Below are 69,320 nucleotides of genomic sequence, written 5' to 3'. Positions count from 1 at the left end.
GGGGGAGGGTCAGAGAGAGGGAGACACAGAATCTGAAACAGGCTCCAGGCTCTGAGCTGTCAGCACAGAGCCCGATGCGGGGCTTGAACTCACGGACCGCGACATCATGACCTGAGCCGAAGTCGGCCACTTAACCAGCTGAGCCACCCAGGCGCCCCATGACATTGTGTGTTTTAAAACAGTAATGGGTGGCCATAATAATAAACCGTGTGTCACTGCCTTGTGATGGGTTTATAATCAGTTACAGAGAGATGTCCTGTTTTTTAAGTATAGTAAATGCATGGGTTATTACCACTGTGAACCAACATACTGTGAGAAGATTATATATTTCAATTATGTTTAAAATCCACTCCACCTGACAGAAACATTTGATAACAGAAAACATCGAAGAACATTAAAACTATTAAAAATAAATGCCGAGTAAAAATCATTTAAAAATTAAAAGACATTGCCGCAGATATTTAAAAGTTATTCTTTTTTTAAAAATGTTTATTTTTTGGAGCGCCTCGGTGGCGCAGTCGGTTAAATATCTGACTTCGACTGAGGTCATGATATCGGGGTTTGAGGGTTTGAGCCCCTCATCGGGCTCTGTGCTGACAGCTCAGAGCCTGGAGCCTGCTTCTGATTCTTTGGCTCTCTCTCTGCTCTCTCCCCGCCCCTCCCGTTTGCACTGTCTCTCTCTCAAATACATAAATAAAAACTTAAAATGTTTATTTCTTTTTGAGAGTGAGAGCATGAGCAGGGAAGGGGCAGAGAGAGGAAGACAGAGAATCCCAAGCAGGCTCTGCACTGTCCACACAGAGCCTGATGTGGGGCTTGAACTCCCAAACCGTGAAGTCATGACCTGAAATCAGGAGTCAGACGCTTAACCTACTGAGCCACCCAGGTGCCCCCTAAAAGGCATGCCAAAATGAAAAGGTAAAACACCCAAATTTCACCCAGAACTGTCCAAGATCTTTGTTGTGTGACTGTTAGTTTGCTCGGGCTGCCGTCACGAAGTGCTACGGCCTGGGTGGCATAAACAATAGAAGTGTATTTCCTCATGATTCCAGGGGCTGGAAATGCAAAGTCAAGACGTCAGCAGGGTTCTTCCTTCTGAGGCCTCTCTCCCTGGCTTGTAGATGGATGGCTTCTGACTGTCCTCGTGTGATCTGCCCTCTGTGGGGGTCTGTGTCTCATTTCCTTTCCTTTTTTTTTTTTTTTTTTTTCCCTTTTTTTCCCTTAATGTTTACTTATTTATTTTGAGAGAGGGAGAGAGGATCCAAAGCAGGCTCCTCACTGGGGAGGAGCTCAATTTCATGAACTGAGATCGAGACCTGAGCTGAAATCAAGTCAGCTGCTAAACTAGCGGCTTAACCAGCTGAGCCACCCAGGTGCCCCTTAATCTTTTATCAGGACCCCCAGTCATACAGGATCAGAGCCCACTCTACTGACCTCATTTTAACTTGGTTACCTCTTTTTTTTATTTTTTTGAATGTTTATTTTTAAGAGAGAGAGACAGTGCGAGCGGAGGAGGGTGGGGCAGAGAGAGAGACACACACACACACACACGTACACAGAATCCGTAGCAGGTTCCAGGCTCTGAACCCACAAACCACGAGATCATGACCTGAGCCAAAGTCAGACAGACAGACAACCAACTGAGACACCCAGGCTTTTATTTTATTTAAAAAAAAAATTTTTTTTTTTTTTACCTTTTTTATTTATTTTTGAGACAGAGAGAGACAGAGCATGAACGGGGGAGGGGCAGAGAGAGAGGGAGACACAGAATCGGAAACAGGCTCCAGGCTCTGAGCCATCAGCCCAGAGCCCGACGCGGGGCTCGAACTCACGGACCGCGAGATCGTGACCTGAGCTGAAGTCGGACGCTTAACCGACTGAGCCACCCAGGCGCCCCTTGAGACACCCAGGCTTTTTTTAAAAAAATTTTTTTTTTTTTTTTCAACGTTTATTTATTTTTTGGGACAGAGAGAGACAGAGCATGAACGGGGGAGGGGCAGAGAGAGAGGGAGACACAGAATCGGAAACAGGCTCCAGGCTCTGAGCCATCAGCCCAGAGCCCGACGCGGGGCTCGAACTCACGGACCGCGAGATCGTGACCTGGCTGTAGTCGGACGCTTAACCGACTGTGCCACCCAGGCGCCCCGAGACACCCAGGCTTTTAAAAGACCATGTCTCCATGGTACTGGGGGTTAGGACTTGGCCATAAGAATTTTCTTGGGTGCGGGGAGCTTGGAGGGGAGACACAGTTAAGCCCATAAACAGTGACAAACAGTACATCATAGGTAAATGCCTTTCCTTTTGCCTTGATATGTGTTGAACTGTTAAGAGCAGGATTGAAAGCGTGTTCAAGTGGGTGTTATGATACATGTTACTTCATATCGGCTCATTTCCTTTTAGATGATGAAAATAATTTTGCCGGCTTGCCCTGGTTTTCGTTTTGCTGTTTCAGTAGATCCTCCCGTTGCTGATTCAGATTTTCACTCAGCTTCTCTGTTTGTCTTAGGCTATTTGCCACCAACATTCACATAGTCTTTTCATCGTGGTCTTCCCTCGGCTTCTGCCAATATTGTGTTGTTATTCTCTACTTTTTAAGCCTGTTAATCTGATCAAAAATAAATAGATGCCACGGCTGCTTTAATTTGTATTTTTTTTTTTTTTTCAACGTTTATTTATTTTTGGGACAGAGAGAGACAGAGCGTGAACGGGGGAGGGGCAGAGAGAGAGGGAGACACAGAAACGGAAACAGGCTCCAGGCTCTGAGCCATCAGCCCAGAGCCTGACGCGGGGCTCGAACTCACGGACCGCGAGATCGTGACCTGGCTGAAGTCAGACGCTTAACCGACTGCGCCACCCAGGCGCCCCTAATTTGTATTTTTTACGTTGTTGTTTTATTGGTCTTTTTTTAAATTGGAGCATAGTGACACAATGTTACGTTGGTAACAAGCGTACAACATATTAAATTGACAAGTGCTATCATCTGTCACCACAAGTGTTCCCTACGCTGTATCTTTTATCCTTGAGACTCACTGGTTCCATAGCTGGAAGCCTGTACTCCCCACTCCCCACCTTTGCCCATCTCCCCATCCTCCTCCCCTTCGGCAACCACTGGTTCTCTGTGTTTATGGGTCTGTTTCTGCTTTGCTTGTTCATTCGTTTTGTTTTTTAGATTCCACGTACAGGTGAAATCATACAGTATTCGTCTCTGACTTATTTCACTTAGCACAAGACCCTCCCGGTCTGTACACGGTATATACACACACGTATGTCTAACATTTATACGCACACCACATCTTCTTTATCCATTCACCTGTTGATAGATACTTGGTTGCTTCCATATCTTGGCTGGTGTTAATAATGCTGCAATAAACATAGGTTACCTCTTAAAAGACTGTGTCTCCAAATACAGGCACACTCTGAGGTACTGGGGGTTAGGACTTCGACAAGTCCTAACCTTTTCAAGTCAGTGTTTCCATTTTCTTTGGGTAAATATCCAGTAGCGGAAATACTGGATTGTGTGGTATTTCTATTTTTAATTTTTAGGGGACCCTTCATGCTGTTTTCCACAGTGGCTGCACCCATTTACATTTCCACCCACAGTGCGTGAAGGTCCTTTGGTCTCCACATCCTTGCCAACACTTGTTACTGTCTTTTTGTTTTTTTGTTTTGTGTTTGTCTTTTTATATGAAAGTTATCGTCAAATTGGTTTCCATACAACACCCAGTGCTCATCCCAACAGGTTCCCTCCTCAATGCCCATCGCCCACCCTCCCCTCCCCCCCCCCCCCCATCAACCCTCAGTTTATTCTCAGTTTTTAAGAGTCTCTTATGGTTTGGCTCCCTTCCTCTCTAACTTTTTTTTTCTTCCCTTTCCCTCCCCCCATGGTCTTCTGTTAAGTTTCTCAAGATCCACATAAAAGTGAAAACATGGTATCTGTCTTTCTCTATATGACTTCTTTCGCTTAGCATAACACTCTCCATTTCCATCCACGTTGCTACAAATGGCCAGATTTCATTCTTTCTCATTGCCAAGTAATATTCCATTGTATATATAAACCACAATTTCTTTATCCATTCGTCAGTTAATGGACATTTAGGCTCTTTCTATAATTTGGCTATTGTTGAGAGTGCTGCTATAAACATTGGGGTACAAGTGCCCCTATGCATCAGCACTCCTGTATCCCTTGGGTAAATTCCTAGCAGTGCTACAGCTAGGTCATAGCGTAGGTCTATTTCTAAGTTTTTGAGGAACCTCCACACTGTTTTCCAGAGCGGCTGCACCAGTTTGCATTCCCACCAACAGTGCAAGAGGGTTCCCGTTTCTCCACATCCTCTCCAGCATCTATAGTCTCCTGATTTGTTCATTTTGGCCACTCTGACTGATGTGAGGTGATATCTGAGTGTGGCTTTGATTTGTATTTCCCTGATGAGGAGTGACATCGAGCATCTTTTCATGTGCCTGTTGGCCATCCGGATGTCTTCTTTAGAGAGGTGTCTGTTCATGTTTTCTGCCCATTTCTTCACTGGATTGTTTGTTTTCCGGGTGTGGAGTTTGGTGAGCTCTTTATAGATTTTGGATACGAGCCCTTTGTCCAATATGTGATTTGCAAATGTCTTTTCCCATTCCATCGGTTGCCTTTTAGTTTTGTTGATTGTTTCCTTTGCTGTGCAGAAGCTTTTTATCTTCATGAGGTCCCAATAGTTCATTTTTGCTTTTAATTCCCTGGCCTTTGGGGATGTGTCAAGTAAGAAATTGCTGTGGCTGAGGTCAGAAAAATTTTTTCCTGATTTCTCTTCTAGGATTTTGATGGTTTCTTGGCTCACATTCAGGTCCTTTATCCATTTGAGTTCATTTTTGTGAATGGTGTAAGAAAGTGGTCTAGTTTCAACCTTCTGCATGTTGCTGTCCAGTTCTCCCAGCACCATTTGTTAAAGAGACTGTCTTTTTTCCATTGGATATTCTTTGCTGCTTTGTCAAAGATTAGTTGGCCATACTTTTGTGGGTCCAAAGCTGGGGTTTCTATTCTATTCCATTGGTCTATGTGTCTGTTTTTGTGCCAATACCATGCTGTCTTGATGATTACAGCTTTGTAGTAGAGGCTAAAGTCTGGGATTGTGATGCCTCCCACTTCGGTCTTCTTCAATATTAGTTTGGCTATTCGGGGTCTTTTGTGGTTCTATACAAATGTTAGGATTGCTTGTTCTAGCTTTGAGAAGAATGCTGGCGCAGTTTTATTGGGATTGTATTGAATGTGTAGATAGCTTTGGGTAGTATTGATATTTTAACAATATTTATTCTTCCAACCCATGAGCACAGTATCTTCTTCACTTTCTTTCATAAGCTTTCTGTAGTTTTCAGCATACAGATGTTGTACATCTTAGGTTTATTCCTAGGTATTTTATGATTCTTGGTGCAGTTGTGAATGGGATCAGTTTCTTTGTCTTTCTGTTGCTTCATTATTAGTGTATAAGGATGCAACTGATTTCTGTACATTGATTTTGTATCCTGCGACTTTGCTGAATTCATGTATCAGTTCTAGCAGACTTCTGGTGGAGTCTGTCGGGTTTTCCATGTATAATATCATGTCACCTGCAAAAAGTGAAAGCTTAACTTCATCTTTACCAATTTTGATGCCTTTGATTTCCTTTTGTTGTCTGATTGCTGATGCTAGAACTTCCAACACTATGTTAAACAACAGCGGTGAGAGTGGACATCCCTGTCGTGTTCCTGATCTCAGGGAGAAAGCTCTGAGTTTTTCTCCATTGAGGATGGTATTAGCTGAGGGCTTTTCATAAATGACTTTTATGATGTTTAAGTATGTTCCTTTTATCCCGACTTTCTCAAGGTTTTTTATTAAGAAAGGATGCTGCATTTTGTCAAATGCTTTTTCTGCATCGATTGACAGGATCGTATGGTTCTTTTCTTTTATTAATGTAATGTATTACATTGATTTGTGAATGTTGAACCAGCCTTGTAGCCCAGGAATGAATCCCACTTGATCATGGTGAATAATTCTTTTTATATGCTGTTGAACTCCATTTGCTAGTATCTTGTCGAGAATTTTTGCATCCATATTCATCAGGGGTATTGGCCTGTAGTTCTCTTTTTTTCCTGGGTCTCTGGTTTGGGAATCAAAGTGATGCTGGTTTCATGGAATGAGTCTGGAAGTTTTCCTTCCCTTTCTGTTTTTTGGAACAGCTTGAGAAGGATAGGTATTATCTCTGCTTTAAATGTCTGGTAGAATTCCCCAGGGAAACCATCTGGTTGGTTATTGGGAGACAACCATCTCTTGTGGGAATTTTTGATAACTGATTCAATTTCTTCGCTGGTTATGGGTCTGTTCAAGTTTTCTATTTCATCCTGTTTGAGTTTTGGAAGTGTGTGGGTGCTTAGGAATTTGTCCATTTCTTCCAGGTTGTCCAGTTTGTTGGCATATAATTTTTCGTAATATTCCCTGATAATTGCTTGTATCTCTGAGGGATTGGTTGTAATACTTCCATTTTCATTCATGATTTTATCTATTTGGGTCCTCTCTCTTTTCTTTTTGAGAAGCCTGGCTAGAGGTTTATCAATTTTGTTTATTTTTTCAAAAAGCCAACTCTTGGTTTCATTGATCTGCTCTACAGTTTTTTTAGATTCTATATTGTTTATTTTTGCTCTAATCTTTACTATTTCTCTTCTGCTGGGTTTGGGGTGTCTTTGCTGTTCTGCTTCTGTTTCCCTTAGGTGTGCTGTTAGATTTTGTATTTAGGATTTTTCTTGTTTCTTGAGATATGCCTGGATTGCAATGTGTTTTCCTCTCAGGACTGCCTTCGCTGCATCCCAAAGCATTTGGATTGTTGTATTTTCATTTTTGTTTGTTTCCATATATTTTTTAATTTCTTCTCTAATTGCCTGGTTGACCCATTCATTCTTTAGTAGGGTGTTCTTTAACCTCCATGCTTTTGGAGGTTTTCCAGACATTTTCCTGAAGTTGATTTCAAGTTTCGTAGCATTGTGGTCTGAAAGTATGCATGGTATGATCTCAATTCTTTTATACTTATGAAGGGCTGTTTTGTGACCCAGTGTATGATCTTGGAGAATGTCCCATATGCACTTGAGAAGAAAGTATATTATGTTGCTTTGGGATGCAGAGTTCTAAATATGTCTGTCAAGTCCATCTGAACCAATGTATCATTCAGGGCCCTTGTTTCTTTATTGATCCTGTGTCTAGATGATCTATCCATTGTTGTAAGTGGGGTATTAAAGTCCCCTGCAATTACCACATTCTTATCAATAAGCTTGCATATGTTTGTGATTAATTGTTTTATATATTTGAAGGCTCCCGTATTCAGTGCATAGACCTTTAATTGTTAGCTCTTCCTGATGGATAGACCCTGTAATTATTATATAATGCCCTTCTTCATCTCTTGTTACAGCCTTTAATTTAAAGTCTAGTTTGTCTGATATAAGTATGGGTACTCTGGCTTTCTTTTGACTTCCAGTAGCATGATAGATAGTTCTCCATCCCCTCACTTTCAATCTGAAGGTGTCCTCAGGTCTAAAATGAGTCTCTTGTAAACAGCAATTAGATGGGTCTTGTTTTTTGTCCATTCTGATACCCTGTGTCTTTTGGTTGGAGCATTTAGTCCATTTACAATTCAGTGTTGTTATTGAAAGATAGGGGTTTAGAGTCATTGTGATGTCTGTAGGTTTCATGCTTGTAGTGATGTCTCTGGTCCTTTGTGGTCCTTGCAACATTTCACTCACAGAGTCCCCCTTAGGATCTCTTGTAGGGCTGGTTTAGTGGTGATGAATTTCTTCAGTTTTTGTTTGGGAAAACCTTTATTTTTCCTTCTATTCTGAATGACAGACTTGCTGGGTAAAGGATTCTCGGCTGCAAATTTTTCCTGTTCATCACATTGAAGATTTCCTACCATTCCTTTCTGGCCTGCCAAGTTTCAGTAGATAGGTCTGCCACTAGTCTTAAGGGTCTCCCTTTATAAGTTAGAGCGTGTTTATCCCTAGCTGCTTTCAGAATTTTCTCTTTATCCTTGTATTTTTCCAGTTTCACTATATGTCATGCAGAAGATTGATTCAAATCACATCTGAAGGGAGTTCTCTGTGCCTCTTGGATTTCAATGCCTTTTTCCTTCCCCAGATCAGGGAATTTCTCAGTTATGATTTGTTCAAGTACACCTTCAGCCCCTTTCTCTCTCCTCTTCTTCTGGAATTCCTATGATACGGATATTGTTCCATTTGATTGCATCACTTAGTTCTGTAATTCTCCCCTCATGCTCCTGGATTTTTTTTTATCTTTTTCTCAGCTTCCTCTTTTTCCATAATTTTGTCTCCTAATTCACCTATTCTCTCCTCTGCCTCTGCAATCCGTGCTATGGCCGCCTCCATTTTATTTTTCACCTCATTTATAGCATTGTTTAGCACCTTGTGACTATTTCTTAGTCCCTTGATCTCTGTAGCAGTAGGTTCTCTGCTGTCCTCTATGCTTTTTTTCAAGCCCAGCGATTAATTTTATGACTGTTACTCTAAATTCTTGTTCCGTCGTATTGCTCAAATCGTTTTTGATTAATTCATTAGCTGTCGCTACTTCCTGGAGTTTCTTTTGAGGAGAATTCTTCCGTTTCGTCATTTTGGGTAGTCCCTGTGGTGGTCCAAAGTGCAGGGCACTTCCCCTGTGCTGTGCGGAGTAACTTGTGTTGGTGGGCGGGGCCGCAGTGAGACCCAGTGTCTGTCCCCAGCTCACCGCTGGGGCCACAGTCAGACTGGTGTGTACCTTATCTTCCCCTCTCCCAGGGGCAGGACTCACCGTGGAGTGGGGTGGCCCCTCTCTGGGCTGCTTGCACCCTGCCAGGCTTGTGGTGCTGCTTCGATGGGATCCGGCGTATTAGCTGGGGTGGATCCTCAAGGTGCAAAGGGGTGGGAGGGGCAGACTCAGCTCGCTTTGCCTGCGGTGGTCCGCTTCAGGAGGGAGGCAGACCTGTCGGAGGGATGGATCCCCAGAAGCACAGCGTCGGGTGTTTGCATGGTGCAAGCAAGTTTGGTGAGGGGAACTGGTTCCCTTTGGGATTTTGGCTGAGGGATGGGAGAGGGAGATGGCGCTTGGCAGCGCCTTTGTTCCCCACCATGCTGGGCTCTGTCCTCCGGGGCTCAACAACTCTCCCTCCCGGTGTCCTCTTGCCCTCCCCGCTCTCCCCGCTCTCCAAGAGCAGACCTGTTGACTTTTAACATTCCAGATGTTAAGTCCCGCTGGCTGTCAGAACACACTCGGTCCGGCCCCTCCACTTTTGCAAGCCAGACTCGGGGGCTCTGCCTTGCCGGGCGGGCTGCCCCTCCACCGCCCCAGCTCCCTCCTGCCAGTCCCTGTAGCGTGCACCGCCTCTCCGCCCTTCCTACCCTCTTCCGTGGGCCTCTCCTCTACACTTGGCTCCGGAGAGTCCGTTCTGCTCGTCTTCTGGCGGTTTTGTGGGTTACTTAGGCAGGTGTGGGTGGAATCTACGCGATGGGCAGGACGAGGTGAGCCCAGCGTCCTCCTACGCCGCCATCTTCCTGTTACTGTCTTCTTGATACTAGCCATCCTGACAGGTGTCAGGCAAATTTTTTGGGTGTGAATTAACTTTTTTCTTGCCGTTTGATTTATATTTTATGTTTATATTTTATATTTTTGTTTGTCTCGGCCTCTGGTTTTCAAATATAATACTCATCATACACATACGTACATTTCTGAGACATTTGGCACTTTTTCCTTTGCAGGTGGTTTTGGTTTTATTTGTACATAGAAAAGATTGTTTTGCTAGGCTTGTAAATAATAACAGCTGTCTTTGCAAGCACCACTGTGTGGCAGATGATGGAAATTGTGTGACACAGTATAAGCTTCCTCTCGCTGGAAGGTCTGTCCTGTTCCACTTACCTCTCCTCCCAAAGACCAGCTGTTACATAGACTTACACGGTGTTCCAGCTTAAAACAAACAAACAGCTGTCAGCATTGTCTCTTCTCCTTAGAGGCAATGAACTTTTACCCTATTAAGTAAATATTTTGGTATTTACTTCCTGATCTTTTAATGACACTCTTACTAAGCTGTGTGATACTGAGATTTAGGAGAAATGAGGATATTTGGTCTTCATCCATGGTTCCTGGCTCACAGCCCCCCAGATCCTTGGAATTTTCCTGACCCCTAAGCAGCAGGGGCATCTTCTGTCATAATGTTTGGTCTTGTCTTCAGTTCCTGGCAAAAAAACCAAACCCTTTAGAGCCATAACCCTGGTGTGTGTCAGCCCCTGTCCACCACTATTGGGTTTATACAAGTAAGGGGAATTTTGGAAATCCCCTAAGGGTGGTGATTGCCAAGGGAACCAGCCCTGTGATTGGAGGGGAGGGGCTGCAGGTGGAATCAGTGACCCAAGGCCAGTGATGTACTCCAAGTCAATCACAGCTATGTAATAAAGCTTCCAGAAACACCCAAGAGGGTGGGGTTTGGGAGCTGCCAGGTGGGGTGGAGGTGCCCAGAGAGTGGCTCACTGGAGGGGAGCATGGGAGCCCTAGTCCCCTTCCCCCCAGCCCCCTGCCCAGGGCATGTCTTCACCTGGCTGTTAATTCATATCTTTTACTATCTTTATAGTGAGTGATCCAATGGAGTAAATGGGTTTCCTTAATTCTTCGAGCTGCTCTAGCATGGTTTTTTGTTTTGCTTTTTTTTTAATGTTTGTTTATTTTTGAGAGAGAGAGAGAAACAGCATGAACAGGGGAGGGGTAGAGAGAGAGGGAGACACAGAATCCGAAGCAGCTTCCAGGCTCCAGGCTCCAAGCTGTTAGCACAGAGCCCGATGTGGGGCTCGAACTCACAAACCATGAGCTCATGACCTGAGCCAAAGTCGGACGCTTAACCCACTGAACCACCCAGGTGCCCCTGCTCTAGCATGTTAATTGAGCCCAAGAAGGGGGTCATGGGAACCTCTAATTCCAGCCCCCCACCCCCTTGCTGATCAGAAGCACAGGTGATAGCCGGGCCTTCCAGGAGAGTGCCCTCACCTGTGGGATCTGACGCCACCTCCAGGTAGATGGCGTCAGAATTCAGTTGAGCTGTAGGCCACCCCACTGTAGGGATCCCACCTGGTGGTGTGAGGGGATCCCCCTTCCGCCACCCATACGGTGGAACTTGGTCCAGAAAAAAAAAAAAGCACTACCTCAGAGTCTGCTCGGGTTGCCATTGAGCATCTTTATTTTATTTTTTTAATTGAAAAAGTTTAATGTTTATTTTTGAGAGAGAGTGAGTGGGGGTGGGGGGCGCGCGCGCACACACACACACACACACACACACACACACACACACACACACACACACACTATCCAAAGCAGGCCCTAGGCTCCAGGCTGGGTGCCATCAGCACAGAGCCCAATGTGGGGCTCGAACCCATGAACCTGAGATCATGACCTGAGCTGAAGTCAGAGGCTTAACTGCCTGAGCCACCCAGGCGCCTGGCATCTTTTGTGTTCTTCCACCCACAGCACTCACGTGCATGCCTTCATGCCTACTCTTCCTAGAGGTCAGCTTCTGCTCAGAGTAGTATTCCCTGTTTTGTTTTGTTTGAAAGTTTATTTTTGAGAGAGACTCCCAGGCAGGCTCTGCACTGGCAGCTCGGAGCCTGACGCGGGGCTCGAACTCATGAACTGTGACGCTCAACTGACTGAGCCACCCAGGCGCCCTCACAGTCCCTGTTGTAAAGGGAAATCGCTTCTCCTGTGTGGCTCCTTTACCCACACAGAACACGGCACCTCTGACTCTCCTGGTCACCAAATGCGTGGAGATTTTTCCCCACAGCCACTCATTTCCCTGTGACACCAGCTGGGTGTCCTGCACTTTGTCAGCAGAAACTCCTGGGATGTCACGATTTGGTCACAGGCAAGGGGAAGCTTTGCTGCCACGATTTGCAGACTGGGGAGACGACAGCCTTCGGCTGTGAACGGAAAGCCCACTCCAGAGGGGAAGGTTTAGGCTTAAATAGGCAAAACCCACAAGTTTGTCCCCTTGTCGAGGGTGGTCAGACCCCAGACTTCAACCTCAGGAGCAGATGACAAGCAGGACCCAGCCCTCCGTTTCCGGCAGTGGCTCCAGGGTGTGGCGGCTGAGGAGGAGCACGATACCATGTGTCTTCCCGTGAATTTTGCTGAATTTTGTGCGGGCCCATCGCCACAGGCTGTGCTGACTTTTATTCTTCAGGGTCATCTGGCCTGGTGAAAATTTCTGTTTTCTCTCCCTTGCCATGAGGGAACCCATCTTGTTCATTAGCTGTTCCTGTCTGATTATTGGGGTCTTTTGTTCTCAATGTTAAAAAAATTTTTTTTTCTTGGGGCGCCTGGGTGGCTCAGTCGGTTGAGTGTCTGACTTCGGCCCAGGTCATGATCTCACAGTTCGTGAGTTCAAGCCCCACGTCGGGCTCCGTACTGACAGCTCAGAGCCTGGAGCCTGCTTCAGATTCTGTGTCTCCCTCTCTGTCTGCCCCTTCCCCACTCATGCTCTGTCTCTGTCTCTCAAAAATGAATAAACGTTAAAAAAATTGCTTTTTTTCTTTAAGTGTATTTATTTTGAGAGAGAGAGGCAGAGAGAGAATCCTAAGCCCTGGCGCGGGGCTCAAACTCATGAATTGGGAGATCATGACCTGAGTAGAAATCAAGAGTCAGACGCTTAATCAACTGAGCCACCCAGGTGCCCCTTTTGCTATCAAATTGAACTCCATTCTGGCACTGTCTAACCATAGATAGGGTCAGATCCCACAGGGTAAGGGCTCAGCCTACAAGACAGCCCCTCTCCCCCAGCTTCAGATGCCAACCAAAACTCCAGTGGCCTTCGGAGGTTCCCAGGATCCCCGCCTTGGGTTTAGTTAATTTTCAGGAGTAGCCCCCAGAATTCAGGAAACCATTCCTACGATACCCGTTTGCTGCAAAGGATATTAACTAATAAGAATCAACAGCCAGATGAAGAGATCCATCAGGTGAGATTCCAAAGGAGCTTCTGTCCCCAGGCAGAGGCCCCGCAGGGTGCCCTGGGGACTGGATCTGGTTCCGCAGTCGGGAAGCTGTCCAGACCCCGCCCTTGTGGGTGTTTATGGAGGCTTCCTGACACAGGCAGGGTGCACGAAATCATCGGCCATTGGCCATTGTCCACTTCCAGCCCCTCTCCCCTCCCTGGAGGTTGGGGGTCAGTTCTAACCCTCTAGTCACTGCTCTGGTTCCCCTGGCAACCAGCCCCCCATTCCTAAAACTCATCTCATCAACATAATAAGAGGACACCTTTATCACTCTTCCTCACTTAAGAAATTTCAAGGGTTTGGGGCACATGGGTGGCTCAGTCACTTGAGTATCAAACTTTTGCTCAGGCCATGATCTCACAGCTCATGGGTTCGAGCCCCGCATCAGGCTTTGTGCTGACAGCTCAGACCCTGGAGCCTCCTTCGGATTCTGTGTCTCCCTGTCTCCTTGCCCCGCCCCTGCTTGCACTCTCTCTCTTTCTATCAAAAATAAAATCAACATTAAAAAAAGTTAAAAAGTTTTCAAGGTTTTTTTGTTTTTTTTTAATTTACATCCAAATTAGTTAGCATATAGTGCAACAATGATTTCAGGAGTAGATTCCTTACTGCCCCTTACCCATTTAGCCTCCCACAACCCCTCCAGTCACCCTCAGTTCTCCATATTTATGAGTCTCATCTGTTTTGTCCCCCTCCCTGTTTTTATATTTTTGCTTGCCTTCCCTTCATCTGTTCTGTCTTAAATTCCCCATATGAGTGAAGTCATATTTGTCTTTCTCTAATTTCGCTTAGCATGATACCCAGTTGGGATGGATACCCAGTTCCATCCATGTAGTTGCAAATGGCAAGATTTCATTCTTTTTGATTGCCGAGTAATACTCCATTGTATATATATACCACATCTTCTTTATCCATTCATCCGTCGATGGCCATTTGGGCTCTTTCCATACTTTGGCTATTGTTGATAGAGCTGCTATAAACATGGGGTGCATGTGTCCCTTCGAAACAGCACACCTGTATCCCATGGATAAATGCCTAGTAGTGCAATTGCTGGGTCGTAGGGTAGTTCTATTTTTAATTTTTTGAGGAACCTCCATACTGTTTTCCTGAGTGGCTGCACTAGTTTGCATTCTCACCAGCACTGCAAAAGAGATCCTCTTTCTCCCCGTCCTCGCCAACATCTGTTGTTGCCTGAGTTGTTAATGTTAGCCATTCTGACAGGTGTGAGGTGGTATCTTTTTTTTTTTTTTACAATTTTTTAAAAATATATGAAATTTATTGTCAAATTGGTTTTCATACAACACCCAGTGCTCATCCCAAAAGATGCCCTCCTCAATACCCATCACCCACCCTCCCCTCCCTCCCACCCCCATCAGCCCTCAGTTTGTCCTCATTTTTTAAGAGTCTCTTATGCTTTGTCTCTCTCCCACTCTAACCTCTCTTTTTTTTTTTTCCCCTCCCCCATGGGTTCCTGTTAAGTTTCTCAGGATCCACATAAGAGTGAAAACATATGGTATCTGTCTTTCTCTGTATGGCTTATTTCACTTAGCATCACACTCTCCAGTTCCACCCACGTTGCTACAAAGGGCCATATTTCATTCTTTCTCATTGCCACATAGTACTCCATTGTGTATATAAACCACAATTTCTTTATCCATTCATCAGTTGATGGACATTTAGGCTCTTTCCATAATTTGGCTATTGTTGAGAGTGCTGCTATAAACATTGGGGTACAAGTGCCCCTATGCATCAGCACTCCTGTATCCCTTGGGTAAATTCCTAGCAGTGCTACAGCTGGGTCATAGCGTAGGTCTATTTCTAAGTTTTTGAGGAACCTCCACACTGTTTTCCAGAGCGGCTGCACCAGTTTGCATTCCCACCAACAGTGCAAGAGGGTTCCCATTTCTCCACATCCTCTCCAGCATCTATAGTCTCCTGATTTGTTCATTTTGGCCACTCTGACTGGCGTGAGGTGATACCTGAGTGTGGTTTTGATTTGTATTTCCCTGATGAGGAGCGACGTTGAGCATTTTTTCATGTGCCTGTTGGCCATCCAGATGTCTTCTTTGGAGAGGTGTCTATTCATGTTTTCTGCCCATTTCTTCACTGGATTATTTGTTTGGTGAGCTTGGTGAGTTTGGTGAGCTCTTTACAGATTTTGGATACGAGCCCTTTGTCTGATATGTCATTTGCAAATATCTTTTCCCATTCCGTTGGTTGCCTTTTAGTTTTGTTAATTGTTTCCTTTGCTGTGCAGAAGCTTTTTATCTTCATGAGGTCCCAATAGTTCATTTTTGCTTTTAATTCCCTGGCCTTTCGGGATGTGTCAAGTAAGAAATTGCTACAGCTGAGGTCAGAGAGGTCTCTTCCTGTTTTCTCCTCTAGGGTTTTGATGGTTTCCTGTCTCACGTTCAGGTCCTTTATCCATTTTGAGTTTATTTTTGTCAATGGTGTGAGAAAGTGGTCTAGTTTCAACCTTCTGCACATTGCTGTCCAGTTCTCCCAGCACCGTTTGTTAAAGAGACTTTTTTCCATTGGATATTCTTGGCTGCTTTGTCAAAGATTAGTTAGCCATACGTTTGTGGGTCTAGTTCTGGGGTTTCTATTCTATTCCATTGGTCTATGTGTCTGTTTTTGTGCCAATACCATGCTGTCTTGATGATTACAGCTTTGTAGTAGAGGCTGAAGTCTGGGATTGTGATGCCTCCTGCTTTGGTCTTCTTCTTCAAAATTCCTTTGGCTATTTGGGGCCTTTTGTGGTTCCATATGAATTTTAGGATTGCTTGTTCTAGCTTCGAGAAGAATACTGGTGCAATTTTGATTGGGATTGCATTGAATGTCTAGATAGCTTTGGGTAGTACTGACATTTTGACAATATTTATTTTTCCAACCCATGAGCACGGAATGTTTTTCCATTTCTTTAAATCTTCTTCAGTTTCCTTCATATAGTTTCCTTTCTATAGTTTTCAGCATACAGATCCTTTACATCTTTGGTTAGATTTATTCCTAGGTATTTTATGCTTCTTGGTGCAATTGTGAATGGGATCAGTTTCTTTATTTGTCTTTCTGTTGCTTCATTATTAGTGTATAAGAATGCAGCTGATTTCTGTACATTGATTTTGTATCCTGCAACTTTGCTGAATTCATGTATCAGTTTTAGCAGACCTATGGTGGAGTCTGTTGGATTTTCCATGTATACTATCATGTCATCTGCAAAAAGTGAAAGCTTAACTTCATCTTTACCAATTTTGATGCCTTTGATTTCCTTTTGTTGTCTGATTGCTGATGCTAGAACTTCCAACACTATGTTAAACAACAGCGGTGAGAGTGGGCATCCCTGTCTTGTTCCTGATCTCAGGGAAAAAGCTCTCAGTTTTTCCCCGTTGAGGATGATGTTAGCTATGGGCTTTTCATAAATGGCTTTTATGATGTTTAAGTATGTTCCTTCTATCCCGACTTTCTCGAGGGTTTTTATTAAGAAAGGATGCTGCATTTTGTCAAATGCTTTTTCTGCATTGATCGACAGGATCATATGGTTCTTTTCTTTTATTAATGTGATGTATCATGTTGATTGATTTGTGAATGTTGAACCAGCCCTGCAGCCCAGGAATGAATTCCGCTTGACCATGGTGAATAATTCTTTTTATATGCTGTTGAATTCGATTTGCTAGTATGGTATTGAGAGTTTTTGCATCCACATTCATCAGGGATGGTGGCCTGTAGTTCTCTTTTTTTACTGGGTCTGTCTGGTTTAGGAATCAAAGTAATACTGGCTTCATAGAATGAGTCTGGAAGTTTTCCTTCCCTTTCTATTTTTTGGAATAGCTTGAGAAGGATAGGTATTATCTCTGCTTTAAACGTCTGGTAGAACTCCCCTGGGAAGCCATCTGGTCCTGGACTCTTATTTGTTGGGAGATTTTTGATAACTGATTCAATTTCTTTGCTGGTTATGGGTCTGTTCAAGCTTTCTATTTCCTCCTGATTTCTATTCCACCCACACAGGAATGCTTAGGGTGCTTAGGAATTTGTCCATTTCTTCCAGGTTGTCCAGTTTGTTGGCATATAGTTTTCCATAGTATTCCCTGATAATTGCTTGTATCTCTGAGGGATTGGTTGTAATAATTCCATTTTCATTCATGATTTTATCTATTTGGGCCATCTCCCTTTTCTTTTTGAGAAGCCTGGCTAGAGGTTTATCAATTTTGTTTATTTTTTCAAAAAACCAACTCTTGGTTTCATTGATCTGCTCTACAGTTTTTTTTAGATTCTTTATTGTTTATTTCTGCCCTGATCTTTATTATTTCTCTTCTTCTGCTGGGTTTATGGTGTCTTTGCTGTTCTGCTTCTATTTCTTTTAGGTATTCTGTTAGATTTTGTATTTGGGATTTTTCTTGTTGCTTGAGATAGGCCTGGATTGCAATGTATTTTCCTCTCAGGACTGCCTTCGCTGCATCCCAAAGCGTTTGGATTGTTGTATTTTCATTTTCGTTTGTTTCCATATATTTTTTAATTTCTTTTCTAATTGCCTGGTTGACCCATTCATTCTTTAGTAGGGTGTTCTTTAACCTCCATGCTTTTGGAGGTTTTCCAGACCTTTTCCTGTGGTTGATTTCAAGCTTCATAGCATTGGGGTCTGAAAGTATGCATGGTATTATCTCAGTTCTTGTATACTTATGAAGGGCTGTTTTGTGATCCAGTATGTGATCTATCTTGGAGAATGTTCCGTGTGCACTTGAGAAGAAAGTATATTCTGTTGCTTTGGGATGCAGAGTTCTAAATATATTGTTCAAGTCCATCTGATCCAATGTATCATTCAGGGCCCTTGTTTCTTTATTGACCGTGTGTCTAGATGATCCATTTCTGTAAGTGGGGTGTTAAAGTCCCCTGCAATTACCACATTCTTATCAATAAGGTTGCTTATGTTTGTGAGTAATTGTTACATATTTGGGGGCTCCCGTATTCGGTGCATAGACATTTATAATTGTTAGCTCTTCCTGATGGATAGACCCTATAATTATTATATAATGCCCTTCTTCATCTCTTGTTACAGCCTTTATTATTATTATTTTTTTTTTCTTGGGACAGAGAGAGACAGAGCATGAACAGGGGAGGGGCAGAGAGAGAGGGAGACACAGAATCGGAAACAGGCTCCAGGCTCTGAGCCATCAGCCCAGAGCCCGACGCGGGGCTCGAACTCACGGACCGCGAGATCGTGACCTGGCCGAAGTCGGACGCTTAACCGACTGCGCCACCCAGGCGCCCCTACCGCCTTTAATTTAAAGTCTAGTTTGTCTGATATCAGTATGGCTACTCCAACTTTCTTTTGACTTCCAGTTGCATGATAGATAGTTCTCCATCCCCTCACTTTCAATCTGAAGGTGTCCTCAGGTCTAAAATGAGTCTCTTGTAGACAGCAAATAGATGGGTCTTGTTTTTTTTATCCATTCTGATACCCTGTGTCTTTTGGTTGGAGCATTTAGTCCATTTACAATTCAGTGTTATTATTGAAAGATAGGGGTTTAGAGTCATTGTGATGTCTGTAGGTTTCATGCTTGTAGCGGTGTCTCTGGTACTTTGTCTCACAGGATCCCCCTTGTAAGGCTGGTTTAGTGATGATGAATTCCTTCAGTTTTTGTTTGTTTGGGAAGACCTTTCTCTCTCCTATTCTAAATGACAGGTTTGCTGGATAAAGGATTCTTGGGTGCCTGTTTTTTTTCTGTTCATCACATTGAAGATTTCCTGCCATTCCTTTCTGGCCTGCCACGTTTCAGTAGAGAGATCTGTGACGAGTCTTATCGGTCTCCTTTATATGTTAGAGCACGTTTCTCCCTAGCTGCTTTCAGAATTTTCTTTATCCTTGTATTTTGCCAATTTCACTATGATATGTCATGCAGAAGATCAATTCAAGTTACGTCTGAAGGGAATTCTCTGTGCCTCTTGGATTTCAATGCCTTTTTCCTTCCCCAGATCAGGGAGGTTCTCAGCTATTATTTCTTCAAGTACACCTTCAGCACTTTCCGTCTCTCTTCCTCCTCTGGAATACGAATTATGCATAGATTATTTCTCTTTAGTGCATCACTTAGTTCTCTAATTTTCCCCTCATACTCCTGGATTTTCTTATCTCTCTCTTTCTCAGCTTCCTCTTTTTCCATAATTTTATCTTCTAGTTCACCTATTCTCTCCTCTGCCTCTTCAATCCGAGCTGTGGTTGTCTCCATTTTATTTTGCAGCTATTTATAGCATTTTTAAAAGCTCCTCCTGGCTGTTCCTTATTCCCTTGATCTCTGTAGCAATAGATTCTCTGCTGTCCTCTATACTGTTTTCAAGCCCAGCGATTAATTTTATGACTATTATTCTAAATTCACTTTCTGTTATATTGTTTAAATCCTTTTTGATCAGTTCGTTAGCTGTCGTTATTTCCTGGAGATTCTTTTGAGGGGAATTCATCCGTTTCATCATTTTGGATAGTCCCTGGAGTGGTGCGGGACTGTGGGGCACTTCCCCTGTGCTGTCTTGAGTAACTTGCATTGGTGGGCGGGGCCGCAGTCCGACCTGATGTCTGCCCCCAGCCCACCCCTGGGGCCACAGTCAGACTGGTGTGTGCTTTCTCTTCCCCTCTCCTAGGGGCGGGATTCACTGTGGGGTGGCGTGGCCCGTCTGGGCCACTTGCACACTGCCAGGCTTGTGGTGCTGGGGATCTGGCATATTAGCTGGGGTGGATGGGCAAGGTGCATGGGGGCGGGAGGGGCAGGCTCAGCTCGCTTTTCCTTTGGTGATCCGCTTCAGGAAGGGCCCTGCAGCACTGCGAGGGAATCAGACCCGCCACCGGAGGGATGGATCCGCAGAAGCACAGCGTTGGATGTTTGCGCGGTGCAAGCAAGTTCCCTGGCAGGAACTGGTTCCCTTTGGGATTTTGGCTGGGGGATGGGCGAGGGAGATGGCACTGGCGAGCTCCTTTGTTCCCCGCCAAACTGAGCTCTGTCTTCCGGGGCTCAACAACTCTCCCTCCCGTTGTCCTTCTCCAAGCAGAGCTGTTAGCTTATAACCTTCCAGATGTTAAGTCCCGCTTGCTGTCCGAACACACTCCATCCGGCCCCTCCGTTTTTGCCAGCCAGACTCAGGGTCTCTGCTTGGCCGGCAGGCTGCACCTCTGCCTCGGCTCCCTCCCCCCAGTCCGTGTAGTGCACACCGCCTCTCCGCCCTTCCTACCCTCTTCTGTGGGCCTCTTGTCTACACTTGGCTCCGGAGAATCCGTTCTGCTAGTCTTCTGGTGGTTTTCTGGGTTATTTAGGCAGGTGTGGGTGGAATCTAAGTGTTCAGCAGGATGCGGTGAGCCCAGCGTCCTCCTACACCACCATCTTCTTCCTCAAGCCTTTATCGTGAGGTGGTATCTCATTGTGGTTTTGATCTGTATTTCCCTGATGATGAGTGATGTGAGCATTTTTTCATGTGTTGGTTGGCCATCTGGATGTCGTCTTTGGAGAAGTGTCTATTCATGTCTTTTGTCCATTTCTTCACTGGATTATGTTTTGGGTGTTGAGTTTGATAAGTTCTTTATAGATTTCGGATACTAACCCTTTATCTGATATGTTGTTTGCAAATCTCTTCTCCCATTCTGTCGGTTGCCTTTTAGTTTTGTTGATTGTTTCCTTTGCTGTGCAGAAGCTTTTTGTTTTGACGAGGTCCCAGTTGTTCATTTTTGCTTTCGTTTCCCTTGCCTCCGGAGACGTGTTGAGTAAGAGGTTGCTGTGGCCAAGATCAAAGAGGTTTTTGCCTGCTTTCTCCTCGAGGATTTTGATGGCTTCCTGTCTTACATTGAAGTCTTTCCTCCATCTTGAGGTTATTTTTGTGTCTGGTGTAAGAAAGTGGTCCAGGTTCGTTCTTCTGCATGTCACTGTCCAGTTTTCCCAGCACCACTTGCTGAGGAGACTGTCTTTATTGCATTGGATATTCTTTCCGGCTTTGTCAAAGATGAGTTGGCCATATGTTTGTGGGTCCATTTCTGGGTTCTCTATTCTGTTGCATTGATCTGAGTGTCTGTTTTTGTGCCAAACATTTTTTCAAGTGTTTTAAGAGCTCTGTGCCAGACAGCTGGAACTAACCCCAATATCACAAGTATGTAGTAAGATTGCAGGGTATTTCTAAAAAGTTTTAATCCCCCCAAGTACAACATGAAGTGGGTGGTTAGTGGAGAGCCATGTACATCATGGGGAAAAATCATTAAGAACAGGTCTGCAGGTGACCTCTTTCCAATGAGGAGTAATTTCGCATTGACCTGGGGTTTGATGTTACAGGTATCAGTGTCATTTGAGGATGTGACCATGGACTTCAGCAGGGAGGAGTGGGAGCAGCTGGGCCCCGCCCAGAGGTGCCTGTACTGGGATGTGATGCTGGAGATCTGCAGCCACCTCCTCTCCCTGGGTGAGCACCCCTGCCCACCCCCCCACCGGAATCTCGGACAGACCTCGTCGAGATTTCCCTCCTTGTTGTGGGACGCAGCAGGGCAAATGAAGTATGTAATCTGTTTGCCTTTGATTTGTCCCCGTCTTGTCGTTCCTTTAGGGCCCTTTCGAATAGTACTTAGTTCCTAAGTAAAAGATGTTGACTTTTCTGAGGAGCCGACGCAAAGCTTCACTGAATGGCCTGTAAAGCCCAAGACCACATCCAAATCCGATATTCTTTCTCACGAACAGGGTACCCCATTCCCAGGCCAGAGATGACTTTCAGGATGGAAAAGGAAGAGGAGCCATGGATAAGGGAGGCTCAGCTCCCACATCAGTGGCGTCCAGGTGAGTGACTGTTTCTTACCTGGCAGACGCGTGGACATCTCTGGGGCGGGGCATTATTCAACCTGCCACCCTACCCATCCCCCGGTGGGTGGACCGCACGCCCCGTGCTCTCCCGGTGTCTACAACTAACGCTGTGATGGCCGTGGGGGCAGGCGTAAGAATTTCTCAGAGGTGACTACACAGGAGCGGGCTTCCCTGATCCCTGGACACAGGCGTACTTAGTGTGACTAAGTAAAGCATAGACTCTTCTGATGGGCTACAGAATCCGTGCTCTGGCGTCAGAAGGCTCAAGGACCCACCCTTGTATGCCTCACTTGCCAGCGTGGCCTTGATCAGGTTTCTCCTGGCCCATGGGATAGGCCATTGGGCTGTTTCTTGTTTTAACGTCATTTAATACCGAGTTACAGTATCTCCTCTCATCCATCGTGACCGGGCTTTCCGTCTGTACGTTGCTTCTACATCTTGTTCGGTCCTTTTGTGCCCATGAAGTTTTTGTTAGGCCCTTTTTCTGTTTTATTTGCCCCCTGAATTCACTGGTTTGTCTTTTCTATGGTGGATATTCTTCCTTCTTTTCCCCTAGTTGTGGCTCCTCCCCCTCAGAGCCCCAGGCCTACCCTCTGGTCATCCCTTCGTATGGTAATTCCCTTGAAGGGCCCTTCTCTTCACAACACCAAGCCTCAGGGTTTTTTTTCTGGTGATCTCTAGATCAACCCCTCCAGTTCCTGTGCCTAAACCCTTCTCTTATTCAGCGGTGTGGTGGACAATTCCTGCGGGATGGCTCACTTCTCTTATTTGCTGGAGATCAGAAATTGGAGTCCTTACCAAATCAAACATTTTTCTCAGCCTTTTACATTTTGTCAGATTCTTTTTTTTTTTTTTTTTTTTTTTTTAAGTTTATTAGAGCAGGGCACGTGGGTGGCTCAGTCAGTTAAGCGTCTGACTTCGGCTCAGGTCACGATCTCATGCTCATGAGTTCGAGCCCCACATCGGGCTCTGTGCTGACAGCTCAGAGCCTGGAGCCTGCTTCGGATTCTGTGTCTCCTCTCTCTCTGCCCTTCCCCTGCTCATGCTCTGTCTCTCTCTCTCTCTCTCTCAAAAATAAATAAAAAACATTAAAGTTTATTAGAGCCAGTGAGTGGGGAAGAGCAGAGAAAGAATCCCACGCAGGCTCCGCACCGTCAGCTCAGAGCCTGGAACCTGCTTCAGATTCTGTGTCTCCCTCTCTCTGCTCCTCCCCCGCTCACACTCTGTCTCTCTCTCTCAAAAATAAATAAAAGCATTAAAAAAAATAATAAAGTCAGACACTCGACGGAGCCAGCCACCCAGGCGCTTCACGTATTTCTACATTCAAATGTATCTAGAGAGTTTCATTGCTTGTGCTGTACCTAGTGTTCCTATTTTCTTGTCTACTACAGAGATGGTTATACATCAGTATAGACCGTATATACTGTCTGTAGGACGATCCTGTCTGCGTGGTCTGATTGATCTCTACTTTCCGTACTTAATCTTCGTTATGTCAGTATCGAGCATGAGGAAACCATTCAGGATATAAAAATTATTGAATTTCTGAAGATAGGCCAAAAATAATACTTTTTTCTATTTGGAAGGAAACAAAATACCTGCTGAGGCAAATTCAAAGACACCAAGATTGGGGCACCTGTGTGGCTCAGTGGGTGAAACGTCTGACTTCGACTCCCTCTCCTTTGCCCCTTCCCTGTTTGTTCTCTCTCTCTCTCCTGTGCCTCAAAAACAAAGACACCGAGATCATCATTAGACAGAGTGGTAACAACATGAGATGTTAAAACCATCAGCCTTTTGGCATTAATGTTGTCTGTTTAATGGAGGCCAACTCAAAAAATACATATCAGGATGAAGGGTGTAGGGAGTGACTGCTTGTGAAGGTCCAAGGCGATGGCATCAGCCCAGAGGAGTGGCATTGGGGGTAACGTGAAGGACATGGTACTTGTAACTGTTCTGCATGGCAGCTGTGAGCTCTAAAGCTAAATTGGGGTAGAGGAGGTGAGAGTATGCTTGGATTTGGGAATAAATTAGACTTTTTTTGGAAACAGCTTTGTGGGTGTTTTTTTGTTTTGTTTTTTTTAATATTTGAGGGAGAAAGAGAGAATCCAACTGGTGGAGGGTTAGAGAGAGAGGGAGACACAGGATCTGAAGCAGGCTTCAGGTTCTGAGCTGTCAGCACAGAGCCCAACGTGGGGCTCAAACCCACAAACCATGAGATCATGACTTGAGCCAAAGTCAGACGCTTAACCGACCGAGCCACCCAAGTGTTCCTGTTTGTTTTTTAAATGTTTGTTTATTTTTGAGAGAGAGTGACCAGGAGAGGGGCAGAGTGGGGGGACAGAGGACCCAAAGTGGGCTCTGTGCAGAGAGCCTGATGCAGAGCTCTAACTCACAAACTTTGATTCTGTCACTTGAGCCGAAGTTGGGTGCTTAACCGACTGAGCCACCCAGGCGCCCCGGAACAGCATTATTAACATTAAGCTGTCTTGGAGAATTATGGACAAGCTTTTCTGCATAGTGCTGATATTTTACATTGAGCATCTTCAGTAGTGATGTACATTTCATTGGGTTCTCCAAGAGTTTTATGATCTGAATGAACCGTTCAAAGTGGTCAAATCACTGTCTGGGAACTCAAAGTAGAATGTCTTCAGAAAACGTGAAAGCCAGTGTTTAGGTAAAATTGCTATATAAGAACGCAGAATGGAAGAAAAAACCAAATAGCCTGATAAAAAAAGTCAGGGACTCGAGTAGACGTTTCTCCAGAGGTGACATATGAGTGGCCAACAAGTACATGAAAAGATGCTCAGTATTAGGGTGAGGCAAAGCAAAACCACAGCGGTAACCAACTCACCCGCTAGACTGGCTACTGTTAAAAAATCAAAATAGTAAGTGTTGGCAAGGATGTGACCCTCACACTGTTGTTGAGAATGTAAAATGATGCAGCCACTATGGAAGACGGTACGGTGATTCCTCAGAAAACTAAGCCTGGGGGCGCCTGGGTGGCCCAGTGGGTTAAGTGTCCGACTTCGGCTCAGGTCATGATCTCATGGTTCATGGGTTCGAGCCCCATGTCAGGCTCTGTGCTGACAGCTCAGCACCTGGAGCCTGCTTCAGATCCTGTGTCCCCTTCTCTCTCTGCCCCTCCCCTACTCACAGTCTGTCTCAAAAATAAATACACATTAAAAAATTAAGCATAGAATGACCATATGATGCAGCCAGCAATTAATTCCACTTCTGTATATATATCCGGGAGAATTGAAAGGATCTTGAAGAGAGATTTGCACACCTATGTTCACAGTAGCTGAGAAGTGGGTGCAACCCAGTTGTCCATTGATGGGTGAACGGATTAAGAAAATGTGTGTACACACCATGTGATGTGATTCAGCCTTAAAAAGAAAGGTAAAGGGGCGCCTGGGTGGCGTAGTCGGTTAAGCGTCCGACTTCAGCCAGGTCACGATCTCGCGGTCCGTGAGTTCGAGCCCCGCGTCGGGCTCTGGGCTGATGGCTCAGAGCCTGGAGCCTGTTTCCGATTCTGTGTCTCCCTCTCTCTCTGCCCCTCCCCCATTCATGCTCTGTCTCTCTCTGTCCCAAAAATAAATAAATGTTGAAAAAAAAAAATTAAAAAAAAAAAAAAAAAAAGGTAAATCTGACCCATAATATGATATGGATGATTCTTGAGGATGTTATAAGTGACAAACAGACAAATACTATCTGATTCCAGTCACAATAGGAGGTTAGGAGGTGTCTAGAGAGAGTCCTGTTCACAGAGACAGAAGGCAGGATGGTGGTTTCCAGAGGGGGGAGGGGGAGCTGCCATTTCAGTGGCATCGCGTCTGTCGCAAAATAAAAGTTGTGGAGGGGCGCCTGGGTGGCTCAGTCAGTTAAGCATCCGACTTCAGCTCAGGTCTTGATCTCTCGGTCCACAGTTCATAGTTGGAGCCCCGCATCGTGCTCCGTGCTGACAGCTCAGAGCCTGGAGCCTGCTTTGGATTCTGTGACTCCTTCTCTCTCTGCCCCTCCACCTCTCATGCTCTGTCTCTGTCTCTCTCTAAAAAATAAATAAACATTTAAAAAAAAAAAAAAACATTTAAATAAAAGTTGTGGAGAGATGGGTTACACAACAGTGTGAACATGCCTGACAGTGTTGCACTTAGAAAGGCTGAAGGGGTAAATTTTACACTATGCATTTTTTTTAACCACAGTTTTTTTTTAACAGTTAACGCTAAAGACAAAAAGCATTCTCATTGTTTAAAAAAGTGAATGATGAGTGAGGTTTGGGGACAGGACAAAGGTCTGAGATACAGTTTCTCCAGGGGACTGACAGAAGAAATAAGATATGATGTTCTCTTCACAGTCAGTATTTAAATCTCAGGGCAGATGAAGGAATAATAAAATGCCGTCACTTTTTATATTTCTTTTTTCTTTTTTTAAAAATTTTCTGATGTCTATTTTTGAGAGAGAGACAGAGCACGAGTAGGGAAGGGGCAGAGAGAGAGGGAGACACAGAATCCGAAGCAGGCTCCAGCTTCTGAGCTGTCAGCACAGAGCCCGACGCGGGGCTTGAACTCACAAACCATGAGATCATGACCTGAGCCGAAGTTGGACACGTAAGTGACTGAGCCACCCAGGCGCTCCTTCCTTTTCTGTTCAGCATCTCTTGCATCTTGTGTTCTATACCAGTCAAATGGATGAGCAGTGACTCCTGTTCTTGGTGGATAAAAAACGGTACATTAGGTTAGCGTAAGGCTGAAAGTTCTACAGAGAGACCAAGGTTCAGTATAGTAATTTCTAGAATACTTTTCTCTCCTGTAAAAAGTTCAAAAGGCAGATGAGCAGGAAGCCTCAGTTCTTGTATTCTCCGGGTGTCTAAGGTTTTCCCTAGCTGTTGCACTGTGCTTTATGACACCGTCCATCTGCGTGACTGGTGGAGTCTTTTGGGTTTTCCACCTAGAGTGTCCCGTCATCCGTGAAGAGTGCAAGTTTGACTTCTTTGCCAAGTTGGATGCCTAATATTTCGTCTTGTTGTCTGACTGCTGAGGCTCGGACTTCCAACGCTATGTTAAACAGCAGCAGTGAGAGTGGACATCCCTGTCGCGTCCCTGATCTCGGGGGAAAGCTCTCAGTTTTTCTGTCGATGTGCGCGACTGAATGTGCACTGCATCCCAAGGCAGGTTCTGTGAGGCAGAAGGGGGGTGCGGGGTATTGAGAAGCTGTGGTCTTTCCCCCCGGGGCCGGAATTGATGCATCACGTCGTATGCGTATTCCATCAGCCAAAACCATCTGCCGGTCACATCTCATCACAAAGGACGTTGAGAACTGTTACGTAGCTTGGCAGGCACGTACCTGGTCACGGTTAACTTCTATGAAAGACGGTGACACAGATTTCGGGGGACAGCTTGCTTGTCCACTCTTCCAGTGTTCCTTTCCTGGGTTGTAAGTTCATTTCTAGGTTCAAGCAAACAGATTTCAGCTTCCTGGAGAGTTGCCTTTGGGCAGCGGTACCCTCTTGCTGCTTGGCCGTGTCAGGGCTGGTGCCGTCTCCGTTTTCCAGATGACACGCAGGGCGGGTGGACTCACCAAATCCACCTTGCTTCTGACAAGCGGGGGGAGATGGGGGATGAGTCACGACTTAGATCCGAAAGCTAACGAAGAGCTGGCCGCCGAGCCCCTCCGGCCCGCCCTGGCCGTTCCCGGCCGTTGCCCCGTGCTGCCCATGTCTGTGTTTCCTGGAGTCGTCCATAGGTGTGCGTATCTGTGGGTCTCTGGACCGTCTGCCTGCGGAAGTGGAGCCAGGCTGCCCTTGTTCGGATCTGACTCCTGCCAGAGCTCAGCGAGGTGACTGTGGTCAGTTCCTTATGCTGCACCACCTCCTCCGTGAGACAGGGGTAGTAAGTGCCGTTACGCATGGAGGGGTGTGAGGGTTGAAGGAGTTTCTGTGGCACGATGTCGCACGGTCTGGCACGCGGCCGTGCCGTCCGCAGACAGGCTGACATGCGGTAAAGTCTGTGGCTGTTTCCTCGTCATCACCAGCCTCGCCCCCGTCATTATCCTGCGACTTGCAATTTCTGTGTTCGGTCTCCATCCGCTCCTCTGACGTGTCCTCCTTCCTCTGTTAACTTGTGCCTACCTCTTCATCTTTTTCTCCTTCTAGAAGGGGAGTTTGGCCTCAAAACCTCCCGACAGAAAATTTTTGAAAAAGCTTCATTTCGCGACGGTAAGGAACTTGTGGCCCCGGGAGGCGGGTCACGGTGCTCCATCTTGGGAGATGTGAACCCCACAATGAGGGGTCCGCAGAAGCAAGGGAAACCTTCGCGGCACGGGGCTCTCCTCAGCAGGGAAACACCGGATACAGAGAGAGACCGCGGGTGTAAAGACCCGGGAAAAATCGCTCCTGTGAGGCCCCATCTTGTTTCTCCACAAAAAAGACCTCCTAAACGTGGCTCATTTGCGAAAAGTTTGAAGCCCAACCTAGAAGGAAGTCCTCAAAAGCAAAGCAACGGCACAGAACACCTCGATGGGACTGTCGGCTCTGGCCGGCTACTCCCCCATAGCCCTTCCGGTCCTGGCTACAAGAACGTTCGTCCAGGAGAGAACCTGTGTGAAGGGAATCCACATACGAAAGTCGGCAGCCGTAAACCGCCACACGCACAACATCGAGTTCATACCTGGGAGAAACCCGATAAATGTGCCGAATGCGGCAGCGGCTTCGGCCAGAAGCCACCCCTCGAGCAGCAGAGATTCCACGGGGTGGAAAACCTCCAGGAGAGCGGGAAGTGCATGACGAGCCTTGCCCCGCGGCCAGACCTCGGTGCGTATCTGCCCGCTCACGCAGGACACGTTCCATACATATGTAAGGAGTGCGGGAAAGTCTTCGCTCAGAGGTCGGAACTGATGACACACCAGAAAAGCCACGCTAGACAGAAGCCCCACAAATGCCAGGAATGTGGAAAAGCCTTTTTCCAGGCGTTATCTCTCTTCAGACACCAGAGAACCCACACTCGAGGGAAGCTCTACGAGTGCGGCGAGTGTGGGAAAGGCTTCTCCCAGAAGTCCACCCTCGCCATCCATCAGAAAATCCACGCCGGCGAGCGGCAGTATGCGTGCGGCGAGTGTGGGAAGGCCTTCACCCAGAAGTCCGCGCTCAGCCTGCACCGGAGGATCCACTCGGGGGAGAAGGCCTACGCGTGCCTCGCGTGCGGCCAGGCCTTCGTGCAGAAGGCCCACCTGACCGTGCATCAGAGAAGCCACACCGGAGAGAAGCCCTACAAGTGCAGCGACTGCGGGAGAGCCTTCATCTGCAAGTCGCAGCTCGACATACATCGCCGCATCCACACCGGGGAGAAGCCGTACGAGTGCCGTGACTGTGCAAAAGCCTTCACGCAGAAGTCACACCTCAACATGCACCGGAAGACCCACACGGGAGAGAGACAGCACGTGTGCCGTGACTGCGGCAAGGCCTTCACCCAGAAGTCCATCCTCAACATGCACCGGCGCACCCACACCGGAGAGAAGCCCTACAAGTGCAGCGACTGCGGCAGAGCCTTCGCCTCCAAGTCACAGTTCAGGGAGCACCAGCGGGTCCACACGGGCGAGAAACCCTACGTGTGTGCCGCGTGTGGGAAGGCTTTCAACGGCAGGTCCAACTTCCACAAACATCAGATGACTCACACGAGAGGCAAGACCTTTGCCTGCCACACATGCGGGACCGCCTTCGGCCAGAAAGCAGAGCTGATGGCGCATCGGAGAACTCACGTCGGACAGAGGCCTCACGAATGCGGGGACTGTGGCAAATCCTTCAGTAAGAAACCACAGCTCCAAGCGCACCGGCGAATTCACACGGGAGAGACGCCCTATGTGTGTCCTCAGTGTGGGAAGGCCTTCAACAACAGATCCAATTTTAATAAACACCAAACAACTCATACCAGAGACAGACCTTATGAGAGCAGTTATTGCACGAAAGGCATTACCCAGACATCCGTTCCCAGTATGCATCAGCAATAACCTAAAGTGAAACAAAGTCTAAATTTCTCAAAGGAAAAAAAAATCTCCCTAGAATCTGATTCAATTGTATGTTACAGAATCCACAATTCAGAAGAACCCCCGGAATGCACTGCATTGTTGCAAAGGTACACCTTGTTTTATATGAAGAAAATCACTTAGACAAGAACATTTAAGAATGAGGGGAAGTGTCCATATTCGTACTAACCTTGTTAAGGATTATAAAACTGTCTTGGGAAGAAACCCAGACTAACCTTGAGAAAAGTGTCTCTGTAGAAAGTAGTACAAGAGGGGCGCCCGGGTGGCTCAGTCGGTCAAGCATCCGACTTCGGCTCAGGTCATGATCTCATGGTCCGTGAGTTCGAGCCCCACGTCGGGCTCTGGGCTGACAGCTCAGAGCCTGGAGCCTGTTTCAGAATCTGTGTCTCCCTCTCACTCTGACCCTCCCTCGTTCATGCTCTGTCTCTGTCTCAAAAATAAATAAACGTTAAAAAAAAAAAAAAGTAGTACAAGATAAAATTTTGCCAGATTTTTTGATAAATGCATAAATGTGATTTTGTGATGTATACGGGTCTTCACGGGGCACCTCTTCTTTTACACGACTAGCCCAGCTCTCCCCTCCCCACTTCTTTCCACCCCCACCACTTCTGGCGAGCATCTCCGTAAATAACCAGCGTCAACCTTTCGGTGTAGACTTTTTCCCATTTTTATACAGCCTCCTGGTCACTTCCCCAGGGTCAGCAAACTGGCCATCGGCCAAAGTGGGTTACCCACCCGGGTTTTTTGAATAAAAATTTTACCGGACACAGCCACGTCCATCTGTTTGTGTATGGCGGGCGTGAGTAACCCGTGGCGGAGCCCACGTGGCCCGCAAAGCCGAGAATATTTACCCTCCGGCCCTTACAGGAGATTGCCAGCACCTGGTGTCCGCACACACTCATCCCTACGCTCATAATCCTACACCTGTGTCAGAGCTCTGTCCTTGGTTCTGTCAGTATCGGATCCTGTCACAGGCATGTGTGCCTCGTTCTTCTCAAGCTGCGACACGTCCGTTCGGTGGCTGCACCGTATGCCGTAGGGTGAACACGCTGTAACATAAACCAACCTCACAGGTTTTACTCTCTTCCCCACTTTTTTTTTTTGCTACAAGAAACAATAGCATAGTGTTGTCGGACACAGGCCCGGGAGCCAGGCACCTGTATCTGATCCTACGTCAGTTGGGCAAGTGTTTAATTCCTGGGTTTCAGAAGGACGATGCCAACCGTCCTTTTGTGAGAAGTAAACGGGAAGGTCCGTGTTAAGCACTTGGAACCAACAGATGTGTGGAAGTGAAAGGCGGGGGATTAAGGCTGGTGGGGAGAAGTGAGTAAAATCAGCTCTCCTTAGTAAGAAACCAGGTGGGAGCTCTGGTTCCGGGGATTCTGTTCCAGCCTCCAGCAAACCCTCGGCTTGGCACTGGGGCTCCTAGGGCTGTGAAGTTGATGTCCATGGGGAGGCTGGTGTGGACGGGCTGTAGCTCCTTGAAGAGCAGCCTGGAGCCCTAGGAGTTCATGTCATCTGCAGCTGACTGGGGCCAAAAAGCCAGGATGGGGGGAGGGGCAGCCACACGAGCCCAGGACTTAAGGACCGCCCAAGACAGAACATTCTACCTCCAACCCCAGTTTACCTCTGGTGGCTCTGCTCCTGGCAGAGGTCCCGGCCCTCCGGCAAACGGTGGTGGCCGGAGAACAGATGGGGTGGTAAGAGGAGCGTCTTTGCAGCCTTACAGGGGGGAGGGCAGGGAGGCCAGGTGGCCTGCGCCCCCCACACCGTGGAGGGACCTGCGGCTCCCTGTGGGCTCCTCAAGCAGCACCCCCCTCCCTGGCAGCCATGTCCTCATCCTCATGATTCCAGCCCCGGTGGGAGTTGGGGAAGCCGTTTATCCTCAGGTAGCGAATGGGGCACGGGGCAAACATGCCTCCAAGGAAGCCACAGTAGGGGAGCCTGGAGAGGCAGAGAGAGTTGGAAGCCAGGAGTTTCAGGCAACAGGGCCCTGGCCTTCTATCCCTAAGCTTTATTTCTGCGTTCCCCCTTCTCCACTCACCCCGGTGATAACCTCTCCCCTGACCCTTCGGGTGTCCCCTTCCCTGATCTTGCGGTCACCCTTCCTCTGCCTCTTCAGACGGGTCCTCGACCCCTGGGATATCCCCTCCTCTAAATCCTGACAGGCCCACCTGATGGCCACTTGATGACCCTTTCTCCCCAGATCCCTAAGAACACCCTTTCCTGCCCCCTGGCCAGCCCCTCCTTTCATACATTCCTCTTCTCTGGCTTTTGTCATGACCCCCTCTGTCTACCACTGGACCCCTGTGACACCTGCATCCAAAAGGAAGGTTCTTCCCTGTCTACCAGGATTTTCCCCGCCCCATTATCCCCGAGTCGGCCCCAGGGATCAGGGCCTGGACCTTACAGATGGGCAGGGCGGCGTCCAGGGAAGCGCAGGGTCTGGCCAACCGTCCCCCACGGGCGGCCCCCTCCCTCCATCCACTCATAGGTGGACTTGTCTATACCAACAGACACAAGGGCGGGGAAGATGTCACAGATGTAGAGGTCGCTGTCCTCCTCTGGGAGGAGGTTCACATGGTGGAAGTAGGCAGTCTTATTCCTCTGTGCGGCCTCCCAGAAGCCCACACTGTGCAGCCTGCCCAGCGCTGAAGGCGGTATTGCATACCTGGGATGGACGGAGATGCTCAATGCTTCCTCGCCAGCAGGCAGGAGCATGCCCCCACCTGCCAGGCCCCTCTTCTCCCCTTTCCAAGTACCATTCTCTTGCCTGGACTCTATTCCCACCAGAGCTGGCAAACCCAGACCCGTCCACAAGGGCACAATTCAAAGGTTCCCTCCCATGGAAAACTTTCCTTGGATTCCCACCCCCATCCTGGGCAGGGTCACTATCTTTAGCCTCCCAGCTCTGCCTCCTTGGCCATGTTCAGGGTTCTCACGGATGATCCCCTGCAAGACATCATCTGAGGGAGGCAGAGATTGGGGTGAGCAGGGACCACCTACATTTAAATTTATTTTGAGAGAGAGAAAGAGAGAGCGAACGCACAAGTGGGACAGGGGCAGAGAGAAAATCCCAAACAGGCCCCACGCTGTCAGCATAGAACCTGACTCGGGGCTCAGTCCCACAAACCGTGACATCATGACCTGAGCCGAAATCAAGATTCAGACGCTTAACCAACTGAGCCACCAGGCGCCCCCATCATGACCACCTTAATCATTACCATCACCGTCATGTTCATCATCAGTGCTAATTAGCACTGTCACCACTATCTTCATCATCTCCAACCCCATCGACACAGTCCCCTCCCTCCATCACTATTACCATCGCCATCCTCACCGCCGACAGCAGCAGCATCTCAATCATCACCACCAACGGAATCACCATGATCATTAGCACTATCGTTACTGAGCACCTACCATGGGCCAGGCCTTGGCCTCGCAGCTTTATAATGTCATTAACTCAACGAATCCCTCCTGCAGCCCAGTGACGGAGGTGTTATTATCATCCTTGTCTCATGAATGAGAAAAACGTGGTGCAGAGAAGTTCCCCAAGTTCATACATGATTATACGAAGTGACAATGTGATGGGTGGATGATGGATGGGTGGACAGACGGACGGACAGATGACTGGTCCCACACTCTGACCACACAAGTAGTAATGGGCAAGGCTGGGATTCAAACAAACATCTAAGGGACTCCAAACCCAGTGCTTTAAGTGACCGCTTGGCTTCAGTGCCCAACCTGGCCAGCCCTGGTCTCAGGGAGACTCAGACTCGGCAGGACTGAGCCTTTCAGAGAGTCATTTAAGCTGATCCCGCACTCGGCCAGTCTATAGCTCAGGCTCTGACTTCCCCCGGTTCAAGTTCTTCTTGGCTCATAAATCCAGCCCCACAGGCACTCTCTGGCCCAGACGCTGTCAGCCCAGAGACCGAAGACTTCAGTGTTGACTCCACAGCCATGTTCAGACCCATCTTCTCGCCTCCGACCCTCCCCTTTCCGACTGCACCTGATTCACCATGTGTATGGCACTCTGTGGGAAGGGGTGCGGGGGGAAGGGCAGGTGCTGCTGGTGCCAGACTTGCCGGTGCCGGTAGGGCACCGCAACTGTGTGCGGCCACGTCCAGCAACCAAGTGGCCAGTACTGGCCTCCCAGCTCCACCAGCAGGTTCTTTCCCACCACCTCCATCGTCACCTCCATCATCAGGTTCTCTGGGATCGTCCCCTTCAAGGGGCCATCTGAGAGAGGTCAGAGCCCTGTCCCACAACCCCCACAACCTAGCTGGTTCGATCATGTCCCCCCAAATCCATGTCCACCAGAGCTTCGGAATGTGACCTTATTTGGAAACCGGCTCTACACAGATGTAGACATTAAAATGCGGAAGTATCGGATTGGGGTGGACCCTAAATGCAACGACTAGTGTCCTTATAAGAAGGCCGTGTGTGGGGCGCCTGGGTGGCGCAGTCGGTTAAGCGTCCGACTTCAGCCAGGTCACGATCTCGCGGTCCGTGAGTTCGAGCCCCGCGTCGGGCTCTGGGCTGATGGCTCAGAGTCTGGAGCCTGTTTCCGATTCTGTGTCTCCCTCTCTCTCTGCCCCTCCCCCGTTCATGCTCTGTCTCTCTCTGTCCCAAAAATAAATAAAAAACGTTAAAAAAAAAATAAAAAAAATAAATAAAGAAGGCCGTGTGAAGACCCGGAGAGAAGACGGCCATGGAGGCAGAAATTAAAGTGATGAGCCTACAAGTCAAGGAAAGCCAACAGCCATCAGAAGCTAGGGGAGGGACATAGGATGGCTTCTCTCTGAGCATCCAGAAGGAACACCCTGCTGACATCTTGACCTTGGACTTCTGGCCTCCAGAACTGTGGGAGAGTAACTTTTTTTTTTTTTTTAAGGTTTATTTATGATAGAGCAAGTGTAAATGGGGGAGGGGTACAGAGAGGGGGACAGAGGATCTGAAGGGGGCTCTGCACCGACAGCAGCGAGCTCGATGCGGGGCTTGAACTCACGAATTGTGAGATCATGACCCGAGCCGAAGTCAGATGCTTAATCGACTGAGCCACCCAGGCACCCCAACTTTCTATTGTTTTAAGGGTGCCTCCCCTGGGATGGTTCTCAGACCACCCACTCTCCCTCCACTTAGACTGCCCTCCTCGGTTCCCTTTCACTGAGGGGGTTTGAGGGGTGACCCACCCAGCCCCCCGCTGTGGCTCCTCCCTCTCTCTCTAGCAGCCGGTATTTTTGCCAAAGATGCCACACCAGTATCTCCTAGCCAAAATGCCCTTCTTTTTTTTTTTTTTTTTTAAATTTTTTTCAACGTTTATTTATTTTTGGGACAGAGAGAGACAGAGCATGAACGGGGGAGGGGCAGAGAGAGAGGGAGACACAGAATCGGAAACAGGCTCCAGGCTCCGAGCCATCAGCCCAGAGCCTGACGCGGGGCTCGAACTCACGAACCACGAGATCGTGACCTGGCTGAAGTCGGACGCCTAACCGACTGCGCCACCCAGGCGCCCCAACCAAAATGCCCTTCTTACAGCTGGACCCTTCCCGAAACTCCCGACTCAGATACAAGTTGAGAACTGATGACTGTTTAAAGACCCTAAGTTCTGGGGCGCCTGGGTGGCTCAGCCAGTTGTGCATCCAACTTCGGCTCAGGTCCTGATCTCGTGGTTTGCGAGTTCGAACCCCACGCTGGGTTATGCGCTGACAGCACAGAGCCTGCTTCGGATCCTCTGTTTCCCCCCTCTCTCTGCCCCTCCCCCACTCTCCCTCTCTCAAAAATAATACAATTTTTTAAAAATGAATTTAAATTTTGTTTTTAATTACAAAAAAAACAAAGACACTAAGTTCTGGGGTGGGTGGTTCTGATGCAGCAACACATGATCACCAAAAACTCTCCATCACCTCTGGGGCCACCAGCCCTGTAACTTCTGCTTCCAGGTTCTGCCCTGCTCCCCAGGGAGTCCTGCCGGCCAGAGGCAGGGCTGGGGAGTGTGGGACGCCCCAACAAGCTTACTGATGTAGGGTGGGATGAGGAGGCAGCTGGGCAGGTCCTCCTTACTGGTGTCCACAGGGGGGATCTGGCTGTGGATTCTCTCTCCTGCTTGCTCTCTCTCTCTCTGCACCCCACTTCAAAATAAACTTTAAAAAAAAAAGGGGTGGAGGAGGAAACGGATCAAGAGTAAAGAAACAGAGACTAACTCTGGGCAGTAACACTTCAATGGAGCCCTGGAGGACGAGGAGGAGGTGGAAAGGTCCAGAGGTGGGCAGGGGGAGGGTCAAGGGGCATTGAATGGTCACACACAGGCTGGTGTCCTTGTCAGTCAGTCCACAAGCACGCTTTTAGATGAAGCAAAACATTATCTCATTGGATCTCAAATGTGGGGCAAGACACGAATGTCATCAGGGACAGAAAATCCTTAAAATTTTGGAGCCCTGAAACGAGAGTCCAATTTCAGCTGCAAACTCTCTGTTGTGGGACAGACAGAAAGAGCTACCCACTGGCAGAATTTCTCTTCAGCTTTTCGGCTGCAAAGACAGCTTACAAAGGAGCGTTGTTGATAGAAAACCATTCCTGGATTCGGACACCCCTCCTTTAAGCAAAGCGAGAAGAAACAAAACCCCAAACGTGGCGGAGAAGCATCCCATTCACACATAGAAGACAGCGGATCGTCAAGTGCCTCTCGGGAACCTCCGCTGGATTTGGTGCTGCCCTTTGGGACCAAAACCAGTGTGTCTGAAGCATCCCAGGAGACTTGCCCCAGCAGCCACTTATGAATGTATTTGCTGGGCTCAAAACAGCAGGGCTCACCTAATGCCTGTTTCCCAGCTGGGAATGCTGCGGGTGTGGACGGTGCCGTAGTCCTGCCATGCTGGCTGGTGTCCAGCTGCTATGTAAACCGAGCAGGTGCCAACAGAGACTTGAAGGTGACTGTTTCCCCTTTCTAGGCAGGGGGTCAGCGAACTTGTAGGAACGAGGAGTTTTCCACGGTATATGTGCTCTTGGGAGCATGATTATTATTATTATTTTTTTTAATGTTTATTTATTTTTGAGAGAGAGACAGAGAGCAAAAGTAGGGGAGGGGCGGAGAGAGAGGGAGATACAGAATCCAAATCAGGTTCCAGGCTCTCAGCTGTCAGCAACAGAGCCCGACGCAAGGCTCGAACTCACAAACCGCGAGATCATGACCTGAGCCATAGCCAGACGCTTAACCGACTGAGCCACCCAGGCACCCCATTATTATTTTTTTTAATGTTTGTTTATTTTTGAGAGAGAGAGAGCACAAGTGGGGGAAGAGCAGAGAGAGAGAGAGTGGGGGTGGACACAGGATCCGAAGCAGGCTTTGCACTGACAGCGAGCTTGATGCAGGGCTTGAACTCACCAACCGTGAGATCACGACCTGAGCCTAAGCTGGATGCTCAACCGACTGAGCCACCCAGGCGCCCCGGACATGATTCTTCACACAGGATTCGGCTGCATCTGGTGGTTTCTGTGGAGCCCGCAAATAAGCAAGCGTGGATACGTACCATCTGGTGTCAGAACACCCAGACCCCCTCAGACCCACATTTCCACACTTCCTCCTCCTCCTGCGGGACAGGAAAGGCTGCTGTCGGAAGTGTGGTTTGTCTCCTGGAGTGCCCAGTAAACATAACCCCTCCCTCTCCACAGGCACTGTAGAGCCTGCGAGTTTTGTAGACTATGAGCCATCATTTTCTCATTCCTCGTTTTATCACAATCCCTATTGCAAGTACAGAGGTTATGACTTAAGACAGGGTGTTACTGTTATTTGGGCTCTTGGTGGCAAAAATTTAATGGTGAACAATGATTTCCTTTATTTTTATTTTGAGAGAAAGAGAGAGAGACAGAGAGGGAGGGAGAGAGAGAATCCCAAGCAGGCTTCATGCTCAGCAGAGTCCGACTCGGGGCTCGATCTCACGACTGTGAGCTCATGACCTGAGCAAAAATCAAGAGTCAGACGCGTAAACAACTGAGCCACCCAGGCGCCCCAACTATGAGCAATTTTTTTTATGTTTATTTTTGAGAGACAGAGACAGAGTGTCAGCTGGGGAAGGGCAGAGAGACAGGGAGACACAGAATCCAAAAGAAGCCTCCAGGCTCTGAGCTGTCAGCACAGAGCACGACTCAGGGCTTGAACTCAGGAACCGTTGAGATCATGACCTGAGCCGAAGTCAGATGCCTAACCAAGTGAGCCACCTAGGTGCCCCTGAACAATTATTTTTTTAAAAAAAGAACTTGGCAGCATAACTGTGTGACTATAGGTGTGAAAGCCTAAGAGTGTGTTCCTGTTACTTCTTCAAAAAACAGCAAAGGATCCATTCCACTAGTGCTGAAAGGTGAACCAGCTAGAATAAAATCAATTGCATATGGTTTCCCAAAGTTACGTAAGAGTTCAAGAAAAAAAGCCTGGCGTCTTAAACAGCGACCTTCACTCGTGTTACGTGACTCAAATTAGCACACCTACATTTTCCAAGTGACAGGTTTCCAAGTTTCATTTCATAAGGTGTATGTGCGTTTGGAGAAAGCAGGCTCTGTCTGGCTGCCATGTTGTGTCTGTACATCCCTTAAGAGCCTATTATGACCCAGGAGACCCAGAGTCTCCCCCAAGGAGTCTGGACTCTCTGCTTCCGCCCACGAAGTAGTCCCTTCCTCCTGGAGGGTTCCTAACATACTCCCCGCCCCCAGCTCTGTTTTTGGAGTCAGGCTGAGGGGGGCTGTGGTTTGAGGATGACAATGCCTAGCGTTCTCTCTGCCCCAACCCACGTTCATCAGGTCCCTCTTTCACGAAAAGGGAGAGGGCCTCTGGCTGACCTGTCACACACACTACTGACCCTCCCAGGCCCACACTCTCCAGAAAACACACAGCCAACCAGAGGGAGGATGCTGAAACCAAGCCATCCGGAAGCCCCTCATTCCCAAGAAACTCTAACATTAGAAATGTGGTTCTTCTGTAAGAATGAAACCTATTTTCTTCTTCACGGGGAAGTTCTCTTTCGGGCTGGATCTGATAAGCTCAGACATACATGCCCCAGACCAGACTGTGTGTTCGCTCTAAAGCAACCCCTGAGCTTCTTGATGTACGTTCAAGAAGGTGGGAAACGTATCTGTATATATAGAACCTGTTTTATCTACAAGAGGTCTTCAGAGTGGGGTGTATACACAACTCCCCACACAGGAGTGTACGTCTACTCTACCCCTCGAAGGTGACTCTTGGTCCATGTCGGGACATCCTGTATTCAGAACAACCAAAGCATTACAGCTTAGAGGAGCTAATTTAAAAAAAAAAAAAATTAACTGGAATGTTTTCAGGGACAAAGTTTTCAAGTGATACCGAATAAAATATTCAGGTAAAAAATAAACGATCCCCATTAGACATGGTGTGCATTTTTCTCTTAGGTACTTAAAGCTTATGTGAATCATGTCATAAAATAGTCATTCTATTAACAAACAATCCCCATCTCCTGTCACCTCATACAATGTATAATGACTTCTGGCTCTGAGTGACAAGAAAAAAATTTAATGTTGAAAAATGTCAGATGTCAATTTAAATTTTTAAAAATATTTGTTTATCTATTCATTTATTTTATTCTATTTTTTTAATACATTTATTTATTTTTGAGACAGAGACGGAGCATGAACGGGGAAGGGTCAGAGAGAGAGGGAGACACAGAATCTGAAACAGGCTCCAGGCTCTGAGCCGTCAGCACAGAGCCTGACGCGGGGCTCGAACTCACGGACCGCGAGATCATGACCTGAGCTGAAATCGGCCGCTTAACCGACTGAGCCACCCAGGCGCCCCTCTATTCATTTATTTTAAAAGAGAGAGAGAGGGGCGCCTGGGTGGCGCAGTCGGTTTAGCGTCCGACTTCAGCCAGGTCACGATCTCGCGGTCCGTGAGTTCGAGCCCCGCGTCGGGCTCTGGGCTGATGGCTCAGAGCCTGGAGCCTGTTTCCGATTCTGTGTCTCCCTCTCTCTCTGCCCCTCCCCCGTTCATGCTCTGTCTCTCTCTGTCCCAAAAATAAATAAACGTTGAAAAAAAAAATTAAAAAAAAAAAAAAAAGAGAGAGAGAGAGAGAGAGTGCATGCGTGTGCAGGGAATGGGCAGAGAGAATTCCAAGCAGGCTCTGTGCTGTCAGCGCAGAGCCAGATGCGGGGCTCGATCCCACAACCCTGGGATCACGACTGGAGCCGAAATCAAGAGTCGGACATTCAACTGCCTGAGCCACCCAGGCACCCCAACAATTTCCCCTAATCTAAACCAACATTAAGCTTTTAGGGTTTATAAACTAATGTAATCCACAAAGGGAGTCCTGACCTTAATTGAACACTAACCCAGTGTGGATCCATTTCATCTTCAAAGCCACCCTTTGACTTCACAGATAAGGTCACTGAGGTCTAAAGTCACTCAGATGTAAGAAAAGAGCATGAATCCGAGTCTAGGCCTGTGTGTGATTCCAAAGTTCTTTCCACTGCCTGGTTGAGGGTGTCTTGGGGGCTGAAGGTGACAGAGGTCAGGAAAGGCTTCCCCAAAGAGGTAGCATTCTGGGTAGTTCCAGAAGGGTAAGCAGGCATTCAACACCAATGCCAAGTGATGGAAAGGCACTCTAGGCAGAGGGAGAAGGAGTCACCAGAGAGCTTGGCACGCGTAAGTAGCGGAGGTGATGGCAGCCAGATCTACGGAGCATTTACTGTGGCCCAAGAGCTGTTACAAGTATTCATCAGGTGTGCCCTCTCCTCAACCTCAGGACTACTGACATTTTGGGCACGTTAGTTCTTTGCTATTGGGGCTGTCCTGTGTGTTTGAGATTTATAACACTGCTGGATGCCAGTATGCCTCAACCCCAGGTGTAACAACCAAAACTGTCCCTGCCAAATGTCCTCTGGGGGCCAAAATCATCTCAGATTGAGAACCACTGCTCTCATCATGTGAAGACTGTACCATTATTATTTCTACCTTACAGGTGAGAATATGTAAGCTGTCCACAGTTACACAACCAGGTTGGTAATCCCGCGATCAGAACCAAGCTGTTCTGTCTTTAACCACAATACCACGTGGCAAGTTTCCTGCCTGGGCTTCATGCTCACTGGGGTACAGATCACAGTAGGGGACAAGAAAGGAGAGGTAAGCCAGCAACAGCTCAGCAAGGGCCTTGAGTACCTTGCCTGTTCTGTACGAGGCCTTGTGCCTAGACGCTGGGACCCAGATGCAAATCCAACCGAAGCCCTCTTTCAAGGAGCTCCCAACCCAAAGAGACACTGAAACAGTCACAGTCACAGCCCAAGGTGACGGGGCCTCTGACAAAGTGAGCCTAGAGGTGGCTTGTTAACGCAGTGCAAGGTAGGATAGGTCCCGTAGTCTACCTGGAAAAAGTACATCCACATGGCTGCTCGGATGACAAACAGGAATCAGTGTGGTGGGGAGGAGGGGTGAGGGAGGGAGGGTCTTCAGGAAGAGAGGACAAAACGTGCAAACACCTGGCAGAAAAGTTACTTCGCTGGCGACTGGGGGGGACCTGCCAGAATCTCAGGGATGGGAGAGGCTAAAAAGTCGTCAAGGGCATGGTTGCAAACACCAGGCTGAGGGATTCGACCTTACCCTGCAGGTGATGAAAGCTAGTCATCTGCCCTCTCCAGAAACCCCCAACACCAACTTACAGTCTTTTCCACTGGAATATTAATTAACATGTTGCAGCAAACAAAACATAAAAATGTTTGCAAAACATCCGTGAGGAACCTCTGCCCAAACTGTGCCAGCTTGCTGGTGAATGTGGCCACTAAGGACTACAGGGACTGGTCCCATTCTCAACACTCCCAACCACTGCCACCCCAGGGAAGTGACATAAGGGACCAGCACACCCCCACCCCAAACACTTATTAAGCACCAAGCACTGACCTTCATGTTTTATATGATGTTTTTAAATATACTTTTTAATGTTTATTTACTTTTGAGAGAGAGAAAAGGAGAGACAGACAGAGCACAAGTGGGGCAGGGGCAGAGAGAGAGAGGGAGACACAGAATCTGAAGCAGGCTCCAGGCTCTGAGCTGTCAGCACAGAGCCTGACGCGGAGCTCGCACTCACGAATCGCAGGATCATGACCTGAGCCGAAATCGGTTGCTTAACCAACTGAGCCTCCCAGGCACTCCCAAGCTTTACATGTTAACTCATTTACCTCTTTATCCCAACAACTGCTTTATCACCCCCACAGAGGACACTGAGGCACAGAAAGGTTCAAGGTCGCATGACTAAGCAAGTGGCGCAGGCTGGCTTTCACATCCTCTTGTTGCCAATGACGTCTAGTCTTGAGGGTAATCCTTGTTATTAACTTCTCACTCAAAAGTATACAGGTGGTGTTGAGATCTACTCAAACATTTAATTAGAGAAACTTGCAAAGTAGGAGACTAAAACCAACACAGAAACACCTGAATTTGTATACTAGTTTTGGGGCAGAAAAATGAATGTACATCACAGAAGAACACCACTCAGGCCAGCGTTCCTCGGCTTTGGCACTATCGTTTCAAACTGGATAATTCTTTGCAGTAAGAGGCCAGCCTGTGCACACTGTATTCAGCACCACACTTGGCCTCTACCTACCAAACACCAGTCCCATCCCTGCCCTGGTCCGTGGTTGTGACAACCAAACACGTCTCCAGATAGTGCCAAATGTTCCCTGGGGCACAAAACCACCCCAAACTGAGGACTTGGCTTAAAAAACTGTCAGTTTTGAAACTTCATCTCCTTTCCTGAAAAGAACTATTAGGCTTGGTCCCCAAAGAGAAGCCGACCTTGATTAGGAGAATTAAATGGGAGGAGAATAATGAAAGTTTACTGTTTGGCGCATACACACGTGCCATATTAACTCATTTATGTTCACAAACAGCCTGTGGGGCAGCCTCTGTTGTTAGGCGCACTTTACAGAGGAGGAATGTGGACGGTACGTGCCGAGCGCATGCTAATTGCTCAGCGAGCGCAGTTCTTTCCCCCATGTCCTGGCTAGCGGCACTTGTAACCTCTGGGTTCCCGCAGCCCCTGACATCTGGTCCCTCCACATCAAGCTTCATCACCCTCAACTCCCCACCCAGGCATGACACTCCTGTGTCCCCGAGGGCAGGATCCGGCACACAGGAAGCCTCAGGAAATCACTAACGTAGGAGCCCGATAACCAGGGTTCAACCCTCGCGACAGCTTCAGATACTCCAAATGTGCCCCAGCACCCGGGAGAGTGCTCGGTTTTTTGCTTTCGGAGGCTTGTGCCCTCGGAAACCCTCCGTGTCTTGGGGCTCACCTGTCCTCCATCTCGAGCTCTGCCTTCAACTCCACAAGGCTGGAGGCGCACGCACTCGTCCGTGCGCTACACCTGAGCGTAGCTGCCCACTGGGTTCCGCCCCCAGCCCGGTACCCGCGTGGGGAACCGCAAACCGCCCGTTGTCGGCTCAGCGGACGCAAGGCGCCCCCAGCCCGCACCGCCGCGGCTCTGGGAACCCGCGCGCACCCACTCCCACGCCTGCGGGCGGAGCGCATAAAAGCCCACTTCGTGCACCGTGCGCCGCAGCCCAAGCCTTGCAATGTGCGGTTGCACGCGCGGCCTCTCCCTTGCGTGCCCTTATCCCTCTCTTCCCCCCACCCCGACAACTCTCCGGTCGCACCATAAATTCTATCATACTTCCATAAGAGCAGAAAATCTGGAAAGCATTCATTCCTTCTCTAGAATAAAGTGCACAGTGCACGGTGGCACACAGAATTCAGACGGCCCACCTGTTTTTGCGCAGGCGCAGACGGGGGACGTGTCGGCCTGGCCGGGAGCACTCTGGGAGCCTTGGGCGGAGAGCGTGACGTCACGGCGAGGTTGGCAGCGTGTGCGCCCAACTGGTCTCGCAGCTGATGGCGATGAGGGCCAAGCCGCCGCGCCGGCACCTGGGAGTCGTAGGCGGGTAAACCCAAAGCCTTCTGGGAATCGTAGTCCCTCCACCCGCTTCCGCGTTTTCTCGGAGCCTGGATTTCCCAGCGCGGGTTCTACTCACGTGAGTTTCCCCTCCTCAGCAGGCCGATCTCGGCTCTTTGTCGTGCTGCCGTGTAGGAGTTGAGGGTCTCCATCTTACCTTCCCACGCATTCCGGTAGGCATCCCTGGAGAGATGGCACCGCTCTCCGCGATCCTCCAACGCCTGTGTCCGGTGCCCCTGCTGACCCGCTTTGGAGCCTGTCTAGGTTCTGATTCCTAGCTTCCACCCTCAACCTGAGGACGGTTCGAACGCAGCCTCCTCTGCCCTGGTTACAATCTAGAGTGATCAGAGCTGGCCTGGGGGGTGTCAGGCGGCCATGAGAGCCCAGAGGAGGCGCCAGACCCAGCTCAGGTTTCAGGAAAGACTTCAGAGCAAACAAAGGACCTCCAAATTGCCATGCCCAAACAAAGTTACAGATTCTCTGGACTAAACCTACGCCTCTCGCAGTATTTCCCTATTCTTCCCTCTTTCCCACGTCCTCCCCATGAAATGGTCCCACTATCCTTGCAAGTGCTGAAGGCAGAACCTTGAAGTCGTCAGTCCTCTGTTTCTCTCATCTATTGCCTCGTTCAACCAAGTCTCGTGTGAGTCCAACCTACTCTATTTCCAGAAGAGATCCAGAATCTGACCACTTCTCTCCACTTCCACTGCCTCTGCTCAGCCCTTAGCCACATTACGGCTCATCTGGACCATTGTAGGAGCCTCCTCACTGGTCTACCGGTGTCTGCCCTCGCCACTCTCCACTCTGTTCCCACGCAGCAGCCTGAGGCATCCTGTCAAAATATAAGTCACATCCTATCACTCCACAGCTTTCAACCATCTAACGGTTCTCAGCTGATTCAGAATAAAATCCAACCTTTTCACCCTGCCAACCTCCAAGCCCCCGATCTTCTCTTGTCCTCACCCATAACTCACTTTCCAAACAACTGAATATAGGCCCTTCCCTTCACGTCCTTTGCCTTTGCTATTAACTATCTGGAACATTCTTCCCACCCTGATCGAATTGCCTGACTCCTTCTCATCCTTCTGGCCCCAGTTCAGAGGATAATTCCCTCATATTACTCCTTATATTTGTAAAGTGTCTTGGTTATTTACTTATCATGGGTTGGCTCCTCCCCTACAACGTCGTGCCTGCAACCTTTCCTATTTTGTTCACTGCTGTTCCAGTATCGAACGCATTTTGGGTAGATGGGAGGCAATGATGGATACCTGTTGAATGAAGGAATGAATGATGAAAAGCTTACGCTGAGACTTGAAGGTGCCAATCCTGCACATGTGCTGGGAGAGGGTTCCAGGCAATGGGTATATGCACTCTGGGCGCTATCCAGGCAGGCTTCCCGGAGGCATCGACCCCGCAATCCGGAATCCGCACGTAACCTGCCTCCCCTCTCTCCCTGTCCAGGGGCAGCCGACTCCTCCCCGCCCGCCCGCCCGGAACCCGCGATGCCCGCGCCGCAGTGCGCCTCCTGCCACGCGGCGCGCGCCGCCCTCCGCCGCCCGCGCTCCGGCCAAGCGCTGTGCGGCGCCTGCTTCTGCGCCGCCTTCGAGGCCGAGGTGCTGCACACGGTGCTGGCGGGCCGCCTGCTGCCGCCCGGCGCCGTGGTGGCCGTGGGCGCCTCCGGCGGCAAGGACTCCACGGTGCTGGCGCACGTGCTGCGCGAGCTGGCGCCGCGCCTGGGCGTCTCGCTGCGCCTGGTGGCCGTGGACGAGGGCATCGGCGGCTACCGGGACGCGGCGCTGGCGGCCGTGCGGCGCCAGGCGGCGCGCTGGGACCTCCCGCTCACCGTCGTGGCCTACGCCGACCTCTTCGGGGGCTGGACGATGGACGCCGTGGCCCGCAGCACGGCCGGCTCCGGCCGCAGCCGCGCCTGCTGCACCTTCTGCGGGGTCCTGCGGCGCCGCGCGCTGGAGGAAGGGGCGCGCCTCGTGGGAGCCACGCACATCGTGACGGGTGAGCGCGGGCGCCGCAGCCGAGGGGCGCGGGGCGGGCGCTGCAAGGGGGCTGGACGCGTGCCCAGCAAGGGGTGAAGGAGACGCCGGGGGTGCCCGAAGTGGGGGATCTCCACGAGAAGGGGGTGCGCACGCCCGCTGAGGGTGCGTGGGCAGAGTGTGTGCGCGCCGGGGCTGGGCGCGGCAAGCCTTGAGTCACTGCCTTCGCTTCGGCCGTGGAGGGGTGCAGGGGTGCTCTCCGGGGGCTGGGGCTGTGTTCCCTGCAGTTTTCAAAATGACATTCTCTGTGACCTTTCACAAAAGGAGGCGAGTGAAGTGACACCACCCATCAGAAGCCATCTGTAGTCTGAAACGCAACTCTTTAGACCCCCCTTCTCTGTCGGCCTCTTCTCTCTGAGAACTTGAGAACTTCCTCTCTCCCAACCGTTGCTTCAACACGTGATTGTTGACCATCTCCTCTGTGCCAGACGCTTTGTAGCCTCGAGCAATACCTAACCTCGCTTACCTCATCTGTAAAACGGGGTTATTAATAATATCGAGGTCCCAGGGTCGTTGGGAATAAAGTGAGTTCTGTGTGAGGCACTTAGAGCAGAGACTGGCAGACAGCAGACCTTACAGAGATGTTTGCGTCCTGATGCTGCCCAAGACAGCCTCTGCCCCTGCCCTCCCGACATGTCCATAATTATAACCCGGTAAGTGCTGCTAAGGAAAAATCACACAGACTTTGCCAGTTTATAACAGGAGGACCCAGTGAAGGGGGAAGCCTGGAGTTAGGGAGTGGTTCCTGAGCGAGCCTGACCTGAAGGCCGCCTGAGTAACCAGTGAAGGGGAGACCCAGTTGTTGGGGTCTGAGCAGAGGAGGTGGCTGGTGCAAAGGCCCTGAGGAGGGAAAGTGTGGCCAACTGGAGAAGCCCCAAGAAGACCAGTGTCTGTCGGACCAGACAGACTCAAGTATAAGACGACAAGATGCAGAATAGGTAGACGTTTAGGTGACGTTTATGGTGACCGCTGAGTAAATACTGAAGCTCTCGCTGGCCTTCCTGCACGCGGTGATCCGCATTCCCCGGCACTGGGACAGCAGCCTCCTTGACAACCTCCACTGACCGTTAGAGGCCGCTTTGACTTCTCCGGTGCCGGTGCCGTGTGACGTACACCTTCAACTGAGACTGAAAAGATATTTGTAGCGTAAAGCACTTCTACTACCCTCCTGAAAAAGCAGCTGGCACAGGGCCTGGTTGGCGATAAGTGGGTGGCAAATGAGGGCACCCCGGGTTGCCTCCTGGAGGCCTGTGTGTCCCCTCTCGTTTCTCACTGTGCCCACCGCCCACCTCCACCGGGCTGTCGCGCGGTGCCCAGGGGTCTCCATGGCCCTGTCCGGCCCTCCCTGCTGTTCCCCCCGCGCCCCCCCCCCCATCTCTCTCCTGGTCCTGGCGTCCTGCAGTGTCTGGGGGTGGGGTGGGGGTCTCCAGCCCGGGACGCCCACTCTGTGCCGCTCTCCAGGGCCCCTCCCCGTCCGTCTGGGTCCCTGCTGCCCCACGGCGGCGCCCCCATCTCACCGGCTCCCCGTCTCTCTCCCCCAGGCCACAACGCCGACGACATGGCGGAGACCGTGCTCATGAACTTCCTGCGGGGCGACGCGGGGCGGCTGGCCCGGGGCGGGGGCCTGGGCTCGCGGGGCGAGGGGGGCGCGCTGCCGCGCTGCCGCCCCCTGCAGCTGGCCTCGCAGAAGGAGGTGGTGCTGTACGCGCACTTCCGCCGCCTCGACTACTTCTCGGAGGAGTGCGTCTACGCGCCCGAGGCCTTCCGCGGCCACGCGCGCCACCTGCTCAAGCTCCTGGAGGCGGCGCGGCCGTCGGCGGCGCTGGACCTGGTGCACTCGGCCGAGCGCCTGGCCTTGGCCCCGGCCGCGCGGCCCCCGCCCCCCGGCGCCTGCTCCCGCTGCGGGGCGCTGGCCAGCCGCGCGCTCTGCCAGGCCTGCGCCCTCCTGGACGGGCTGCAGCGCGGCCGGCCCCGCCTGGCCATCGGCAAGGGCCGCGGGGGGCGCGACGAGGAGGGGTCGTCGGGGCCGCCACCCCCGCCTCCCAGCGACCCCGGCTCTGCGCCGGGCCCCGCCGCCGGGGGGTGCGGGGCTGCCTGTAAAGAGCGCTGCGAATAAACCCAAGGGACCTCCGCCCGGGCTTCGGTGCGAGGCTGGGAGGGGGACGGACGGGACCGGTCGCCGCCGACCCCGCAGAAGCTGGGGGCCGGGACTCCTGGGTCTGAGGGAGGAGGGGCTGGGGGCCGGGACTTCCGGGTCTGAGGGAGGAGGGGCTGGGGGCCGGGACTCTCGGGTCTGAGGGAGGAGGGGCTGGGGGCCTGGAAAAGGGGCTGGAGGGGCCAGTACTCCTGTGTCTCAGAGCCGGTAGGAATTAGGGGGCTGCTTGCCTCATACTCTGCCAGGTTCTGGGCATGCTCAGGAGAGTCTAACGCTTCTGTAGGACCTACTATGTGTCATGTCTGCCTGTTGCACCATAAGCAAAACCGCTTCACTTGAGGGACTCATTTCCAGTAACCTTGATGTTTACCTTTGAGCAAACAAAGGTGGGGGGGGGGGGCGGGTGGGCAAAAAACCCTCATTCCCGGCACCTGGTTGGCTCAGTCAGAAGAGCATTCGACTCTTGATCTCGGGGTCGTGAGTTCGACCTCACGTTGGGTGCAGAGATTACTGGAAGAAAAAAAAAAAAAAAAGAAAATTTAAAAAAGAACTCTCCAAGGTGCCTGGGTGGCTCAGTTCAGCAACAGACTCTTGATTTCGGCTCAGGTCACGATCCATGAGCAAGGAGCCTGCTTGGGATTCTCTCTCCCTCTGTGCCCTTCTCCTCTGCTTTCGTGCACGCGCGCTCTCTCTCTCTCTCAAATAAAAAACAAACAAACAAACAAAAAACCAACTATCAGCCGTGGAACTTCTAGTATTTGGGAGAGAGGCATAGACAAATCAGTATGCAATCTGACCTCTGATGATGTGAGCTATGTATGAATAACAAAGAGCTTAACGCAAAAGTGTGAAGGGGGTGCTGTTTCAGTTTGGGAGGTCAGGGCCTTTTTGAGAAAGTGACTCAGGAGAAGACCAAAATAAAGCAAGGGAGGTTTCCAGCCACGACAGAGTATATCATGCCAGAACTTTTCCACTGAGGCCAACTGGAAAAGCAGCCAGGATCCCACAGAAAAGAGGCTCATTCTGCTGGAGGGGCCAGAAGCGGAAGCAGGCAGAAAACAGGGTAAAGAGGCTGGGGATCTGAGCAGAACTTTCAACGGTGTCATGGGACCGGACACAGAATTGGAGTGCAGAGCTACGTGGGCAGGGACTGGAAGGGCCAGAATCTGGGGGGAGGGAACAGTGTTGAGTCAGCCCAACACCTGCTCTTGTCCCCTGGGCAGCCTCATGAAACAGGATAAACACAGTCTGAAGTTCAGGGTCTCCTAAAAAGTAGAGGCCCAGTAAGTACCCGTTAGGACCCAAGCAGAGTTACAAATTTGAAGTAAGGGTCACCCGGAAGTAGGCCCATCCACAAAAACACCAGAACCCAGCTTCAAACACACTCAATCCCAGAGCGGATTAAGAAGATTCCCGACTCCGAGAGCGCCTGGGTGGCTCAGTCGGGTAAGCGGCCGACTCTTGATTTCAACTCAGGTCATGATCTCACTGTGAGTTCAAGCCCCACATCAGGCTCTGTGCTGACAGTTCAGGGCCTGCTTGGGATTCTCTCTCTCCCTCCTTTTCTCTGCCCCTCCCTCCCTTCTCAAAAATAAATAAACTTTAAAAAGTGCAACAGCAAATATCAACCCGCTGGGAAGTGAGGAGAGGGAGGGTTTTCTGGACAGGGTGAGGGCAGAGTCAGCCCTGAGGGGCAAGGCATCCAGTGTTCTGTGAGAAATGCATTGTGTCTCTGAAGCTGAGTCCCCAGGATGAGTGGATTTTCAGAGGGTGACTAAGGAGAAGCTTGGACGTGCTCTGGCCAGCATCTCTGTCCCCTAGGACAGAATAACTCGCCGGTCAATCCCCTGACTTCTGATCTCTGCATCTGAGGCAAGTCAGGGAACTACCTCCAGGGGGCGCTCCGCCCATCCTGCCAGACCTGGGGACCTCCCAGCCCAAGGGTTGGTGCTGTCCATGGTTCTGGAGCAAAGCTGGGTGAGTTCAGGAAACCCCAACTCTGCCAAGGACCCCAATCCATAGGTGCAAGGTCCCGAGCTCTAGGCCAGCAGGGGACCTAGGTCGCAGCAATTTCTGAAAGTCCGGGGCCTTCTTAGGAAGGAGAAGCCAGAAGAAGGGGTGGAGTGGACCGGGCTCATCTCTGTGCTTTTCCCCTCAACCCTCTTGTTGCCTTAACATGCTTTTCACCTTGTGGTGTCTGCTGGCGAAGGGACAGGGAGGGACAAGGTCTTCTCTGAGGTTCCAGGTTATGTCATGCTGCTGGCCCTTGGACCACACTTTAAGAAGCAACCCTGTGCCCGGATCTCCCTCCGAGCAGAGGATTAGGAAAGAGATGGAGATTCACTGGAGGTCCTCATGTGCTGACTCAGGGTTGTACCTTTCTACGTATTGCCCCGTTGAACCCTCACAACCAATCCTAGAGAAGACTGGCTAACAATCCTCCTCATCCAGTGGGAAACTGAGACTTGATGTGATAAGCCACCTTCGCAGGGTCTCACATCACTGCGAGATCACCGTGCGTTTGGGGGCTGGGGTTGTGATCCACACAAACCTGACACCATAGATAGTGACTCCTGAACCCACTGTACCCTGGTCCCGGGAAAGCAGATGATGCACACTGGGAAGGTGTTTTACTTATAAGGGATGGAGACCATCAGACAATAGTCCGGGACTGATGGTGACAGCAGACAGCAGAAGGAGAGACCACCATGGGGTGGGGGGAATCTAAAGGTATCAAGATCGTGTCTCCAAGGACCAGTCCCCATGTCACCTTCTAACAATTTCGGGAGACTCTGCCCTAGTGGACATGCAACATGCTCGCTATTAGTGACAGAGTGGATTTCACTTAGCATTTGCCAGTGGAATGTCCCTAGAAAAGGAAGTTCTCCTGTGAACTTCATATTTTAGAGAAGCTACCAAGCTTGTCAGGCCTCCACTAAGAATTAAGATCTCAGTGCGACCTATAGAGAGGGTAGTTTTTGAGAATGTTAAGTCAGCTATGATGGAGCAGCGAACTGGGGGAGAAGCCGGGCATAATGGGGAAGAATGTGCAGAGATTTAAAACAAAACAAAAACCGGTCACCTGACTGGCTCAGTTGGTGGAGCATGAGGTTCTTGATCTTGGGGTTGTGAGTTCAAGCTTCGTGTTGGGTGTAGAGATTACTTTAAAATCTTTTTTAAAAACCCACACATGGGGCGCCTGGGTGGCGCAGTCGGTTAAGCGTCCGACTTCAGCCAGGTCACGATCTCGCGGTCCGTGAGTTTGAGCCCCGCGTCAGGCTCTGGGCTGATGGCTCAGAGCCTGGAGCCTGTTTCCGATTCTGTGTCTCCCTCTCTCTCTGCCCCTCCCCCGTTCATGCTCTGTCTCTCTCTGTCCCAAAAATAAATAAACGTTGAAAAAAAACAAAAACAAAACAAAAAAAAAAAAAACAAAAACACAAGAAACAACAAATGTTGGTGAGGCTGTGGAGAAAAAGGAACCCTCATGAGCTGTTGGTGGGAATGCAAACTGGCACAGCCACGGTGAGAAGACAGTATGTAGGTTCCTTAAAAAAATTAAAAATAGAACTACCATATGATCCAGTAATTCTACTGAGTATTTACCCAAAGAATACAAAAACCACTAATTCCAAAAGATATACACACCTCGATGTTTATTGCAACATTATTTACAATAGGCAAATTATGGAAGAGAGAAGTGTTCATCCAGAGATGCGTGGGTAAGAAAGACGTGGTATACATGCACAATGGAATATTGCTCAGCCATAAACAAGAATGAAATCTTGTCATTTACAACAACATGGATGGATCTAGACGGAATAAAGCTAAGCGAAGTAAGTCAGCCAGAGAGAGACAAATACCATATGATTTCACTCATATGTGGAATTTAAGAAACAAAACAAATGAACAAAGAAGAAAAGAGACAAATTGAAAAACAGACTCTTAACTCTAGAGAACAAACAGATGGTTACCAGAGGGGAGGTGGGGGAGATGGGGGAAATAGGTGATAGGGATTAAAAGTACACTTATCCTCATGATGAGCACTGAGTAAGATATAGAACTGTTGAGTCACCAGATTGTACCGGCTGAAATTAATATAACATTGTATGTTAACTATACTGGAATTAAACTAAAAACTAAAGTAAAATAAAATAAAATATAAAGGAAAGGAAAAGAAAAGAAAAGACAAGACAAAATAGAAAAGAAAATCCACAGGCCCAAAATGGCGTCACTTAAGTTAACACATACCTAACTGCAGTTTCAACCTCATATAACCAAGGCACAGAGTCGCAAGTGCACCTGCTCTGAGGATCCCAAACAGACTGGGTTGGCCACTCGCTGCTGACAAAATCTGAAGGCAGAGACATAAGCGGAGGTGGAACAAGAAAGGGATTTACTCCAGTGAGGCCAACCCCGGGGAAGACGCAGGACTAATGTCTCACTCTGTCTCCAGAGTGCTGAAAATATTCATAGGTTTATATAAGGAAAATGTGGGATGAAGGGCAGTGGGGACATGTGGCTGGGCAGTAAAGGTCAGGTTGATCATGGTCTTGGGATTAGTCATGCTGGGTCTTACTGGCCCAGGGCAGTCTTTTTATTGCTTGAGGGAGTAGTTTCAGTTCCCAACGAGGGATGCTTTGCCTGCAAGGTCTTTTGCTTGAGTGAAGAAATACGCTGGAAAGAACTTAATTAGAAAGTACAGACCAAGGTCAAAGTGGAGATGATTAAAGTCCTTGTTCTCTCCCAGAAATACAGTCTTAACCTCATTTGTTCAGAGAGCTCCTCCTTCTACTTTCCCCCTTATGGGGCCAAACCGCCCCGCAGATTCTTCTGGGGCTTCGCTGTAAATGTTCACGTCTTTTCATTGACACCCGCCCCTTCAGGGGGTTAGTGGTCTGGATCCTAAGCATTGTCTTCAGTCTCTCAGTAGATGCGGCAACGTATGAAACGCAATTACGTGCTTGTCGATCTTATATTCTTCCAGCTTGCTAAGCTCTCTTGTTCGTTCTCATCATTTGTATGTAGACATTGAACTATTTTATAGTCAGGAATTTTTTTAATCATTTATTTTTTTAAATTTACATCCAAGTTAGTTAGCATATAGCGCACTAATAATATCAGGAGTAGAATGCAGTGGTTCATCCCCTGCATATAACACCCAGTGCTCATCCCAACAAGTGTCTTCCTTAATGCCCCCTTGCCAATTTAGCCCATCTGCCCTCCCACAACCCCTCCAGCAACCCTCAGTTTGTTCTCTGTATTTAAGGGTCTCTTATGTTTTGTCGCCCTTCCCATTTTTGTATTATTTTTGCTTCCCTTCCCTCATGTTCATCTGTTTTATATCTTTTCCTTATGTGAGTGAAGTCATATGGTATTTGTCTTTTTTTGACTAATTTCACTTAGCATAATACCCTCTAGTTCCATCCACATTGTTGCAAATGGCAAGATTTCATTCCTTTTGATTGCCAAGTAATACTCCATTGTGTGTGTGTGTGTGTATACACACACACGCAATATATATATATATATATATATATATATATATATATATTCTTTATCCATTTATCCATCAATGGACATTTGGGCTCTTTCTATACTTTGGCTATTGACAATCAGTGCCAATGAGTTGGCCACAAGGACCTCTCCATCCCCTAAAGGAAGATGAGGTCATCTGCACAAGAAGACCCCTTATCTTTACAGAGCTCTTTACAAGAGCAGTCTTGCCTGAAACAATCCTTTCCTGTAGCTGATAACTTTCTTGCTCACCTCCTTCTAGAAAAACTTTTCTTTTGTATGGCAATCAAAAGCATAGTGTCAGGCAGTTGGGATCAGAAAAGCTTGTTGAAGGCACCTTGGTGGCTCAGTTGGTTAAGCATCCAACTCTTGACTTCAGCTCAGGTCATGATCTGACAGGTCGAGCCCCGCATCTGGCTCTCAGTGTAGAACCCGCTTTGAATCCTCTGCCCCTCCCTCACTCGCACACTCTCTCAAAAATAAATAAACATTTTTGAAAAAGAATAAAAACTCAACCGAGGAAATCTGGGCATGTAATTGGCTCTATTCAAAGCCTCATGAGTTTGGCAGTGTCCCTTCCAGTAAGGAGATGGGTGCCCTGAGGAGTTGTAAGTAGCAGAAGGTGTTTAAAGGCAGGAGGGTGGCATGAGGAAGTATTCTCAAAAGAAAGGAAGGATTTTTTCCCCCCAGATCGGGCCACCTTTTTGGGGGAAGATCTTACCCTGCAGGTGACCTCACCAGTGCTGATCAGGAAATTTCGGACCGACTGTTTAAAGGTCACATTTTTGGGAGAGGTTGAAACCACAGTGAGTCTTGGGTTTGCTGTTGTGGGGCAAGTGCCTCCACTCAGGGCCCATTGTTTCTTTTCCAACAGGAGATAGCAGGGGTTGGGGGGGGGTTGGTGGACTTCAAATGCCAGGGGTGGGGGCAGATGTTTGTGATGTATTGTCTAAGCCTAGGGAGCCTTGAATGGGTTTGTGGAGGAGACTCAGGGTCAGCTCTCTGGCTGTTGGACAGATCCCTGTGGGGGCCCATAAATGAGACAGGGAAGGGACTGGAGGTCAGGAGGTGATGGAATGTGCTGGAAGAATGGACAGATACAAGTGGGACGCAGAGAAGACCCCACAGAGATGATAAGATGCTGTATCGTGAAACCAAAATCCAGGCTGAGGGGCTGGTCTTTCCCTGGGGAGGCTTTGAAGGAGAATGACACCAGCCGGTTGCTACTGTGTGCCGGGGCGGTCACCCTCAGCCCCAGGGTAACTTTCCAGCAGGACCTTTCTGTCCAAAGAAGACAGATCAGTAGGCACTGAGCCCCATGGTGCGATAGGACCTCTGTTGGCTGATTTCTCTGTGTTAATTTCTTTACTGTTCACAACCACCTTTAAGGCAGAAGGCATGATCTCTGATTTACGGAACGGGAAAATGAAGCACGCAGAGATGAAGCGACTTGCTTGACAGGCTACGTTTGAGCCCAAATCTGCTCCACCCGGGGACACCCGGACAGTCCTGCTCCTTTATATCGCCACAGGGCTCCACGCACTTCATCAGTTGGCGCCTGACTTCTCCTCTCCCCGCAGGGGCTGGGCTTCCTGGCTCCAGGCGGCCCTCACTTGCTCGTCCTGATCTCCGAGTACTCACTGGTGCTGGTGGCCTCCTGGTCCTGAGGTTCCCTCATCTTTATCCCGTGAAAGCTGAAGGAGGCGTAATGGAGCTCCTGCTGCTCCCCCGAGGGAGGGGCATCCCCGGCAGGGGTCGTTTGATCTGGGGGGCTGTCTGGCCAGGGCTTCTTCCTGGAACCCTGAGTGAAAGAGAAACGAGAGTCGGAGAAGGAATGAGGCAGACGTGGTCCCCCTCAAGGGAGGTTGGGCTAATGGGACATTTGTTCATTCATCCTCCTATTCACACACATTTCCTATGAACCCAGTGATTCACTCATCCATTTATTTTTTTAAGTTTACTTATTTAATTTGAGAGAGAGAGAGAGAGAGAGAGCAGGGGAGGGCCAGAGGGAGTGAGAGAGAGGGAGAGAGAGAACCCCAAGCTGATAGTGTGGAGCCTGATGCTGGGCTCCAACTCACGAACCGTGAGATCATGACCTGACCTGACCTGAAGTCAAGAGACACCTACCCGACTGAGCTACCCAGCTGCCCTTCACTCATCCATTTAAAATTCTGTAACGCTATGACTGATTAGGCCATACTGAAGGCTTACTAATTACATTTAATTCACACACACACACACACACACAGTATGAATGATACTTATTATTCCCGTTTTACAGGCATGGTAGACTGAGGTGGGAGGCCCAAGATTACTCATCTAGTAACAGACAGAGCCAGGAACCAAACTCAGGCCTGTTGTGTTATTGGAAATAAAAAGAGGAGAAAATATGTGAACAAAAACAGTGGAGATAAAATTGAATTGAAGAGAGGTAAACCATTCCAGCTGAAAGGGCCCACAAGCGCAAGAAAAAAGACCAGGGAAACCTCACACCCCAATACAGTATAGTAAATTTTAAGAATATCAAAACCAGGGCGCCTGGGTGACTCAGTCAGTTAAGTGTCCGACTCTTGGTTTTGGCTCAGGTCATGATCTCATGGCTCGTGAGTTTGATCCCCGCATCAGGCTCAGCGCTGCTGGATGGAGAGCCTGCTTGGGATTCTCTCTCTGCCCCTCTCCTGCTTTCCCTCAAAATAAATAAATAAACTTAAAAAAAAAAAAAAAAGCTTTAAGAAGAAAAAAAAGAATATCAGAACCAAAGGGAAAGTGTAATGTGTTTTCAGTTTGGGTTTTCTTGTATTAAGACTTCTGAGGACTTGTGGGTTTGAGAACATTTATTTAATGCTCTGATCAACCGAACTCCACCAACCGAGCCAGCCAGGCACCCCAACCTAGGATCCTTTACAAATTTTTTTAATTTTAGCTTGTTTTATTTTTTATTTTTTAAAATTACATCCAAATTAGTTAGCATATAGTGCAACAATGATTTCAGGAGTAGGTTCCTTAGTGCCCCTTCCCCATTTAGCCAATCCCTCCTCCCACAACCCCCCTTTTTAATTTTTTAAGTAGGTTCCACACCCAACGTGGGGGCTGGAACTCACCACCCCAAGATCAAGAGTCACATGCTCTTCCAACTGAACCAGCCAGGCACCCCTGTGATATTTGTTAAATCAAAAAAAAAAAAAAAAAAAACCCTGTTAAAAATAGTTCAATGTCTACATACAAATGATGAGAACGAACAAGAGAGCTTAGCAAGCTGGAAGAACATAAGATCGACAAGCACGTAATTGCGTTTCATACGTTGCCGCATCTACTGAGAGACTGAAGACAATGCTTAGGATCCAGACCACTAACCCCCTGAAGGGGCGGGTGTCAATGAAAAGATGTGAACATTTACAGCGAAGCCCCAGAAGAATCTGCAGGGCGGTTTGGCCCCATAAGGGGGAAAGTAGAAGGAGGAGCTGTCTGAACAAATGAAGGAACTGGCTGGTGTTCAGTCTTTAGTCACTTACTGCCCACAATTCGTGTTCCACAGATCTCTGTTTACCAGAGGCCAGAGTCTGAGTGTGCTTACTTTCCCCATCACTGATTCAGGGGAGTGAGTCATTTGTTGAAATATGGGATCTTGGGGCGCCGGGGTGGCTCAGTCGGTTAAGCGCCCAACTCTTTTTTTTTTTTTTTCCAACGTTTATTTATTTTTGGGACAGAGAGAGACAGAGCATGAACGGGGGAGGGGCAGAGAGAGAGGGAGACACAGAATCGGAAACAGGCTCCAGGCTCTGAGCCATCAGCCCAGAGCCCGACGCGGGGCTCGAACTCACGGACCGCGAGATCGTGACCTGGCTGAAGTCGGACGCTTAACCGACTGCGCCACCCAGGCGCCCCCCAACTCTTGATTTCAGCTCAGGTCGTGATCTCACGGTTCACGGGATGGAGCCCCGCATCGGGTTCTGCACGGACATGTGGAGCCTGCTTGGGATTCTCTCTCTCTCTCTCTCTCTCTCTCTCTCTCTCTCTTTCTCTCTCTGACCTTCCCCCACTCATGCTGTTGCGTGCTCTCTCTCAAAATAAATAAACATGAAAAAAGAAAGATTCTCTCTCTCTCTCCCCATCTCCCTCACTTCTCTCTCTCTCTCCCTCACTTGTGCATGCGCGCGCTCTCTCTCTCAAGTTAAAAAAAAAAAAAAGAAATCTCTTAGAAGAAAAATACATCCGAAGAGAATGCATGAGATCAGGTGTTTCTTGTTCTGTATCTAAAGTCTAAAAGGATGAGTTGATTTTTGAAGGAAATGACACTATATTTGCATCAAATCAGCTGCTTTGATTCAGCAGCCATGGCAATGCTTTTAATTTTTAATTTTTTTAATATTTTACTTATTTTTGACAGAGAGAAAGACAGACTATGGGCAGGGGATGGGCAGAGAGGGAGCCACAGAATCCCAAGCAGGCTCCAGGCTCCGAGCTGTCAGCACAGAGCCTGACGCGGGGTTCGAACTCATGAACCGCGAGATCATGACCTGAGCCGAAGTGGACGCTTAACCGACTGAGCCACCAGGCGCCCCAAAGCCATGACAATTTAAAACAAGAATATCACAAACTTTTCAGACAGTATCCATATCTCTGTAAAAGAATGGTTCAGCAGGCTTATGAATCATATCTAAGAATGCTCCAGCTACCAAACCAGCAAGACTCTAAATGACACCTAAGACCAATCTGTAATTTTTTTTAAATGTTTTCATTCCCCATATCAGCGATAAGTGATCAGAAAATGCACTTTTAAAAAGATGGCATTTATAACAGTAACAAAACTAGTATTAAGGAAGAAAACTGACAAAAGGTTCGCAAGATGTGTTGAAGGATTTCTACATCTTTCTTGGGAAAAAAAAAAAAAACTTAGACTAATAGATAACCTGTTTTTGCAGACAAGGAGACTTGAGTTTATAAATAAGTATATTCTTCCCAAGTTGATCTACAGATGCAATGTCATTCCAGCCAAAACACTAACAGGAGTGTTTTTTGGAACTTGATAAACCGATTCTAATATTTAATAGAACAGCAAAAGTCCAGGAATAGCCAAGACACTATTTTAAAGAAGATTAAGGAGAGGAGCCTGCTCTATCAGACAGTAGGACTTAGTTTTGGGTCTGTAGATTCTATTGCCTCTATAGACAGTTCTGACTCAGGGACAGTAAAATCGACCACTGGAACAGAATAGAAGGCCACAGACAGAGGCCACGCATGTATAGACTTCTGATGTCTGACAGAGTAGAGGGCAGATCAGCAGAGAGGAGAGAGAGACATTATTCCAAACGTCGAGGAGGAACATACATAGATCAAAACTGCACACCACACACAAATCAACTCCGGGTAGATTAAGGCTTCACATGTCCAAAGGAACACGTAAAACTTTTAGTAGAAACTATACTTGAATATCATTCTAATCTTAGGAGAAGAAAGACTTTTTTAGGGGCACTCGGGTGGCTCAGTCGGTTAAACGTCCGACTCTTGATTTCTGCTCAGGTCATGATCTCAAGGTTCCTGAGTTGGAGCCTCACGTTGAGCTCCGCGCTGACAGTGCGGCCCCTCCCCTGCTCATGCTCGCGTGCTCTCTCTCTCTCTCTCTCAAAATAAATAAATAAACTTTACCAAATAGTTAAAAAAAATTAAAATTAAAAAAGAAAGATTGTCTTAAATGAAACCCAAAAGGCATTCAACAGAAAAGAGAAGATCAGGGGCACCCGGGTGGCTCAGTTGGTTAAGCCACCAACTCTTGATTTCGGCTCAGGTCGTGATCTCATGGTTTGTGAGTTCGAGGCCCACATCAGGCTCTGTGCTGACAGGGAAGAACCTGCTTGGGATTCTCCCTCTCCCTCTCTCTCTGCCCCTCCCCTGCTCTCTCTCTTTCTCTCTCTCTCTATTTCAAAATAAATAAATAAATAATTTAAAAAAAAAGAAAGCTATGTCAATCTATCTTTTAAAAAAAAGAACAGAGAAGATTAGTGAATATGGTTATATTGCAATTAAGAACTTATGTTCATCAAAGGTCACCTTTAAAAAGTGAAGACAAATTACTCACTGGAAGATATTTACAGTGCATATAACTGAAAAAAAGAAACCAGTATGAATGTATAAAGCTCTCCAATCAATTCAGTAAGAAAGTCAAACACCCTATGGGCTGCAGGGAAATGGGCTGCAGATGAGACCAGGAATTTTATTTTTTTAACATTTATTTTATTTTTGAGAGACAAAGAGAGAGAGAGGGCAGGGGAGGGGCTCTGAGAGAAGATCCAAAGTGGGCTCTGTGCCCAATGCGGGGCTCGAACTCTGAACGGTGAGATCATGACCTGAGCCAAAGCTGGACGCTTAACTGACTGAGCCACCCAGGCGTCCCGGGACCAAGCATTTTAGAGAGGAGGTGTTCATATGCCACTGAAGACAGAGATTTTCATGCTCCTTGACAACTAATGAAACGCAAATCAAAACCATAGCGAGAGAGTGAGACGACCCAAAAAATTGAGAAAACCAAGCACAGAGACTGTATAGGTCAACAGGATCCAAGAGGCACAGACAGGTGTACACATGGAAAACCATTTGTCAGGATAGGAACATTCACACACCCTCTGACCTAGTAATTAAATTCTTACGTAATGTTGCCAAAAAAACAAAAAAAAACGAACGCTCGTATGTGAATCCAATGAGATCTGGAGCAACTCAAATGTCCAGCAAGACGAGCTTAGGCAATAGACACGATCATAAAACGAAACACCGGGGGCGCCTGGGTGGCTCAGTCGGTTGAGCGGCCGACGTCAGCCCAGGTCACGATCTCGCGGTCCGTGAGTTCGAGCCCCGCGTCGGGCTCTGGGCTGATGGCTCAGAGCCTGGAGCCTGTTTCCGATTCTGTGTGTCTCCCTCTCTCTCTGCCCCTCCCCCGTGCATGCTCTGTCTCTCTCTGTCCCCAAAATAAATAAACGTTAAAAAAAAAAAGAAATTAAAAAAAAAAACAAAAACGAAACACCGTAAACAGGTAACTGCAGCTAACAACAGGCATGAATCTCCAGGACCTAATTTGCAGGGTTGATGAGTCCACAAAGGGAGCCGGAGAAGCGCGCAGAGGGTGCCACCCTTTGTAGGTTCAGAAATAGTTACACGAAACAGCGCGTATCTCAGGTATACACACATATACGGGGTAACAGTGGCAACGAAAGCTTCAGAGCAGCCTTCCCGAGGACGGGGTCACAGAGCAACACGAGCAGATGGAGGTTACTGTCAGTGTCTGAGGTCTGAGGCTGGATGGCGGGTTCATCGTTGCTCATCATATTATGGACAAAACGAGTACGTGCACGCAAACAATGCCCGTTCCAGGGACTGGTCATGAACAACGCATTCCGGATAACTCCATGTAGGGCACCACGGCCCCAGTTTCATAAAAGGGCAGAAGGGACACAGTGGACAGGGGCGGAGTGAGAGACAACTGCAGCCCCCACCGGCAAAGATATCCCAAACACGACGAAATGCAGCGGTGTTGTGGGATGTGCCCCTCGAGACGGGGCTGGACACGGAGCTCTGGGGACGTAGAGGAGGGAGGCGTGGGCGTTGGCAGGGAAGGAAATGGCAAAGCTTTCCCAGAGCAGAAGATGTTGATACGTGAAGTGGGGTGACGGAAATGGGGACAGAAGGGCATTTCTGGTGGGAGGAGCTGTCTGCGCAAAGGGTCCGAGCGGTAGGGGAGACCACGAGAAGGCCAGTGTGGCTGCACCATAGCCAGACCAGGGCTGGAGTGGCCATCAAGGGACACCTCCTGAAGGACTTCAAACATGGGACAAGGAATGTGACTTGATTCTCAAAGCACTGGGAACAAGCATCATTGAAACTCCGGAAGGGCTGGAAGGGAAGTAGGGAAGAGTGGAGTAGGGAAGTCACCTCCCAGGTGACTGCTCAGGTGACCAGGCTGGGGCAGGGGCGGGGAAATGCTGAGGAGCTCCGTGTGGAGTCCCCAGTGGACAGGTCCAGAGCCCCCCCACTGCACGAGAAGACCCCGGCATCACTCACCCAGTCGACTGTACCCATGACAGGGTCTTCATTAGCCATGCCCTCTTGACTCCCAGACGCTTGCTTCCTGCGGGCTTTCACCCTAAAAGGAGAAAGCAGCACGCTGCAGCCACGAAGGCTCCCGTGGGCAGGCTGTCTGCTCCCCGGCCAATCCGCTGAGGTATCCGGTCTGGAACCAGACAGGCCAGGAAGCACTCCATCCCCCGGGGTGACCAGAGGTTTGGCCAGACTGAACTTCCATCACGAAAGATCCGTCTAACACAGAAAAACTTGTACACGCCGGGGCACCCGGGTGGCTCTGTCGGTCAAGCTCGGGTCGTGATCTCGCGGTTCGTGAGTCCGAAGCCTGCATCGGGCTCTGTGCTGACAGCTCAGAGCCCGGAGCCTGCTTCGGAGTCTGTGTCTCCCCCTCTCTCTGCTCTCCCCCGGCTCATGTTCGGTCTCTCTCTGTTTCTCAATAATAAATAAACGTTAACATTTTTGTTTAAGTCCAGAAGAGGCAAATCCAGAGAGATGGAAAATAGACTGGTGGTCCCCTAGGACTGGGGGAGGATGGGGACAGGATGAAAATGAAGGAGCGCATTTCTTCTCTCGAGCTGCCCTACTCAGCCCTGTACTTCTGGGATGGGGGACCTCCCCGCACTCCCCGCGCCTCCCCGAACAGACTTACACCCAGAAGACGAGGAGACACAGGCACAGGCACAGCAGAGCCATGGCTCCGGCGCCTCCCACAGCTGCAGTCGCGGTTTCTGCCAGGGAGAGCGACTTCCCTGCGGAGAGAGGGAGACCGAACTGCAGGAGTCAGTCTCTTGCCTTCCTAGCTCCTTGCAGAACTCACTGAAGGGCCTGCTGAGGCCCGAGATGGACCACCCTGTCCCACCAATCGCCCCCCGCCCCACGCCCACCCAGACCGTCTTCTCCAGGATGCAGACTCCTTCCCCACCCCCACCCCCACCCCCGGCTCTGCCCACCCTTCCCCCACAGCCCCCAGACCTGGCAGCAACACCAGGACGGCGGCGGTGCTCTGGGCCCCGTGCTCATTCCGGGCCTCGCAGCCGAGTCTGAGGTCGGAGCGCAGCGGCCCCCTGAGGCTCAGGGAGCTGTTGGCCCAGGGCCCCTCGGAGCTGGAGGTGACGGTCAAGGAGGCGTCGCTGTGGTTCCCCTCCAGCAGCCCCTCCCCCAGCCGCCAGCGCAGGGTGGGGGCCGGCCGGGCTCGGGCGGAGCAGGTGCAGCCCAGCCCCTCGCCCTCCCAGGAGCAGGAGGGGCCGAGCAGCCGCGGGGGGCCTGCAGGGGGGACAGGAGGGGCAGGGTCAGCGACGCCTCTGCTCCCCAGGCCCCGGGCGTCCCGCCCCCCCTCCCCCCGGGGGTCCCCACACTCACAGACCACAGAGAGACGCAGGGAGACGTGCTGGGAGCCCAGCGAGTTCTGAGCTCGGCAGGTGAGCGTCCCTTCCTCCGCAGCCCCGACTTGAGGCAGCTCCAGGATGTGGGTCTTGTACATGGGGGTGGCATTCAGGGCAGGGGACCCCCAGAACCAGCTCAGCTCGGCGGGGGGGTTGCTGGCAGCAGCACAGAGCAGCCGCAAAGCTTGGCCCTCCCAGATGAGAAGGGATGAGGTGTTTTCCAGAATGCTGAGGGCTTTGGGGGAGAGATGTAGAGAGAGGAGAGAGAGGCATTGAGACAGGCGCTGGAGACCGGCAGTCTCCATGTCTCCCTCCGCCCCAGGATCTGGTTGGCATCTCCCTCGCCTTCCCTGGCCCACTGACTTGGGTCCAACAGGGCTCAAAGGCTGGGCTTTACGCCCAAAAGAGGTTGACCTCAAGTGTCCGGGCTTCGCATCTTCAGAGAAGGCTCGGTGCCCCCACTGGGACACGCCTGGACTGTTTGGTGGCCTCAGTCGGTGAACTCTGAACTCGGCAGGAAACAGGATGGAGGAGGCTGGGGCGGGAGGGGAGGAGGAAAACCACAGCAGCGCCCCGTAGAGGTGAACAGAGTGTGCCTGAGCACGCCACTTTTGCACCCAGGCAAGGTGGAGGAGGGAGGGTGGTGATCTTTATCCGTGCTCTTCCCTTATCTGGTCCCATTCCAGCTACGATCCCCATCCCACATGGTGGAAGCCGCCCCCCCCCCATCCAAGGCCAGGTCCCAGCCCCCAAGAGGACAGTTCTTTCCTACCTGTGACATTGCTGAAGATGCTGATGGTGAGGTTGTGGGGGGCATCTGGGGTAGAAAGATACGGCTCTGCTTCAGAGGTGAGGATTGGGATGGAAACTGACCCAGCACCCATGGAGGGGTGGGGAGCACTGGGAAGGGGTGGGGTGCACTGGGAAAGGGTAGGGAGCACTGACAAGGTGGGGAGCACTGGGAAGGGGGGGAGCACTGAGAAGGGGTGGGGAGCACTAAGAAGGGGTAGGAAGCACTAGAAACAGATAGGGAGCACTGGAAAGGCATAGGGGAGCACTCGGAAGGGGTGGGTGCATTGGGAAAGGGCCGGGAGCATCAGGAAAGGGTGGGAGCACTGGAAAGGGTTAGGGAGGACTGGGAAGGGGTAGGGAGCACCAAGTAGGGGTAGGGGAGCACTAAAAAGGGTAGGAAGCACTAGGAAGGGGTAGGGAGCACTGGAAAGGCATAGGGGAACACTGAGAAGGGGTGGGGAGCATTGGGAAGGGGTAGGGGAACACTGAGAAGGTGAAGATGGCCGTCTTTGCTCTCTCTCCTCGCCCCCCACCAGCTCAAACCCCACTGCCCTGAGGGACCCTACCGTCTCTCCAGCACTCACAGGAGACATTGAGCCAGATGGTTCTTTCCACGGTGGCCTGAACTTCTGGCAGTTTCACCTGACAGGTGAGGTTGGTGCCATGGTCCTGCGGCCTCGGGGTGAAGGTCACCACCGAGGAATGCAGGGTCTCGGGGTCCAGCGAGTCCAGAGCAGCCCCCACCCAGGAGAATGTGAGAGGTCTTCCCCCTTCGCAGGACCCCGGCAGGCGGCAGGTCAGCTCTGCGGGCCAGCCAGACTTGAGGGGCTCCGGGAAGTGGATGTCGGGTTCCTGTGTCAGGGCTGAGGAAGAGACAGGGAGGTGCCCGGGCCCCAGGGAGGCGGGGACCCACGGGGTGACCCTGAGAGGGTCCGGGCCTCAGGGCCCAAGCTGACCCCGGGCCCCGTTCTCTCTTCCAACCGTCCCAGCCGCAAGACCCGGGGCAGGGAATGTTCCGGCGTCCCGTGCCTGCTCTAAGAGGGGGTGTCCGCATCCCAGAGCCCTCCCCCGGGGCCCCTGCTGTACCTGCCACCCGCAGAGTCATCGTCGTATGTGTGTAAGTATATCTCACGTCTTCTCCTCTCTCCACTCGGAAAAAGTAGACTCCCTCGTCACTCTTCATGGCGTCTCCGATTCTCAGGGAGCAGTTGTAGGCCCAGGGGTCCCCGACGAGGCGGAATCGGCCCCGGGCCTCTGTCCTCACTGCTCTCTGTGGGTTGTTCGTAGCCACCGGAGAACGGTTGCTTGAGGCGTCCCTATCCCGGAACCAGTATATGTAGAGCATCGTGCGGGAATACCACGGCTTCCAGGGGTAGGAGAAGGAACAGGGTACGTGGACACACAGACCCTCCTGCACGGTCACGGATTCCTCCACTCGGAGCTGGTACTCTGGATCCTCCCCTGGGGGCACACGGAGGCTCAGCCGGGGCTCCAGCCCCTCCCACCTGTGCCCAGCCCTCCTCCCGAGGCCCACTCACCCCCCAACAGCAGGGGCAGCAGCAGCAGGGGCACCATGTCCGCACCGGCCAGGGCAGGAGCCCAGAGTGCCCCAAATGTGGGGTGAGGCCAAGGAAGCCCCAACAGGAAGCCGTGTGTGACAGAGCTGTGGTCACCACGGAAGGGGAACTTGGGCAGCACAGGCCGTGGGGGGGTAGGGGGGTGCGGTGAGTTGGGAACTAAGAAGTTATCTTGTCTCATCTCTGCATCTGACACAGCCCGTGAAAATACCGAGGGCCCCGGAGGCTGGGGTGCTCATCCAGATGTGAATCTGAGGGTGGTCACCCGGCCAATGCCATTTAAGCAAGAGTGAGGTGAGCGAAGGGCAAGAGCAGCTGGGAAAGAGAAGCAGGGAGCCTGTGGGCAGCCTCAGCCCCTTCCCCCAGCCCTTTCTCTTCCCAGCTCCCCATCAGCCTGTGCAACCAGGCGGGCTGCTTCGAGGAGTTTCGTGCCAGACCGGTGGGTCTTAGGTCCTTCTCATGCCCTACAGTCCCTTTTACCAAACCTGGGGCCCTCCGAGCCCCAGCCCCGGGACTTCAGCAGTCACGGGTGGGCGGGGACGCCCAGCCACTGCTCAAAGAATTTGCTGAGCCTACCAGGAAGTCAGCAGGACTCAAGCAACAGGAGGAAAATTTGCAACAGTTGTAATAGTCCACAAAGCACCTTGCCCAGGAAATGCAACAGTTAGGAACTGGACGCTCCGAAAGAACAAAGGACGCCAACTGAATGACTTCTCCGCAGCCTTAAAGGATTTTCAGGCTGGGTGGAGAGGAGGGTCTGCAAAGGAAAAGGAGAAGATTGCCAGAGCGAGAGCCGCACGTCTCCCTGCAGAGGGGAGGCCACGGAAGAGCAGCGCCTGTCCTTTGATGGCCACGACGAGTGGGACCAGATGCAGAACCAGGGGAATGACGTGGCCACCTCGGAGCAGGAACTGGAACTGATTAAAGAGAGGGAAAGGGCAGTTCGGCAGCTGCAGGCTCACACGTTGGACGTCCGTCAGAGGTTTAAAGATTTGCCCGTGATGATCCGTGACCAAGGAGACCCCACTGACAGCACGGAAGCCGACGGAGAAGGCCCAGAGGCGCGTGCAGACAGAGCCACGCCGGTCAGTTTCCGCAAGCTGCTTACGATCAGAAAAGAAAATCTCGCAAGAACGTCTGTATTCTGGTGCTTGTCCTGTTGGTTATCACTGTTCCCTTGGTACTTAGTATCTGACAGATTTATAAATGAAGCGATTGCCTCGGAGCTACCCTCTGCTTAGCTGTAGGGGGTCCTTCTGGAACAGACTGATCCAGGGAAGAGAGCAGAGGCCGGATCGTCATAATTGAGTTAGAAACTAGCTACCCACCAGACCGTGTGTATCAATTTACACACACACTCTATTGATTTCCCAAATTAGGAGTTAATTTACGTGCATTTTGCTTGCTCTTGTATTTTGAGTGCCCTTCATCCCAAGGGCTTACTGGAATTTCCGTTCTAGACATTCTTGTTTTGACAGGTGACACCAGGGTCTTGTAATACCGCCCTTTTAGTGTAAACGAGATTCATCTTTTTACCAACAACTGGGATAGAATTACTCTCTGGCACCCAGGATCTCGGAGTCTGGCAGAAACTATATAATAAGCCAGCACCTTTCATTATGGAACCTTTTCATTTGAATTTCTTTATCTGCTTTGAAAGATTTTTAGCAATGTGTTTAACTGGAAGGCAGTGCAATGGCCCCGTGATCCAGATTAAAATTATCCATTGGAGCTGTCCAGCTGTTGGGGGTACAGGTTATTCTGGGTTTGAAGTTTTCTCTTTTAAGAAACGTTTAGGGTTGGGGCGCCTGGGTGGCGCAGTCGGTTAAGCGTCCGACTTCAGCCAGGTCACCATCTCGCGGTCTGTGAGTTCGAGCCCCGCGTCGGGCTCTGGGCTGATGGCTCGGAGCCTGGAGCCTGTTTCCGATTCTGTGTCTCCCTCTCTCTCTGCCCCTCCCCCATTCATGCTCTGTCTCTCTCTGTCCCAAAAATAAATAAACGTTGAAAAAAAAAAAAAAAAGAAACGTTTAGGGGCGCCTGGGTGGCGCAGTCGGTTAAGCGTCCGACTTCAGCCAGGTCACGATCTCGCGGTCCGTGAGTTCGAGCCCCGCGTCGGGCTCTGGGCTGATGGCTCAGACCCTGGAGCCTGCTTCCGATTCTGTGTCTCCCTCTCTCTCTGCCCCTCCCCCATTCATGCTCTGTCTCTCTCTGTCCCAAAAATAAATAAACGTTGGAAAAAAAAAAAAAAAGAAACGTTTATTTCTTTATTTTGAGAGAGCACGAGTGGGCACACGAGAAGGGGAGGGGCAGAGAGAGAGAGAATCCCAAGCAGGCTTCCCTGAGCTGAGAGCTGGACACGGGGCTTGATCTCACGAACCTTGAGGTCATGGGCTGAGCCGAGATCAAGAGTTGGTCACTTAACCAACTGAGTAGCTCAGGCACCCCTGAAGTTTTCTTTTTTTTTAATTTTTGTTTTTAATGTTCATTTATTCTTGAGACAGAGACAGAGCACGAACAGGGGAAGGGCAGAGAGAGAGGGAGACACAGAATCCGAAGCAGGCACCAGGCTCCGAGCTGTCAGCACAGAGCCCGATGTGGGGCTCGAACTCACGGACCGCGAGATCATGACCTGAGCTGAAATCGGCCGCTTAACCGACTGAGCCACCCAGGCGCCCCTGAAGTTTTCTATATTATCTGCTGGTGTCCATAGCAGCTCACACATATGCACACTTCACTTTCTGAAGTGGTGAATTTAACAATAAATTTCTCTTGGGGGACCACACAATGTTCCATCTTAAAGTATGGGCACCAGCTGTAGAACAAAGCCCTGCGGGTAGCGTTTGGCTGACAAATCGTACCGCAGAACATCGTCCCTGTTTTCTGTAATCAGAGAAAATGGCCAGCACTCACTCCCACGATCCTCTTTTTCCCTAGAAGCTCCTCTCCCATCACTGCTTAGCCTTCTCGATTCTTACCTCGATCTTCTTTTTTTTTTTTTTTTTAATTTTTTCAACGTTTATTTATTTTTGAGACAGAGAGAGACAGAGCATGAACGGGGGAGGGGCAGAGAGAGAGGGAGACACAGAACCGGAAACAGGTTCCAGGCTCTGAGCCATCAGCCCAGAGCCCAACGCAGGGCTCGAACTCACAGACCGCGAGATCGTGACCTGAGCCGAAGTCGGATGCTTAACTGACTGAGCCACCCAGGCGCCCCTACCTCGATCTTCTTGTGGTGACCGATTTCTTCTTTCCGTGCAGATCTATAGAGTGTGTTCGGTTAAGTATTCTGATGCGCCCGGGGCTTCCAGAATGGAAGAGACCCACCTCTGCTCTAGAGGACGGTGGAGTCTAGTTGAAGTCAATACAAGGGAAGCATCCTGAGGGGACAGACGGAGCAGAAGGAGCACCTCCTCCACTGGAGGAGGGAAATAGACGCGGTAGGACCAGAAGGTATTGCGAGGATGGATTTCTGTTATCCCGTGAACATTGGAGTCGATGCCAGTCGCTCTTGGCGTGGAAGATCCAGTGAACAAAAGCGTGTGGCTTCTCTCACGAAGCTTGCAACTCCGTAACGGGAAGGGACAGGACCCGAGATGATCCGTGGTCGCCTTCATCTAGAACAGGGGTCCGGAATGCGGGCATGTGGCCAAATCCGGCCAACCACTTTGTGTACGAGTCTGACTTACCCATCCGGTCGTGGCCTACGGCTGCTTCTGTGCTACAGTAAGAGTTGAAAAACCGTATGCGGAGACACGATGGCTGCAAATACTGGCCCTGGCCCTTTAAGGAAAATTTTGCTAAACTCTGATAGAAAATCAGATGAGGAAGTGGTGAGCCCCGGGGGAGAGGGGAGGGCATCTTCTGAGAGAGATCCTTCCGAGGAACCCATGGCGATAAGGCGACATTTGAGCACAGACCTCAAAAAAAAAAAAAAAAAAGGAAACAAAAAA

At 49.7% G+C, this 69,320-nt stretch overlaps 3 protein-coding genes, 2 long non-coding RNA genes, 1 other non-coding gene and 1 pseudogene across 10 annotated transcripts in view; 5 read left to right on the top strand and 2 right to left on the bottom strand.

Annotated features, from left to right (window-relative positions):
- Positions 1-30,632, top strand: part of ZNF175 (zinc finger protein 175) — a 35,808-nt gene extending 5,176 nt beyond the window's left edge. Inside the window, exons 3-6 of one of the 2 annotated variants that reach the window (XM_045440421.1) lie at positions 1,053-1,166; positions 21,315-21,441; positions 21,714-21,809; positions 27,982-30,632. In XM_045440421.1, coding sequence (XP_045296377.1) covers positions 21,342-21,441; positions 21,714-21,809; positions 27,982-29,831 — 2,046 coding nt within the window. In that variant the 5' untranslated portion in view covers positions 1,053-1,166; positions 21,315-21,341 and the 3' untranslated portion in view covers positions 29,832-30,632. The remainder of the gene's footprint in view (positions 1-1,052; positions 1,167-21,314; positions 21,442-21,713; positions 21,810-27,981) is intronic. The other variant, XM_045440420.1, reaches the window with a different exon arrangement.
- Positions 9,823-9,948, top strand: LOC123579542. Its single transcript, XR_006702840.1, has one exon. It is a non-coding gene; the product is annotated as a small nucleolar RNA SNORA28 (small nucleolar RNA).
- An 8,419-nt stretch (positions 30,633-39,051) lies between the features above and the next one.
- Positions 39,052-53,870, top strand: LOC123578033. Its single transcript, XR_006702205.1, has 3 exons — positions 39,052-39,065; positions 48,960-48,963; positions 53,746-53,870. It is a non-coding gene; the product is annotated as an uncharacterized LOC123578033 (long non-coding RNA).
- On the top strand, positions 45,294-48,009 carry LOC123578005 (cytoplasmic tRNA 2-thiolation protein 1). Its single transcript, XM_045440493.1, has 2 exons — positions 45,294-45,839; positions 47,419-48,009. Exons 1-2 carry the CDS (start codon positions 45,332-45,334, stop codon positions 47,991-47,993), a joined length of 1,083 nt encoding a protein of 360 aa, XP_045296449.1. The 5' UTR covers positions 45,294-45,331; the 3' UTR covers positions 47,994-48,009.
- Positions 46,806-47,510, bottom strand: LOC123578027. Its single transcript, XR_006702196.1, has 2 exons — positions 47,395-47,510; positions 46,806-47,004 (listed from the first exon to the last, which is right to left on the bottom strand). It is a non-coding gene; the product is annotated as an uncharacterized LOC123578027 (long non-coding RNA).
- LOC123577991 (sialic acid-binding Ig-like lectin 5) lies at positions 52,488-65,397 on the bottom strand. 4 transcript variants are annotated; one of them, XM_045440454.1, is made up of 10 exons: positions 65,332-65,397; positions 64,880-65,254; positions 64,378-64,656; positions 63,774-63,818; positions 62,979-63,236; positions 62,592-62,882; positions 62,269-62,368; positions 61,599-61,680; positions 55,188-55,347; positions 52,488-52,673 (listed from the first exon to the last, which is right to left on the bottom strand). In XM_045440454.1, exons 1-10 carry the CDS (start codon positions 65,366-65,368, stop codon positions 52,648-52,650), a joined length of 1,653 nt encoding a protein of 550 aa, XP_045296410.1. In that variant the 5' UTR covers positions 65,369-65,397; the 3' UTR covers positions 52,488-52,647. The 4 variants fall into 4 exon arrangements, with proteins under 4 accessions (XP_045296410.1, XP_045296409.1, XP_045296411.1 ...); XM_045440453.1 differs by lacking the exon at positions 52,488-52,673 and having other exon boundaries at positions 54,067-55,347; XM_045440455.1 differs by lacking the exons at positions 52,488-52,673; positions 55,188-55,347 and adding an exon at positions 59,846-60,010.
- Positions 65,367-67,056, top strand: LOC123578497 (annotated as a pseudogene).
- The last annotated feature ends 2,264 nt before the right edge of the window (positions 67,057-69,320 follow it).

This window comes from Leopardus geoffroyi, chromosome E2 (genome assembly GCF_018350155.1).
Source record: "Leopardus geoffroyi isolate Oge1 chromosome E2, O.geoffroyi_Oge1_pat1.0, whole genome shotgun sequence".
NCBI classification, from domain to species: Eukaryota; Metazoa; Chordata; class Mammalia; order Carnivora; family Felidae; genus Leopardus; species Leopardus geoffroyi.
Note: the sequence above shows the minus strand (reverse complement) of the source record. Positions and strands in the feature narration are given on the sequence as shown.

Excerpts from the sequence above, each read along its gene's own strand:
- LOC123577991 (XM_045440452.1), bottom strand. The coding sequence starts at position 65,368 with ATGGTGCCCCTGCTGCTGCTGCCCCTGCTGTTGGGGG. Across the intron at positions 63,819-64,377 it reads CATCTGGCTCAATGTCTCCT|ATGCCCCCCACAACCTCACC; the intron begins GTGAGTGCTGGA and ends TTTCTACCCCAG. Across the intron at positions 63,237-63,773 it reads CATCTTCAGCAATGTCACAG|CCCTCAGCATTCTGGAAAAC; the intron begins GTAGGAAAGAAC and ends TCTCCCCCAAAG.
- LOC123578005 (XM_045440493.1), top strand. The coding sequence starts at position 45,332 with ATGCCCGCGCCGCAGTGCGCCTCCTGCCACGCGGCGCGCGCCGCCCTC. Across the intron at positions 45,840-47,418 it reads AGCCACGCACATCGTGACGG|GCCACAACGCCGACGACATG; the intron begins GTGAGCGCGGGC and ends TCTCTCCCCCAG.